Source organism: Ovis canadensis, chromosome 18 (genome assembly GCF_042477335.2).
Source record: "Ovis canadensis isolate MfBH-ARS-UI-01 breed Bighorn chromosome 18, ARS-UI_OviCan_v2, whole genome shotgun sequence".
In the NCBI taxonomy this organism is placed as follows: Eukaryota; Metazoa; Chordata; class Mammalia; order Artiodactyla; family Bovidae; genus Ovis; species Ovis canadensis.
The window spans coordinates 72740644-72801591 of NC_091262.1; the positions used below are offsets into that span (position 1 = coordinate 72740644).

The 60948-nt window shown below is 49.5% G+C and overlaps 2 protein-coding genes across 2 annotated transcripts; both read left to right on the plus strand.

Moving 5' to 3' along the window:
* Positions 1–33123: 33123 nt before the first annotated feature.
* Positions 33124–40519, plus strand: SERPINA4 (serpin family A member 4). The gene is given in 6 exon segments (XM_069559703.1): positions 33124–33379; positions 33382–33774; positions 37714–37987; positions 39232–39270; positions 39272–39383; positions 40322–40519. Coding segments are annotated over 6 exon segments (1263 nt in total). The 5' UTR covers positions 33124–33132.
* A 6815-nt stretch (positions 40520–47334) lies between these two features.
* On the plus strand, positions 47335–60723 carry SERPINA5 (serpin family A member 5). The gene is made up of 5 exons (XM_069559376.1): positions 47335–47985; positions 56161–56784; positions 58374–58644; positions 58998–59145; positions 59694–60723. The coding sequence occupies exons 2-5, from the start codon at positions 56178–56180 to the stop codon at positions 59880–59882; spliced, it is 1215 nt and encodes a 404-aa protein (XP_069415477.1). The 5' UTR covers positions 47335–47985; positions 56161–56177; the 3' UTR covers positions 59883–60723.
* The last annotated feature ends 225 nt before the right edge of the window (positions 60724–60948 follow it).

Here is a 60948-nt window from a genome sequence, read left to right on the forward strand (position 1 = left end):
TGATGCTGGGAGGGATTGGGGGCAGGAGGAAAAGGGGACGACAGAGGATGAGATGGCTGGATGGCATCACCGACTCAATGGACATGAGTTTGGGTGAACTCCGGGAGTTGGTGATGGACAGGGAGGCCTGGCATGCTGCAGTTCATGGGGTTGCAAAGAGTAAGACACAACTGAGCGACCGAACTGAACTGAGCATGGCCCCACCCATCAGAACAAGACCCAGTTTCCCCCTCAGTCAGTATCTCCCATCAGGAAGCTTCCACATGCCTCTAATTCTTCTCCATCAGAGGGCAGACAGACTGAAAACCACAATCACAGAAAACTAACTGATCTGATCACATGGACCAGCCTTGTCTAACTCAATGAAACTGTGTGAGCCATGCTGTGTAGGGCCACCCAAGATGGATAGGTCATGGTGGAGAGTTCTGGCAAAATGTGGTCCACTGGAGAAGGGAATGGCAAACCACTTCATTATTCTTGCCTTGAGAACCCCATGGACAGTATGAAAAGACTATATCATACTAAGACGTAGATAACTGATACCATTAATGGAGACAAGGAAAGAAGCCATAGAGCCCTGGGAATCTGAAGCAGGGGAGAAAGACCCCCCCTCCCGGTGGAAAAGATCAGAGAACAGGGATGCAGAGGGTGGGGGTTGGAAGACTCAATCTGGAGTTAGACAATCTGGGTCCAGACTCTGTATCTGCCACTGTCCAGCTTCACAACCTCCTGAAGTTACTCCATCTCTCAGGATCTTGATTTTCTCACCCATAAAACCAGGGAAATGCTTGAGAAATCCACTTGGAGGATTCAGCGAGCAAGAGCCTTTGATCGGCACAGTATAAAGCACCTGCACCTCTGGATAAACTGTTCCATGACTTCGGAATTTCGCAAGGGTCCCTCAAGACAAGACCAGTCGCTTTTCATATCCTTCCCTTCTGGGATGAATGAAAACATACGGTGTGCCCAGCTGGAAATCTGCAGTGTAAGGACTAACACCTACACATCACACAACTGCCAACACCCTCCAGACATGTTTCCAAACACCAGAAAAAGCCCGACCTGTCAGCTCCTCTGTGTGACTTCAAAGGCCAGAAATGGTTTTCCAACTCAAATGACCAGCTAAGTCATTCTGGATGTTTCCTGCCGGTCACTGCCTGAGAAGGGATGTGGGTCTGAAAGGGGTCAGACTCCTTGTACTCCTTGAATCTCACCATATCTTTGTGCCTCAACTTGTTCACCTATAAAATGGGCATACTTCCCTCCCCACCATTGAGATAACCCAGCAAAGCCTTTGTGCTGTGCCTGGAATGTGGAGGCACTCTGGTTTCATTGCTTGATTGTTATCATTATTACATATCATTTGAAGTATTCCTTTATGGTGACACTGGTCATGGAGATGGAACCCCAGAAGGCAGAGCATCTCCACAGGTATGTCCACAGCTCCTTGACACACCCACCCCACCTCCCAGTGACAGCTGTCTCCCTCCTGGCACCCCCTGGCAGCCTTGGGCTGGGCAGGAGGCACGCGCCACATATGCACTTGTGGGGCTGGGTGCAGGCTGCAGGAGGCAGGCACTCTCAGGCAGCCCCTGGCGGCTTTGACTCACCTCTCAGATACAGCTGGCGGAGGTGGGGAGAAATGGTCTAAGCTCAACACTGGGTCGGGGTGCGGGAGAAACTGGGCAGAGCTGGGGCAGGACAGGGACCTGGGTAGGTCCTCGGAGGTGGCTCTGAAGCCTGAATTGAGCACAGTCACTGACCCTGGGGTGGGAACCGGGGTGAGATGCGATTTGGGTCCACATGGGTGTCGGGGAGGAGGCCGGCAGGTGGGCCACATGTCCTCTGGACCAGTGCATCTGATCTCAGGGGCCAAGGTAGGTACTTAGGGGGCCCACAGGAGGTACCGAGCCAAGGGGCTTCAGAGGTGGTGGCAGCTGGGGGCTAGAGACAAGTAGAGAGCGGAGCTTCGAGTCCACGGTCAGTTGAGAAAGTCCACGGTCATTTGAATCAGGGCTTCAGTAGCCAGGAGTTTGGGGATGGAGTCCAGGTGATAGGAGGTGGGAATGAGCAGGGGGATGAGAGGGTGAGGGGTCAGGAAGGCAGAAGAAGCAATAAATGGAGACCTGGAAGACGGCTCTCCAGAGGTCTTCTATGCCATCCAGACAGTTCTCTTGCACGTTCTCACTCTAGCGGAGGGGCAGTGGTGGGGGGCGGAGGGGCAGTGGTGGGGGGCGGAGGGGCAGGTGGTTCTGACCTTTGATTCTCTCTCTTTGCTCTGGTCTTGGCTCCATCTCCCCGAGTCTGAAGCACATCTCCCTGGCTCATTTCATTCATAGCCTTTGGCACCTCTGAAATGGTCTTTTTTTCACCTGCCTGCCTACTTCTGCACTGCTGGCCTTCCAACATTTGGAGACCAGCTCCTTGAGTACAGAACTTGGCACTGACCGCAGCTGCACCCCCTGCTCCTGGGATAGACTAGGTGTGTGCTCAGGGCAGGCTTTCCAGGTGGTGCCAGTGGTAAAGAACCCACCTGCCAATTGCTAATGCAGGTTAGACGTAGGAGACATGGGTTTGATCTCTGGGTTGGGAAGATCCCCCAAAGGAGGGCATGGCAACCCACTGCAGTATTCTTGTCTGGAGAATCCCATGGACAGAGGAGCCTGGCAGGGGATGAGCCACTGATGAGGACGCTGCTTCATGAAGACAGAGCTCCCTGGCAGGTGAAGCCCAGCAGTGCCTGGCACCCATGCTACCCTTTAGAGAGTGTTGGCTGCCACTTGACCTCTACCTTCCAAACCTCCAGGACACTTCCCTTCTGATCAACCCTCACCTAGAAGGGAGAAGAAGCACTGGGAGTGTGATCACACTGGGAGTGTGATCCTTTCTGAACTCAGCTGACACAGCACTGTTGCTCCCAATATCTTCCCCGATGTGTATCTTCCAGTTTCTGCAGAAGAGATTGTCTTAATTCTCCCTGGTCCAAATCCCTCATCCCAGGACCTGAATCCTCCCTGCCTGCTTCGAGGGTCCTTTTGTTGTTGTTGTTCAGTTGCTAAGTGGCGTCTGACTCTTTGTGACGCCATGGACTGAAGCATGCCAAGCTTCCCTGTCCTTCACCATCTCCCAGAGTTTCTTCAGACTCATGTCTGTTAAGTCAGTGATGCCATCCAACCATCTGTCGTTCCCCTCAAGGGCCCAGTCTTGAGCCAAAAACCTCTGGACGAGAGGTCAGGGCAGGACAGGTGATAGCATGGCAGTGCCTGCAGGCACCTGAGCTGGGGCGATTTCCTGAAGGACGGGAAGGATGAAACTCTATGCTACCTCAGTTATTACACACACATACACACTCACACACACCTTAGTAGGATAATGTAGAGAAAGAAATAGCAGAAAGAGAAGGGCAGCTAGTCTGCTGACTACAAATGTCAATGTCGTTGCCCTTTAGGGAGAATAACCCATAGTCCTCTGGGTCCTAGCAGCCAAGAACCAGAGGAGGAAAGGAACTTGACCACACGTAGCGCCCCCAGTCTCCATGCGTGCACCAGCTCCTCCCTCCCTCAACCATGACCTCGGAGCGTGGGGACAATGGCCGACACCACTCAGCACCCTTGACAGGACCTGTCACAGCACGAAGCACAAGGGGGAATCCAGGTGGGCTTGGAGGTTCATTCTGAGCACCAGTTTCTCATTATTTGCCATCTGTCTCCTCAAAGCCAACAGGGCAGCGTTTACAGGTTTCTTTTCTCCAGGAAGGCGCCACCCAGCTTTCTGGTTAAATCCTTCTTCAACCTTCCTTCATTTCATTCATTTGCAAACATGCATTTAGCACCAAGTGTGTGCTGCAGACTGGGACACAGAAATGGGCTAAAGCTGACATTGGCCACATCCTTGCAAAGCTGCAAGTGGCGTCAGGGAGAGAGACCCTGGTCACCACGACTACCACTGGCCCAGGGCGTCAGCCTATGTGGAATGCCCGCTTACCTGGGTGTTGATTGCTTTCTTTTTTCATGTTGGGTTGATATTTCCCTTCCCTCCCGAGCACTGGAAGCTTTGCCTTAGTTCTCCCCTGGGTATAAGTGATGGCCCAGACTTCAGACGATGACTCAGCAGACTGGGCTCGACTAAGGCATGGAGAGGGCTCAGTTTCAGACAAAGGTTAACAGGTTTCCAACCTTCTGTCCTTGCAGATGCCAGCCAGCCATCAGCCAGGAGGCAGGTGAGGACTGTCTGCCCAGGGGATGGGGGGCCGTCCTCAATATCCAGGGAGGGGCTCTCATCTTGTGACACACCAAGTCTCTCAGAGGTGGCTCAGGCTGAAACAGCACTGGGATGTGTGGAAATGAAACCCATGAGTATGTTCTAAACCTCAGGAGCCCCTGGCTGGTAGGAGCCAATGGGAGTCCATGCTCAGCAAACTCCCTGGGGAGCCCCAGGCATTCCCCCACCCCGGCAGGTGGAGGAGTGGGGGAAGAAATGAGAAATATTGGAAAGAGAAGACTGTCCTTGCATTTAAGCACCGGTGCAAAGAAGGCAGGCTGGAAGCACCGTCGACAGCAAGTACATCAAATCACATGTCGAAAACATCCCACGGGGCATGACTCACCTGACGGCCTGGTGTCAAGTTCCAGCCTCATGGCTTCACCCTCGTGCTGCAGGCAGGGCTTTGAAAGGAAAAGAGTGCGTTTGGCTGTCAGACCAGCCTGGCCATAGCCCTTCTCAGCTGATGCGTCTTGACTGGACAGTCAGCCTCTCAGCTCCATGTTCATCTGAAATGAACTTCCTACTCCCACACAGGGCTGTCATGAAGAGCAACTGTGGGAATGTCAAGTTTAGGGCTTGGAAGTGATTTTTATCAGTAACTATAAAACAAATAATCCATCACAACATCTGAGGTTTATTATTGATGAGATCACTGAAACACATTTTGTGGCTTTATTTATTGCTCTATCCTTAGGCTCTGCACATAAAGGACACTCAATAAATAACTACTGAATAAAGAACAAATGAATGAATGTGATTTTCTCTTTAAAATCCTCTTGCCTATGAAAGAAAATCAAAGCTTTTAAAGTTGCAACAGAGAAGAAATGCTGTGTTAAAACATCCGCACCTACCACTCCCCACCCCTTCCATCCACCAGCTGTTTCAGCTTTTTTTCCCTTCACTGTTCTCTAGAGGGGCCAAATCCTTAGCTTCTCGCTCCTCAACAACCCCATCCTGTCTTCACACATCTGGGCCTTGGCTGGCAGTACCTGCCTCGTGCCCACTTGGGAGATTCTTACTCATCTTCAAAATTCAGTTTAGACATCACTTCTTCCGGGAGACCTTTTCTGAACTCCCCTCCTCTCTGCTCTCAACACCATGCTTCCCTGCACTGGGTCCACTGTCCTGTGGCTGCTTCTGCCAGATCTCAGTGTAGAAAAGTTACTGTTGTCCACTCTGTCTCCCCACTGGGGGCAGGAGAGCTTCCCTGTCCTCTCTTCCTTTCTCCCCTCCTTCCTTCCTTTTATTCATCCATCTTCCCTTCCTCTCTTCCTTTATCTTTCCTTTCTCATTTTCATTAAACTATCCAGGCATTTTCTACATATCTAGCATAAGGAATACAGTAGCTCATAAGGCACCAGAGACTTGGCCTTCATGAGGCTTGTATTACGGTGATGGTGGAGGTGATGGAGGTGGTGGAGGTGATGGTGGTGATGATGGTGTTGGTGGTGTTGGTGGTAATGGTGGTGATGACTAAGGAGGTGGTGGAGGTGGTGGTGGTGGAGGTGGAGGTGATGGTGTTGGTGGTAACGGTGGTAATGTTGAGGAGGTGGTGGAGGTGGTGATGGTGGAGGTGGAGGTGATGGTGGTGATGATGGTGTTGGTGGTAATGGTGGTAATGTTGAGGAGATGGTGGAGGTGGTGGTGGTGGAGGTGGAGGTGATGGTGGTGATGATGGTGTTGGTGGTAATGGTGGTAATGTTGAGGAGATGGTGGAGGTGGTGGTGGTGGAGGTGGAGGTGATGGTGGTGATGATGGTGTTGGTGGTAATGGTGGTAATGTTGAGGAGGTGGTGGAGGTGGTGATGGTGGAGGTGGAGGTGATGGTGATTATGATGGTGTTGATGGTAATGGTGATGACTGAGGAGGTGGTGGAGGTGGAGGTGATGGTGGTGATGATGGTATAGGTGGTGGTAATGGTGGTGATGACGGAGGAGGTGGTGGAGGTGGTGATGGTGGAGGTGGAGATGACGGTGGTGATGGTGGTGTTGGTGGTGGTAATGGTGGTGATGACTGAGGAGGTGGTGGAGGTGATGGTGGTGATGATGGTGTTGGTGGTGGTGCAGACAGTCAACAAATCCTTATCCTAATAAACACGATCAATCGCTCAGTTATGTCCAACTCTGCAACCCCATGGATTGTAGCCCCACAGAGCCTCTGTCCATGGGGTTTTCCAGGCCAGAATACCGGATGGGTTGCCAACTTCCAGCTGACAGAATACATGCTGTTATTTCCCTTTCCTCTGCTTGAAACTGCAACATGTTTCAATCTTCAGGAACCTCAGCTTTCAGGAGTTCTCAGCCATGGATCCCTGGATGGGAATGAAGTTTCTGAAGGGAGCCAGGTATCAGTGACAGACAGGTAGGAGAAACAGCAGAGGGTTCCTAGAGTGGGAAAGGGGTGCCCAAGATGGGATTCCCCCCTCAGCTTGTCCTCCACTACCATCCATTCGTCTGTTCACTCATCCACTACATGTCTTCACTGAACATTTCTCTGTGGCTGGTAGCTTCTGGGGGTATAGTGTTAAAAAATGCCCCCAAGGTGCCACAAATGCAGGTTTTCCTAGACAAAGTACAATGGCTCCTCTTCCTTTTGTCTGGAATCCAGTGGAAGAAAGGTCTAAGATTCATCTCTAGGTTTGCTATGCCAGAGCCTGCTATCAAGATAATTAAGTCCTCAAACTTTGAAGTTTAATAAAAAGAAAAAAAAATACAGTTGAACCCCTTGCTTGAGAAGCAAAGGAACTGAGATGGCAATCGGGGTGCCCAGAGTCTTAGAAATCTTTGGGGCCTCAGGCTTGGGCCTGGGAGGAAGTGAGAGAGAGGTGAGGAGGAGGCCAAGGGGTCCAGGTGAAAAGAGGTCCCTCTGGGACCTGGAATGCTGCCTGCCTGCGCAAACAGGAGGCAGTGAGCATGACCACGTGGCCCCAGGCTGGTGGGTGCCACCAGCTGGCTTTTCCCTTCACTCCATCTCTAACTAAAGGGACAATGTATGCCAGCAGCTCTCACCTCCCACCTGGCGGGTGACAGCCTCAGCCACAGGGCCTTCTTGGGAAGATGAAAGCTCCTCTTGGCCTCTGGAGGATGGTGGCAGGAAGCAGCTTTGTCACTTTTGGGGCGACATGTGATCATTTCCTCTGTCCTTCCCAGTGGTTTTCTGAAGCGATGCCGTAAGCCAGCTTTCCCTTGAACTCCTCTTTCAATGGGACTTTGATTCTGGAGCAGTTGCATAACGTCAATTTAGACCGACCTCCCACCATCAGGATGCCTGGCTGACCTCCTGTTTCTGCGGCGCCGCTGGGTCGTCAAAGAGAAATCAAGGGCAGCTTCCGGTGCTGGGTAAGGGTCCTCACAGCTGAGCGTTTCTCAGGTCACCACTCCCTCAAGTGCTGGCCCCTACCCACCTTTCCAGAAGCATTGCTGCTAACCCTTCACATGTCCAGGCTGCAGCTAAACGCCATGCATCCTTTCTCCCAAGCATCTCCCTGCCCTCCAGCTCTCTAGAGCTGCAGACAAAGAGACTCCTCAAGTCAAATTCCACCAGGTCCGGAGAGCATCCCTGATTCCTTGTAGCTGGATGAGGACACACGTTTCCAATAGCATGGATCACAGGCTATTTGCTGCTTGTCATCTCTTCTCTGCCTGGTTTCAATACCACCACCACCAGCACCCTTGACCCTATGAACCTGTGTGTCCAGCCCGCATCTGGTGGACATGGGGACTTACTTCCTTCAGCCATGGGGGTGTGGTCAGCAGACAGAGCCCAGCTCTCCACTCCTTCAGGGTCTGCCCTTCCCGGGGGAAGGATACATCCAATGACGAAGCAAGATGGGGATGTAAAGGTCCAGCCATCTCAGCCCAAGATGGACAACTCTACTGAACAATGTTCCCTCCTGAGCTCAGGGGTGGCCAAAGCTCTGGGGAGCTGGCACTCCAGTTCCCCTTTCTCATCTGCCCTAATCCTGTCTCCTCTCACTTCCGTTCACGATGTTGATCCCCACCAAGGGTCATCTACCCCAAACTCCAACTCAGTGCTGCCTGCTTTCCGAGAACACAGTCAGCGGCGCTGGGCCTTCTCCCGGGCTTCTCTGTTTCTTCTTTCGTTCTGCAAATCTTGATCCAGCCTTGACCACATGCAGACACCGTTCTGAGCAGTTGAAATTTGGCAGTAAAATATGTGGGACTTGAAGATACGTGGGAAGAGAGATGAGAAACAGCAAACAAACGAATAAGATCGTGTAAATGCTGTGAGAATAGACAGGTGATGGATCAGAGAGTGACTTGTAGGGAGCCAGCCTGGATGGAGCAGGAGGGTGAGGAAAAGCTTCTGTGAGGGAGAGAACTCTGATGTGAGTGATAAAGGCTGAGAAGGAGCCAGACATGGGAAGCCTGTTCTGTGTGGTTGTTTTTGTCTAACTGCGTCCTGGACATTTTACCAAATGCTCCTAGGCTCCAAGTGGCCTCCCCTGTCCCCAGTCCTTACTACACTCCTCTGCTTGTATTTATGATCTCAGGAGATGCCACCTCTGTCACCAACGACTCAACCCTGATCCCCCTCCCAGCCCCTCATCCCCAGGTCCTGATGCCACTGCGGTGACCACACCCCCAAGCCGGTCGCAAGCTGCCAGCACCTGTCATCAGCTGTTGCAATACTCACCTGACAGGTCGCCCTTCTCTGTCGCCATCCTCCTCGCTCTTGAGATCCAGACCCAGCGTCCCTTCTTTATAAACCCTCCATCTGACCCCACCCTCACCTGTCTCTCAAAATGAAGCACTCCCAACTCTGGGATCACCCAGCACCTGGTGTATTAACATGCTGGGGCAGTGTCCCAGTGAACCTCAAACTGGGAGGCTTGGACAGCAGCAGTTTATTCTCCCACAGTTCTGGACGCGGGAAGTCTGAGATCAAGGTGTCATTGGGGCTGCACTCTCCTGGGGACTCTGGAGAGGATCCTTTCTGTCTTGTCCCAGCTTCTGGTGGTGGGCGGAAGTCCCTGATGTCTCCTGGCTTGCAGCAGCATCAGCCTAATCCTTGCCTCTATCATCACGTGACACCCCCTCGTGTCTCTTCACATCATCCTAAATCTGTGTGTGCTTGTCTCTGTTCAAATTTCCTCTTTGGGGAAGGACGCAGATTGCATGGGGGTAGGGCTCACTCTAACGGAGTCATTTTAACTTAACTACTATTGTAAAGATCCTACTTTCAAATAAGTCGCATCCTGAGACATGAGGGTTGAAGACTTCAACACATCTTTTCAGCCCATGACACCTGCCAGGCCCCTACCTTAGTCTCACATCTTGGCATCACCTTCTTCATTCCTCCATCCCCTTTCCAACATCTAGATTTACAGCAATTATCATTATTTTTATTTGGCAGCACAATTCTTTTTTAAAGCATAATTTTATATCTCACTCTGATATAATGCGCACAAAGGGGAGATGCTTTCTGATTAAAGGGGAGGGTGGTAAGGACTGAAGGTAATCACGCTGGCCATGGCACCTTCACTAGCTGGCCTTTGAGGTCTGGGGTGCCATGACCCGCAGTGGAGAAGCCCTGGCTGGACAGCCAGACCCTTGGTAGTGAGCCTGGACCTTGGCCAGTGGGAACCCTAGAAGCGCAGGTATGTGTCCTCACTTCCTCAAACCCAAACTTCAGCTTCAATGCTGTCTCCCCTGATGACCTGGGGACAAATAGTAACACCCTGCTTTCTCTCCCTCAACCCTGTCCTGCTTTATTTTCCTCCCTAGCATGTGTCACCCTACTTATTTGCTGTTTGCCAGCACTAGAATGCAAGTTTTGTAAGGACAGGCACCTCCTTGCTTTTCTTCCAGTGGCTAGAACAGTTTCTGGTAGCTGGTAGATGCTCAGCAATTATTTGTTGGGTGGATAGCCTTTTTCTTTTAACAGCTTTATTGAGAAATAACTCTTGTTCCAAACAACTCAGGCATTTGAAGTGTACCATTCAAATGAGTTTCAGTGTACTCATCGAACTCGGAAAAACACAGTAGACCATCATCGTGAGATTTCCTTCTCTGAATGACACTAGACACAAGTTGCTCAACACTAGTTGAACAGTTTATTATGTATATTAGTTCATGAGGAAGGGAAAATGAGGAGTTCTGACTATGAGATGAGCACCGACATGGAATGTTTTTGTAAGTAATGTTTTTATCTTGTGAGAAACCACAGGTATTATACTAAGAAATCAAATACTGTATATAAGCTGACACTTTAGGAATAGATATTAAAAGTTGCATAATGTTGTTATTCAGTCAGTAAGTCATGTCCGATTCTGTGTAGCCCCCTAGACTGCAGCATGCCAGGCCTCCCTGTCCTTCACTATGTCCTGAAATTTGCTCAAATTCATGCACATTGAATCCACTGAGTTGATGATGCCTTCCATATTATACAACATAAAGGCTGTATAATAAAATAACACAAATTCATTAAATTAAAAAAGTTGAGCAGCTGTGCTGTGTGTATGCAGTCATGTCCAACTCTTTGTGACCTCAAGGACTGTACTCCACCAAGCTCCTCTGTCCATGGAGTTTTCCAAGCAAGAATACTGGAGTGGGTTGCCATTTTCTCCTCCAGGGGATCTTCCAGACCCAGGGATTGAACCCAAGTTTCTTGCGTCTCCTGCGGTGGCAGGCAGGTTCTTTATCAGTGCACCATCAGGGAAACCCTATAAGAGCTGTAGCTGATGTCTTTTATTTTTATTTGCTGAGAACCCACTACCCAAAAACTTCCCCTTCCCGATCTCTGGATGTTTCTTGTTGCTATGGCAGCTGCCACAGTGGTTCAACATGTACCCAAACTCTGTACATGACTGATTAGCCCTAAGAGAGCTCCAGAGGAGGGCTGGGCCCTTCAGAATCTGGACTCCAAACTAACTTACGCTCCATCTGACTGTTTGCTGGAGAAAAGAGATGTGAGCGTGGAGCCCTTGGCGATTTTGCTCCGCCATGTGGACTCAGTCAGTTCAGTTCAGTTCAGTCGCTCAGTCGTGTCCGACTCTTTGCGACCCCATGAATCGCAGCACGCCAGGCCTCCCTGTCCATCATCAATTCCCAGAGTTCACTCAGACTCATGTCCATCGAGTTGATGATGCCATCCAGCCATCTCATCCTCTGTCGTCCCCTTCTCCTCCTGCCCCCAATCCCTACCAGCATCAGAGTCTTTTCCAATGAGTCAACTCTTCGCAAGAGGTGGCAAAAGTATTGGAGTTTCAGCTTTAACATCAGTCCTTCCAAAGAACACCCAGGACTGATCTCCTTTAGAATGGACTAGTTGGATCTCCTTGCAGTCCAACAGACTCTCAAGAGTCTTCTCCAACACCACAGTTCAAAAGCGTCAATTCCTCGGTGCTCAGCTTTCTTCACAGTCCAACTCTCACATCCATACATGACCACTGGAAAAACCATAGCCTTGACTAGATGGACCTTTGCTGGCAAAGTAATGTCTCTGCTTTTCAATATGCTATCTAGGTTGGTCATAACTTTTCTTCCAAGGAATTAAAAGCGTCTTTTAATTTCATGGTTATAATCACCATCTGCAGTGATTTTGGAGCCCAAAAAATAAAGTCTGACACTGTTTCCACTCTTTCCCCATCTATTTCCCGTGAATTGATGGGACCAGATGCCATGATCTTCGTTTTCTGAATGTTGAGCTGTAAGTCAACTTTTTCACTCCTCTTTTACTTTCATCAAGAGGCTTTTTAGCTCCTCTTCACTTTCTGCCATAAGGGTGGTGTCATCTGCATATCTGAGGTGATTGATATTTCTCCCGGCAATCTTAATTTCAGCTTGTGCTTCTTTCAGCCCAGCCTATCTCATGATGTGCTCTACATATAAGTTAAATAAGCAGGGTGACAATAGACAGCCTTGATGTACTCCTTTTCCTATTTGGAACCAGTCTGTTGTTCCATGTCCAGTTCTAACTGTTGCTTCCTGACCTGCATATAGGTTTCTCAAGAGGCAGGTCAGGTGGTCTGGTATTTCCATCTCTTTCAGAATTTTCCACAGTTTATTGTGATCCACACAGTCAAAGGCTTTGGCATAGTCAATAAAGCAGAAATAGATGTTTTTCTGGAACTCTCTTGCTTTTTCCATGATCCAGCGGATGTTGGCAATTTGATCTCTGGTTCCTCTGCCTTTTCTAAAACCAGCTTGAACATCTGGAAGTTCATGGTTCACGTATTGCTGAAGCTTGGCTTGGAGAATTTTGAGCATTACTTTACTAGCCTGTGAGATGAATGCAATTGTGTGGTAGTTTGAGCATTCTTTTGCATTGCCTTTCTTTGGGATTGGAATGAAAACTGACCTTTTCCAGTCCTGTGGCCACTGCTGAGTTTTCCAAATTTGCTAGCATATTGAGTGCACCACTTTCACAGAATCATCTTTCAGGATTTAAAATAGCTCAACTGGAATTCCATCGCCTCCACTAGCTTTGTTCATAGTGATGCTTTCTAAGGCCCACTCGACTTCACATTCCAAGACGTCTGACTCTAGGTGAGTGACCACACCATTGTGATTATCTGGGTCATGAAGATCTTTTTTGTACAGTTATTCTGTGTATTCTTGCCACCTCTTCTTAATATCTTCTGCTTCTGTTAGGTCCATACCATTTCTGTCTTTTATCGAGTCCATCTTTGCATGAAATATTCCCTTGGTATCTCTAATTTTCTTGAAGAGGTCTCTAGTCTTTCCTGTTCTGTTGTTTGCCTCTATTTCTTTGCATTGATCTCTGGGGAAGGCTTTCTTATCTCTCCTTGCTATTCTTTGGAACTCTGCATTCAGATGCTTAAATTTCCTTTTCTCCTTTGCTTTTCACTTCTCTTCTTTTCACAGCTATTTGTAAGGCCTCCCCAGACAGCCATTTTGCTTTTTGCATTTTTTTTCCATGAGGATGGTCTTGATCCCTGTCTCCTGTACAATGTCACATGCCACGTGGACTAAGAGAGGATAAACTGGTGTACAGTAAGAGAGAAATATAAAGCAATAGAAGAAGGAAATGGAGAGGGAGACAAGGAGGAGAGAGTGATAAGGGGAAGAGGAAGAAAGAAGAAGACAATTCAAAAGCACCCAGGATGCTCTCAGCAGTATTTAGGGGATCAGTTATTCATTGCCCAATAATAACAAACAACCATAGGACTTCAGTGGTATAGGATCAGCCTTGCTGGTATGTTCATACAAAGCCAGCTAGGAGACTGGGTGCTCTTGACTTTTTCTGGGCTTGCTGGTGTGTCAGGAAGTTGGCTGACTGACACCTAATCTAAGCTGGCTTCCCCAGGTATGCCTGAGTGACTCAGCTGTGTTCCACTTCTCTCTCACTCTCCCCTAGACCAGCCTGTCTATCTTCTTCTCCTGGTGATGGCAGAGACAAAAGAACTCAAGTGGAAACATGCAAGGCCAGGGCTGAGAACTAGCCACCTTAATCTGTAGATCAAAGTAAGTCTTGCTGTCGAACCGGGATCTGAATGGACCGCACTACGTGTCCATGTGCAAAGCGCATGCGTGGAGGGAGAGGCGCGCGGAGTCGGGGTGGTGTTTGCAATCTACACCACGGATGCTTGACTGGGATCCTGACAACGTATAAAAATGAAGACTTTAATGGTCCCTATTCTTGGTGAGAGTGCTGAGTGAACCCACTTCAGATGTACCTCATTGCTCCTCTGCGTCGATGAAAGTGATGCTCTCTCCAATCCTCTTAGCAGTGAGAGCTCCTGCCTAGTCTCCCCGGACTCATAAGCCTTTCCCAGATTGCTCAGGGCCTCCAGCCACAGTCTGCGCTCCAGTTCGATTCATGGTCCTTTTCAGTATGGTCCCAACTTGCTCTGCTTGCCTCATCTCTTCTTTTTCTGCCCTTTCTACCCTGCGGCTCAGTCAAGCAGCATCACTACCCATCCTCTGCCATGTCTGCCAGGCCGCGTGCTCCATGTCAGTCACAGGTTGGCTGCTGGTCTGCTCCAAAACATCTTCACTCTGGAACCCAAACTCCTTCCCAAACACTCACGCTGGGGATGGGAAATGCGAGCAGGGTGAGCTGCGCATGCTCCTAAAGCTTGTTCCCAGAAGGGACACACCATCACTTCTGCGCTTCTGCATTGTTTGAATGTCCAGAGTCAACACGTCACCTTTTCCCAGGGAAGGCACAGCAATATACTCCAGGTTCAAAACCCCTGAAATCCTTTGTTGGGGGGGAAAAAATTAAATAGGTTGGAAACTGTTGTTGCCAAGTGCTTTCAAGTTTACAAATAAGATTTTTACAGGCAACATATTTACATGGCTATCAACAACAACATTGGGTAAAAATAGAAATGTTTCTTTTTAAAAGATATCCAAAGCATGAGGATGGTTTTTGTTTTTTGAAAACGGTTACTTTCTTACTCCTAAGTAAAACCTCTTTTATATCGGAGATAGATTGTTTTCTGGAAACAAAGCCAGTTGGAAATGAGACCCACTTTTATTGCAAAGGAAAAAGTCAACAAATTTGAAATACCTATCCTGTGTAAAAAAACAAACAAACACAAAACACATCTCATCTTTAAGAATGATACTTTCAAGTACTTTACAAAAGATAAGCTGAAAATTTCTCTGTAGTAGCAAAGCTTTCAACATAATTCCTTATTTTCTAAAGAGTCAGTCTGAAAGATTCTTTTTATAAAACTTATTATATTGATAATATATTTCAAATCAAGACTTTGAAAATGACTATCTTACTATAAAGTGTATTCTGATAATATAACACATTGATAGTATAGTTTGCTTACATGTATATAAGAAAAGAATTTCACATGTGGTGTTACTTCTGAAAATATACCCTGAATCCTTCATATCTTCCAGTCTAAACAAATACTGCATCTGTGCTTATACTCTTTCCCCATAAAAATATTGTTTTGACTTAAGAAATAAATGTTGAAAAATATTCTCCAGTACACCTTTCCATTAGTGTTTCACCGAAAATAATAGTTTTTTTTTAAGGCATATTTCATTGCTCAAACAACATCTGCAAATCTAGCAAACGTCTTAATTTGAGACGTGTTAGTCTCGATACTGTCATCCAACTATAGAGCCAACCACCCACATGAGGAATTTGTTTGATTCAAATCCCCATTTTGAGTCTCCAGCAATGTTTTCTCTGGTTCATTAAGCAGTATTTGCTAACAAATGGGTCCATCTCAGTTTTTTGTCATATTATTTTTCCATACATTAGTTTAGTCATTGTTCTAAAGCAAACAGTATGTGATCTTTCGCTTTCATTATTAAGAAAGATATCTAAAAAGAAGCTTCTTCTGGGAAACTGGTCACATCATCTTTCCTGACCTGGGTCCTGGCTATTTGGATGGGTTCAGTTTGTGAATATTTAATAAGCTGCACACTTAAGCAATATGTGACTGGTTCTATATGTGTATTATACTTAAAGAAAGCATATTTAAAGAGATTCTTAAAAAGTGTTATTAAATTAGATAGCATTTTACAACATAACTGATTGAAATATACATGAGTTTAAACACTGCTGAAAATATCTAAAGGTTAGTATTAGTTTTTAAATAGCTGGCTAATTGTGATTATTCCATACAATCGGAGCTAATAGTGCAAACAACAACATCTGCTGAGGAGTCAACTGTCTAGAACTGTGTTCTGTAGCAAGCAACCCAAAACTTGGTCAAATAACAGCTTAAACAAATGAGGGTTGTTTCTTCTTCTTTTTTTTTTTTTTCATACAGCAGAAAGATAACAGTGCTTGGCATCAAGCAGAGACGTCAGCACTAGCCTTTACCACTGCCTTGTCCTTTCTCTCAAGATCACAAAGGAGCTGCCACACCTCTCATCATCACATCTGCATTCCAGAAAGGAGGAAGGAGGAAGGGTATTATCTACATTAAAAAAAGAAAATTCCCCCCAAATCCTTAGAAGACATCCCATTATTTCTCTTTAGCCAAATTTCTGCTTGATTATCATCTTTAGTAGGAAGTGCGTGTCCAACTGTTTGCAACTCTATAGTAGCAAGGGAAGCTGGAAAATGGGCTTTTTTTGTAGCACATGTGGCTACTCCGTATAAAATCCGGTTTCTGCTGGCATGAGGGGAGGAGTTGGCTATTGAAGAATCACTGGGCAAGGCAGGGCCTGGAGTGGTTACTGATTGCGGATAATCTGTATTTCAAATGGTCTTCGAGACGTCTTGAGCACTTTGGCTGATTCCTTGTGAGAAATGGTTTGAGTATCAGAGCCCCATGTGATGGGGCTGATGGGGGACCATTATGAAAAACAGGAGAGGGAGGTGGGGAAAAGGCATTCTGTCTAGGAGGACACAGCCCTGCACTTGGGAAGAAGGACTGGCCACTAGAGTGTGGACTGATGTCAGCCGCCGCCTGCCTCCTGTGCAAGCGCCCTTGTGCAGTTTGCAACCTGCACAGCTGTGTCCAGCAGCCGTCAGTGCAACACATGCTGGTCCCGCCAGTTCCTATGTGAACAGTTTTCCGTGCATAGTAAGCTTGATTACCCATAATCCACAGCTGCCTTGTAGGAATCTCTTTAAGTGGGCTAATCATGTTGTAAGAGTTGCTTTAATTAACCCCTGGGTAATATATTCCGCATATTCTGTCAACCCGCTGAGCCAGGCACCCAGAAACTACAATCATCAGAAGTGGAACCAAGGACCAAGGACAGCACTGTGGGGTGTCCCCATCAACATAACGTGGATTCTGCACGTGGACTATGCCTGAGTGTCAGGTAACTGAGTAACAGAGCCAGTGTTAACCCATGTATTATATAGGAGTGGAACTTCATTTTTTTTGAATTAAAACAAGAAAACATAAACCAAAAAACCTGATATTTTCTTCCTGTCCCAGTGGATCATCTCCTATGCTTTAATTTGGAGACCCTGAGATCCCTGTAGAGCCAGGTGTCTGCTCCCATGAAGGTTACAGCGATGAGAGAACAGACTCTGTATGATTTCAATATCCTTTCTTGTTGTCGTTCGGTAACTAAGTCATGTCCAGCTCTTTGCAACCCCATGGACTGCAGCACAGCAGGCTTCCCTGTCCTTTACAATCTCCCGGAGTTTGCTCAAACTCATGTCCATTGAAATGGTGATGCCATCCACCCATCTCGTCCTCTGTCATCCCCTTCTCACCCAGGCTTCAATCTTTCCCAGCATTAGGGTCTTTTCCAACGAGTTAACTCTTCACATCAGGTGGCCCAAGTATTGGAGCTTCAGCTTCAGCAGCAATCCTTCCAATGAATATTCAGAACTGATTTCCTTTAGGATTGACTGGTTTGATCTCTTCGCAATCTAAGGGACTCTCAAGAGTCTTCTCTAGCACCACAAGTTGGAACTATCAACTCTTCGGTGCTCAGCCTTCTTTATAGTCCAACTCTCACAACTGTACATGATTACTGGAAAAACCATAGCTTGAACTATGCGGACCTTTGTTGGCAAAGGTCTCTGCTTTTTAATAAGGTGTCTATGTTTGTCATGGCTTCCCTTTCAAGGAGTAAGTGTCTTTTAATGCCCTTAGACTGTGAAATTTTTGCACCTAACTTTATGTCCCTGGATATGTTCCAGTGTCTCTTAGTTTAGTCTATGGGAACTTTAATAGAATTTGTATGCTACTGCTCTGTGAAAATTGTATAAATCTTGCATGCGTGTGCTAAGTCACTTTAGTCTTGTCCAACTGTTTGCAACCCCATGAACTCCAGGCTCCTATGTCCATGGGATTCTCCAGGCAAAAATACTGGAGTGGGTTACTATGCCCTCCTCCAGGGGATCTTCCCAACCCAGGGATCGAATATGAGTTTCTTTATGTCTCCTGCATTGGCAGGTGGGTTCTTTGCCACTAGCACCACCTGGGAGCCCCAAATGAATCTTAATTATGCTTAAAAAAAAAATATATATATATATATATAGTACAACACAGGAATACAGCCAATATTTTATAATAATTGTAAATGGAGTGTAATTTTTAAAATTTTTATTAAAATATTTTACTTAAAAATAAACTACAAAATAAAAATATTAAAAAAAATCTAATGAGGTGAAATGGCAAACAGAGAAACAACAGATAAATGGGCACAGTGGCTGCAGGTAAAGATCGTTGCTTTGAAGAGACAGTGGGACAGTAGGATTTGGAGTGACTTTGGGGAGAGGCTGGGCAAAGCTTTTCCCATGGGTGTCCCCAAAGACCTCCCTACGGAGGCCAATTTGAGGAGAGACCTGCACAAAAAAGGAACCCACCTTGGAGGAGTTCTCAAGCAGGGGCAATAGGGCATTCAAAGGCCCTGGGGTATGGCCGGCTTAGTGTGTTGGTGGAACAGAAAGAAGGGCAGGGAGGCCGGACTGGAATAAGTGAAGGGGAGGCTGGTGGGAGGTGAGACAGGAAAGGAAGTGAGGCTGGGCCATTGGTGCCTCCTGGGTCATCAGAAGGACTCCGGATACCATCTTGCGTGAAACATGAGGCCTGTGGACCTTGGAGCATTAGAACCTCCTCTTCCCCAGACATCCATGGGCAGGGAAGTCTGCAGACTCCTTGGGAGCAAGGAATGTGCCTGGTATAGTGTCCCAGGGCCCTGCATTGCAGGGGACTTAGTGAGGACTGGGGGGATGCAGGCTGCCTGGCCTTCAGGCTCCTCCCCACATACCCAGCTCATGCCTGTATCATCTCTCATCCCATGTAAGTGCCTCCTTCCCTTAGCCAGGCTTCAGGGCCTCGTCTCCAGGGCTCTCATCATCCCTGTCTGCTCTGGCCATGCTCCCTTTATCTGTATCCAAAGGGGGGGCACCTGGATGGGACCTGTTGGAAATTGGGCGTCTTTCATCTCTTTTATTCTAGATTCTATTCTACTTTTATTTTTTTTAATTTTTAAAAAATGTATTTACTTTAATTGGAGGCTAATTACTTTACAATATTGTAGTGGTTTTTGCCATACATTAACATGAATCTATTTTAATGCAACTACCTTATAGATGTTAGACAAACAGAGTAACACTGTGTACCTGTTACATGCCAAGCAGGTCATGCGCATGACTTACTTTATGCCTAACCACAGCCCTATGGGGTAGGTGTCCCCACCAATAAGTGAGGAATTTGAGGCTAAGAGAGCCAAGGGACTTGTGCCCCCAGCAATTTAGAAATGGAGGTGAGCTTCAGCCCCTGGGGACCACTGTGCTTCCAGAAGCCTCTTGGGATCTGGAGATACTGTCTGGCTTCAGAAGCCTCTGTTCAGATGTCTCATCTCCAGAGGGAAACTGTCCCCCTCTCTCTCTGACAGTTTCCTTAGCTCTGCTTCACCCTCTAGGAAGTTGTTCACTCTCTTTGACCCGCTGATGGCCTTCCATCACTCTCTTCCATCTCCTCCTCCTGCTTTGCCATGCTTTTGTTACCTCAGCCCCATCCCAGCAAACGACAGCAGCGTGGCCCCGTGACTCCTTGATGGAGAGGGCAGACGGAATGAACACTGCCACCCACCCAACCGGGTTCGGACCCTGCCGCGATCCTCATGGGCCTTATTAAGTCTTGATTTCCTCCAAACGGTTGGAATCGGTCAGCTGATCTCCAAGCTGGCCTTGGTGGCGACCCCTTGGAAAATGTGGTGAGGGCTGATGAAGCTCAAGACACAATTAAAGGACCCCCAGGTGGGCCCACGGGGAGCTGATGCGAGAACCTCTTTGGGCTCAGTGAGTCAGGCTCTGAGATGCAAGGGGAGTGGGGAGGCATGGGTGCAGGGCAGACGAACAAGTAGGAGACAGGAAACCCCGAAACCCCAGGTAGCAATACTGTCACCTGGAAAAGTGAGCCCAGCCAAGACCATCCTTGTCTGGTAAAAACCTAACAGAGACAATAAAATGAGGGCAATGGGCATGCTGGAGCTAACAGTTCAAAGGTTTATCAGTCTCAGGATTTTGAAGGATGAGGGAACTAAGACAAAAAACAAAAAGCCCTCACAATTACGCCTTTCATAGGGAGAACACGATGATGTTGCCTAATCTGCTGCCCAGTTCTTCAGTGAGTCGTGGCAGGTGTCGGCTCTTCCAAGTTTAAGAAACACATCCCCATCCTTTACCTGGGTAAATACATCCTCCGGTGATGCAAGGGAGCATTATTACTCCTGTTCACGGATGAAAGAACTCGCAGCTCGGGTGAGAGATGGACTCAGCCAGGCTGAGCCGTGGCGAAGATGGAAGTCAGGATATGTTGGTGTGTCCGGCTTCAAATACTCTGCAGAGGAAAGGTGAGCATGGAAGCAGTATCCATGAAGACAGTGTGCCTGCATGAAGCAACCTGGGCAAAAGTCGGCAGACATGTGCCCAGCATCTCCTCAAAGAGATGCAGGGCAATTTAGGCGAGCCAAGTGCTCGCCATCTTGCAAACAGAAGATGAAATCGCAAAACTCGTCTACACCTGCTACTCTTCAGAAGCACTGTCCATGTTTTCTAGGATGTCCTAAATGCATCTTGATATTTGTTTATCTGTTTTACAGTAAATCAATTCAGAGGGCTTATGATTTATAAGAAAAGTCTTCTTTAATGGAATCTTTTGCTCCCAGGCTTCTGATCATTTATTCTGGGATCAGCAAAAAAGGCTGAATTTCTGATTATCTGGTTCTGCACTCTTAGCAGACATGACTAGTTGATTCTAGGACTCTTATCTGCTGAGTATGGCACTTCTCAACCCAGTTGTCTGGGCAGCGTTAGTATCTGATCAGGAGGCAGTGTCAAAATGCAGCTATAGCTATTGCCCATCTTCAGATGTGGAGGGGCTGATTCAATCCAGTTCAGCCAACTTTTCCTGAGAACTTCTGTGGATGCAGGGAGAGAGACAAAGAAATCAGACCCTCTGCCCTCAAGCATAAGTGCTTATAAACCCTCATCACAGTTTTCACCTCATCTTATCACCACATCCCAAAACCATGCTGGGAAGCCACCCACACAATTAAACTCTCCCTCGGTGTCCTCAGTTTACTCATCTATAAACTGGGGCTTCTCAGCCTCGGCACAGTTGACATTCTGGGCTGGATCATTCCTGGTCGGGGAGGCTGTCCCGTGCACCCTAAAGTGTTCAGCCGTGTCTCTGGTCTCTGCCCACTAGGTGGCAGTATCAGCCTCTCCACTGTGACAATCCAATGTCTCACAGGTTCTCTGGGGGGCAAAATCCAACGCCGGCCCCACAGTTCAGAACCGGGGCACTAAAGCCCCTTTCAGCATCAGATTCTCAGAGTAACTCAGATCGGAGAAGAAAGCAGCAACCACAGAGGCCTGGAAAGGATTTTTTGCGCCATCTGCTGGCGACTAGAAACCTTGTCATTGCTGAGCCTGGTGAGCCGCCCTGCAGACGACCAGATGCAAACATCCCTGAGAGGTGGACGCTCTGAGGCTCAGCCTGGGGAAAGTGCTGGAAAAGAAAAAGGAGAATGTAAGACTCGTGTCTGTGCTTTGTGTAAGATTCACAAATTAGAGCAGAAACCAAGGCTGACTGGGTCCTTGGTGAGGAGCTGTCGGCTTCTCTCCCACTGTGTTTCTCAATGGGAGCGATGTTGCCTCCTGGGGGACGTTTGACAATGTCTGGGGAAGTCTGGGGTTATCACAACTGGGGGGGAGCATGATAACTGGCATCTAGTGGGTAGAGACTGGGGTGCTGCTAAACATCCTTCATGGCACAGGATAGCACCCCCACCCCTCCCCCCAGGAAAGAATAACTCAGCCCTGAATGCCAATAGTGTTGTGTTGAGAAATTCCATTCTAAACAAATCACTGAGCTTTCTAGAGTGTTCCTTGCCTCCTGGGGCAGACTGGGCCTGAGTGCTCATAGATACATTCCAATGCACACCTGCGGAGTGTGGAGAAATGCACAGACTTCATGGGAACTGCATTTGGAATAAGGTATGGTAGCAGGGTTAGAGGGGGTTGGAACAAGGGCAGACTTGCTTTAAACCCAGCCAGCAGGGTTGTTTTCCCTCCTTATGAAGCAAGCCATCCACCTGCAGCACATTTACCTGACGGTTCCTACAGACCCAGCCCTGGGCTGAGTGGACAAGTGAGTTGGTCACCCAGGTTGGCATTTCTGAGGAAAGAAAGACTGTCCTTGAACATTGGCTCGGCCACTTTCTCACCAGTGAGTTGAGGAAAGGATTTGACCTCTGGAGACCTCAGTTTCCTCATCTGTAAAATGGGCATAATACCAGCAGTACTAAGCTTTCACAGTAGTTGGGCTCATTTGAAGGAAGTCAGCAGGGGAGGAAGGAGCTGGGCAGTGGCACCGTCAGCTCACCCTCAGGACTGGAACTGCTCTCGGCGCCATCAGCTCAGCTTCCAGGCCTTCACGAGGGGGTGAACGTCGCTGCCCTGAGGGTGACTCAGCTACTCTCTGCCTTGGCTGCTCCTGCCTCTGCCCTCCCACCTTAATGCACTCTGTGCCTCCCTGAGCAAGGGGCTCTCACCAGTCAATCAATCATTGGCCGGGATCTGGGCTTCCCAGTGACCCCTCCAAGGCCTGTGGCCACCCCTAAGGCCTATGCCCTGACCCAGGCCTGTAGCCCCTGTGGGAGGGGGTGAGCTGCAGGTGAGATTCCCCACCCAAAGCCAGGGCAGGGAAGTCAATGACACATAGTAGGGTCACTCTCAGTGGGGCTGAGGTCATAGGTGCCTCAGCACCTATGCAGGAGAACGTGGCCACACACCTGTCATCAAGGTCAAGATGATGCCGTCAGTGCAGGGAGAGCCAGGTGAAGAGCAGAGTGCTGGTTTCTGGAAAGGAAGGAGGCACAGGGGGAGCATGGCCGGTCCCCACTGAAGGGCATGGGATGACCGGGTGTCAGTGTTTGGGCCGAGCTTGGAGATTCACAAGGCTCTTTTCTGCTTCCTTTTCCAGCTGATCCTCGGAAAATCCTCTGTGGTTGGAAGGACAGCCTTCTTTTCCAGATGCGGACGCTGAGGCTCAGCCCTCAGGGAAGGAAATCCCTGCCCCTGGAGGTTATAAACAGCAAGTGCCAAGGCCAGGCCAGACGGCAGGTCTGTCTGATTGCAAGCTTGGCACAGCACAGTTGCCTGGACCCTAGGTCACCTGGGAGGGCAGATGGAGGTGTCCCCACCGCAGCCTGGAACGTCCCCTCCACTGCCCGGAGACCTGGCACGTTAGCTAAGGGGGAGCACAGGCTGCAACTTGGCTGTTACAGGGGCATCCAGGGCAGGGCTGTGAAATCCAGGGGCAGGGGATCGCCTGAATAAATGCTGGTAGACCCTGCATGTATGTATGGTCAACCGTCAGTCATGTCCAACTCTTAGCCACCCCATGAACTGTAGCCCACCAGGTTCCTCTGTCCAAGGAATTTTCCAGGAAAGAACACTGGAATGGGTTGCCATTTCCTACTCCAAGGGATCTTCCTGATCTCAGGATGGATCTCGAATCTCTTGTGTCTCCTGCACTAGCAAGCAAACCCTTTACCACTGTGCCACCTGGGATTCCCGGCAGACCCCGAAGAGGGGATATTATGGATGTTTGGCAGAATGCTTAAGTGTGGAGGATGACATGGTCTACTGCTGGCTGGAGAGGGCAGGGCGGGAAACCCCATGTGTTAGATTGAAGCATCGACTATATGAATTTCTGGCACCTGGCCATTGTTGACCTAAACATCCACGGTGATATGAAGGAGTGTCTAGAAGAGGCGTCTCCAGCTTGGCACTGGGGGCTGAGTGGTGGGATCAGGGAAGAGAGGGGGCTGTGGATGAGCAGGAGCTAGCATTCCAGGATGTGGGACAACAGCGTGAGTAAGATGAGGAAGCCAGCATGGCACTGATGCGTCTCGGCCTGACCCTTATCTGGACACAGCGGGCTGGACCCGGAGCACCCCAACGTTCCTGTTTATCGTCCTCCCCAGCCTGGACGTGGGACAGGCCTGAGCACAGAGCCCTCCTTCTCTCCCAGTGGACCCGAGGGAGGCGGCTCCTAAACCCCCTATTCTGGCCATCCAGACAGCCCTTCTCCTCTGCATCCTGGGAGGAAGGAGGAAGGGTGTGTAGGCTGTGAGAGCTGGAGCTGTTCCCCAGGGAGAAGCTGGGGTTTGCTTTAGGGAGGGACCAGCATCCTTGCACGTGTGAGCAATGAAAATTCTACCCTTGTGACTTTGGTCTCTAGGAAACTCAGCAGCAAATAGCCTAGTGAAAACTTCTAACTCATAAATATGCACTTGCTGTGACTTTCCAGCTGTGGCGTTCTGTTTCTGTTAATTTACTGTGTCTTTGATAATATCTTGAAATCAGGTAGGGCAAGCCCTCCAGGTTTGTTGTTTTTTTATCACGGCTTTGATCAGCATTCTGACTTTATTTACATTTCTCCTGATGGTGAGTCTAATTTTTTAATTTTTAACTTTTAAATTTGAATCTAGGGAAGGTCCCTTAAGCCAGTCTCAAATCCTTTAACAAGCTGAATGAAACATAAACCTTTTTTTTTTTTTTTTCCTCCCAGGAATGTAGGGTTGGAAAAGGCCTTGAAGATCTATTGGCACCAAGGTCATTGCAAACTGGCAGCAAACAGGCTGAACCAGTACAAGCTGAACTGTTTGGTGTGGACAGATTTATAAAACTTATTTACATTAGAGACCCGCATTTTAAAATTGGGATGACTCCTTGCTTTGTTGTTAGTTGCTCAGTTGTGTTTGACTCTTTGCGATCCCATGGATTGTAGCCCACCAGGCTCCTCTGTCCATGGACTTCTTCAGATAAGAATACTGGAGTGGGTTGCCATTTCCTTCTCCAGGGGATCTTCCCAACCCAGGGATCGAACCTGGGTCTGCTGCATTGCAGGCAGATTCTTTACTATGTGAGCCAAAATCGAGACAGGTCACATTAAAAAAAAAAAAAAAAGAAAGAAAGAAAGAAAGAAATCCAGATTTACAACTCTCTTGGGACAATCAGAAGGTCCACTTGGGCTGTCAGAAGGTCAGACACCAGGTTCATCTAGACCTTCAACAAATGTTTATGAAGTTAGACCAAAAAGGAGGCTGAATGCTGAAGAACTGATGCTTTCAAACTGTGGTTTTTGAGAAGACTCTTGAGCGTCCCTTGGACTGCTGGGAGATCAAACCAGTCAATCCTAAAGGAAATCAACCCTGAATATTCATTGGAAGGACTAATGCCAAAGCTGAAGCTCCAATACTTGGGCCACTGATGCAAATAGCCAACTCATTGGAAAAGATCCTGATGCTGGGAAAGATTAAGGGCAGGAGGAGAAGGGGATGACAGAGGATGAGATGGTTAGATAGTATCACTGATTCAATGGACATGAGTCTGAGCAAACTCCGGGAGATGGTGAAGGACAGGGAAGCGGGCTGTGCTGCAGTCCATGGGGTCGCAAATAGTCAGACATGACTGATTGGCTGAACAACAAAAATCTGCTATGTGGTAGACGCAGCCCTGGGCACTGAGAATGTCTCACGGTGCTTCTGAAACTTGCTTCATTGTCCTGTTAACAGCCTGGTCCTTGAGAAGGTCCAATGTGCAGCCGTTACTGCTCTGGCCACCTTCATTTACAGAGGGGGAAACTGAGGCCGGAGAAGGAAAGGAACCTGCTGAAGGCCACCCAGAGACCCCTGACCATCAAAGAACTGGCACCCAGCTCTCCAGTACCCATTCCCAGCTACACAGCCCTCCTCTCGGCCTCTAGCTGGGGAGCCTGTTACTTCCACGCCTCCCTGCTCCAGTTCCTGTTATCCGCATGTCCTCAGCAGCACCAGCGGCTCCCGCTGCCCAGGTCTCAAAGGCAACTGACTAATTAGAACCCACAAAGACTTCTATCTGAGTGACTTTGCAGCCTCTTTCGGGTTCTTGCTTTTTTTTTTTTTTTTAACTCACTGTGAGTTAAAAAGCATTGTGTACACCCAATCCATCCATGCCTGCGCTGAAAGCAGTGATCAGAACTGACGCAGAGTTCATGGTCAGCTAGCTGCCTCTCCTGTGTTTGGTTCTGCTCATGCACCTGCGGGAGGCTGGTGCCCTTGCCGGCTGGTTCTCCTCCGCCTGCCCCGGCTCCCTCTGCAGGGTTTCTATGGTGAGTGAGGAGTGAGGAGGAGGGACACCACTTTCTTTTCCAGAAGATGTCTGTGGCAACAGGAGCCGTGGGTGCAGATCCCCCTGGGGTGTCTCAGATGCCCCATCGCCTGCCTCATCAGTGATGTCCTGAGTGACTTGGGCTTCCCCCTCTCCCCTCGGCCTGGACTCCCAGCCATGCTTGTTTGCATGCTTGTCCCTTCTCCTCATCCACGTCTTGGCTCAAATGTTACCTCCTCAGGGTGGGCTGCCCTGACCAGCCACCCCCCAATCAGTCTGTATCTCCCCCCGACACATTCCTTCCAACAGTGATTGTGATCTGATAGTCTATTAATTATGTGTTTATTTATGCCCCCTTCATCATCTGGACTGGGGCATGCATTCCATGAGAACGGGGACTTTGTCCTCCCCAAAGCCCAACTCCCAGAGCCTTGCACAGCACTGGGCACACAGTAGGTGCTCAGTAAATGACTGATGACCTGGTGAATGGACTTGTGCCTCCTCTCCAGCCTCCGCCTTCCTCACTCTTGAGAACAGCGCCTGTCCCGTGTGGTGTCTTGCTACTTAACGTCTGTCAGGTGACCTGTGCTTTTAGAGTCCTTCTTAGAAAAAAAAAGAAAAAAGATCTGCTCTAAAAAAAACCCTAAGTCTGGACTGTTTGGAAGATTCACAGTCACATTACAAACCACCCAGAATTTCAGTCGTTGAAAGCAGCGATCACTCTCTCACTTACTTGAAGGCTGGTGGGTGGGAAATTCAGGCAGAGTCTTGCTGGGCAGTTTTTCTGCTCTATGGGGTGCTGGCTGCAGTCGTTCACTCTGCTGTGTGCACAGCTGTGTGTACAGTGTGGCTGTTCGGGGCTGAGAGGCCCCAAGGCTTCACTGGCATTTCCGGTGCCCCATGAGCCTCCCTGTGACCTCCCTTCCCCTCCCTCCCTCCCTCCCTATTTGGTTCCATTGCGCTTCCTCCCAGCATGGCCGCCCCAGGTCAGCCTCCTTACCCAGCAGCTGGCGTCCAAGAAGGAGTCTACCAGCATGTGAAAGCAGAAGCTGCTGATTGCAAGGCTCAGCCTCAGAAGTTCACACAGCATCGCTTCTCCTCCAAATTATTAAGACAAGTCACAGGGAGAAGCTCTGATTCTGGCGGAGGGAAGGAAAATAGTCTCTACCTCTTGAGTGAAAGAGCAGCACAGACTTTGCAGCCACGTCTACACGATCACTTATAAAAGCCTGTCCTCCTTTACCTCACAGTCCTTAACAGTCCTAAATGCTGAGACCCAGGTGGTTGTGAGCTAAGGAGTGCAAAGGGGCCTAAAGTCAAGACTGTGTGTCCCCCCTGCCTTTGGTTAGAGCTGTGCAGAGCCAGCAGGGCTCATAGACAGGAGGGAGGGAGACAGAGTCTGAAGGACTCAGTTGGCCCTTCAAGAGCAGAAACCCAGATCTCCTCCCTTCCTTCTTGTCCAGAATGACTTTGACCTTCTGAAATTACCTGCTCAGGATCAGATAGAAAAGCCTCATGGCTAAGATGATACCTGCTCTGCCCAGTCAGAGAGAAGAGCCTAATGTCTTAGAATCAAACCAAAGCAGGATCAAGCTAAATGCCTCCTCCTCCGTGAAGCCTGCCCTGTCTCTCCTTTCCAATCCCTTGCTCTGTGGCTCATGGACTTGCCTAGGGCGGCCTCACACTGTCGCTGCTTGTGGTCAAACCTTGTCTCCTGCTTTCTGAAGGCCAAGGTGGTCCCTTGGGCACCTGTGTGTCCCCCATGCCAGCTCTCCCACCCTCCCCCATCCCCATCATTCACGCCCTGATCCTTGGGCACAGTGGGGTCTTTACACCCATCATCATCCCACGATTCATTCTTCCACAGAACATTTTTTCATAGTGTTCACCTGTCTGAAACGCTGTTCCCTGCCCCAACCTCTCTCCTCTAACTTGGTAACTCCTCATTCATATCAGCTCTGATGTCCCTTCCCTGGGAATCCCTTCCTAACCCTCGTCCCCACCTATGGCCAGTAAGTCCCTGTGCAATCAGTCCAAACTCCTGAACGTACCCTTCACAACTATATGCTACAGTGCATGGATCCAGCCAGTGAGAATGTAACAGTGTTGCTCCTGATAGCAGGAGCGCAGTAAGCAGCTGGATAAATGAATGAATGAATTCAGAGACAGGCTGAAATCTCCCCCCTGAGCCTCTGATAGTTTCTATTTCCCTTCCAACCTGTAGTCAAGTCTGAGCTCAGGAGAGGGTGTGTGGTGGTATGGACAGTGCTGTGTGTATATTTTTCTGAGCACAATTCTGCAATTTACTTGCCTTGAGCCGGTTCTGCTGCTGCTGCTAAGTCACTTCAGTCGTGTCCGACTCTGTGCGACCCCATAGATGGCAGCCCGCCAGGCTCCCCCATCCCTGGGATTCTCCAGGCAAGAACACTGGAGTGGGTTGCCATTTCCTTCTCCAATGCATGAAAGTGAAAAGTGAAAGTGAAGTCACTCAGTCCTGTCCGACTCTTAGCGACCCCATGGACTGCAGCCCACCAGGCTCCTATCCCCCTCTATAAAAGAAAATGTTTGGCTAGATAAGCTAGATTTAACATTCTTTTAGAATAGCAGAGGGTGTGCTTTCCCAACCGCAAAAGCCACCTTTTTTTCACCCAAACTCCCAGGGTGAGGGTTTTGGGAATACCTGACATCAGAGGAGATGCCTGTGCCATTAAGAAATAGTAGTGAGCCCTCTGGTGGTGAAATATTAAACTGCAGGGAAGTCACACACTGACCCCCATGGGCTGTAGCCCACCAGGCTCCTCCGTCCATGGGATTTTCCAGGCAAGAATACTGGAGTGGGTGACCATTTCCTTTTCCACACACGTTTGGGAGTTGATTAAAAAGGCAGATGTCTGGATCCACTCTACACCACCCTCATGATTCTGATTCAAGAAACTTGGGGAAAATCTGATTCTCTTCTTTCAACAAGTGTCCCTCTTGTGGAGGACCTCAGGGCCACATTTGAACAATGTTAGTCTTTGGAAAAAGGCAACCACTTCCTTTCTGATGTCAATAGTTAGAAGTGGAAGTTGCCATCTTGGGCTTTGGAGGCAGAGATGCCAGGTTTCAGATCCCAGCTCTCCCACTTACTAGCTGTGTGACCTCGAGCAAGACAGGTAACCTCTCTGAGCCTCCACTCCACCCCACCACTGCAGAAAGGGAAGAGGAAAACCGACATGGAGCTGGGCACACGCTAGGATGCCATCCGATTCCCTCCTATGAGCCTTCCCAACAGTAAGCACTCCTAATTTGTCAGATGAGGAAAGTGAGGTTCAGAGAGGTGGAGTGACCTGCCCAAGGTCACACAGCACAGTGATAGCAGAGCGTGTCTAACACCCAAACACAACCTCTGTCCAGAGCATTACAGGGGCAGGTGTCAGGACCCAAAGGGCAGTCACTGTGTGCAGTGGGGTCAGGCTACCTGTCCCTCCAGCTGTAGCCAAGCACATGCTGACCCCTGGAAGCTGTTGCATCAACCTCTAACTCATTGCAGAAGGCAGACCAAGTAGCAGAAACCCAGACTGTGGACTAGCGAAGAGCAAATCATTTATTTTCACATGCCTGAGCCCGAATATCAATAAGCATCTTTCCTTCATTCATTTCCCCGGTGAATATTGCCGGCGCCCCTACTGTATGCCATGCCCTGTCCTAGTGCTTGGGTTAGAGCAGTGAACAGAACTGGAGCTGATGTTCCAGCAGAGTGACAGTCTGTCCACGTAGAGAAAGATCAGTTCAGAGTGCAAATCCTACCTTGGAATCTGAGCTAGCAACTTCTCTGGGCAAGTTTTCTTATGGGATAGTATTGTGTGTGTGTGTGTGTGTGTGTGTGTGTGTGTGTGTGTGTGTGTGTGTATGTGTGAGAGAGAGAGAGAGTGAAGTGACATAAGAATTCTCTGTCTTATCTGGCACATCAAGTTCCTCTCTCATCCTGCTGTTGATGCCTTATTGTGGTGGTAATTTGGGCACATCCCTGAAACCTTCTGAGCCCAACAGCAGAGCTGGGATTTGGGCCCTGGGCCAGCTGGGTCCAGGCCCATGCTGGGACCTGTCCTGCCCAGCCCAGCCCAGGGCTCCCGGCCCTGTCTCACTGCTCTATACTGGTGTATAGTCCACTCAGTTCCGCCAAGTACCTGGAGACCCATTCAGGAAAGGCTATTGGAGGAAGCCTGCATGGTCTAGGGCATCTCATTCAGGACTCCGAGGGCCACATCACTCCCCAAATGGTGTGAGGAACAGCCAGGCATCACCCCTACCTACAGCTGTCCCAGAATGATTCAAGGGTGCTGGGGCTCCCTCTTTACTGCTCCCTGTTTACTGGAGAGACAGCAGCTTCAGTTCCATGATTAGAGAGGAAGTGTGAGACTGGATTCCTGGGCCAAGGAGGTGTCTGTTCTCACCCTTGCTCCTGGGATGCAATGTCCTTGCCATCTACCATGTGATATCTCAGTGGGCTACATTGCAAAAACATGCAGCTATAAAGCTGGCAGTGAAGTGAGTGAAGTCGCTCAGTTGTGTCTGACTCTTTGTGACCCCATCGACTGTAGCATCCCAGGCTCCTCCATCCATGGGATTTTCCAGGCAAGAGTACTGGAGTGGGGTGCCATTTCTTCCTTCAAGGGATCTTCCTGACCCAGGGATCAAACCCAGGTCTCCTGCGTTACAGGCAGATGCTTTACTGTCTGAGCCTCCAGGGAAGCTAGCAGGCTCCTCTGGAAATCTCCTAGTCCAGGATTGCATTTTGGAGGCTGCAGGCAGGGTTTAGCCTCCAGATGGGTCTCACCTGGCTGCAGAGGGATGACTCCAGTTCTTCCTGTCCACTATTCCCCACTTTGTCACCCTGGAAGCTGCCTTCCCAGGTTCTAGAAGGCCCTGGAGTTTGTTGCCTCTGGTCTGGCTTAGCTCTTCATTTGCAGGGGGTGGGGATAAGACTGAAGTGGTAGCGCAGGGCAACAGACACCAGGAGAAGGGGATGGTTAGACTTAAGCTCACAGGGCAACTGAGAGGCAGAATGAAGACTAGGCCCACTAAGGGCTTCCCCTGACCTGCAGGGAAAAGCTTGTAACAGGCAAACCTCAACATGTAACGCAAACTGGGAGGGGTGAACTCTCTTGGGGCCCCAGCAAGGATGGCAGGTTCTCCTAGGGGGAGGTGAGCCAACTCTCAATGAGGTTTCTCTGTTTTGAGATTCCACGCTCTACCCATGGGTCTGTTCATTAATAATTACCTGATAGGGGAGGTGGTAGGTGGGGGCAAAGAGGCTTCTCTGATCTTCCTGGGCTTGATAAACCCAAGCCACATCCCAGGGTCACCTCTAGAGCTGAGACAGCTGCCTTGGGGCCACTCCAGGATTGACTGCACTGTGAGTAACCCTATAAGGGCAGCAATGGAGATGATAAAGAGAAGATGACGAATCGTCCTGGATTGCCCAGGACTGAACGTTCTGGAACAAAACTTTTAGTGTCTGGGGTGAAACTAGGACAGTCCTGGGTGAACTGGGACCACTGATCACCCTCATTAGAGGTGACGAAGGCTAGAGAGCCCCTTACATATGATTGCACCCTCCTCTTTGTGGCCCTGGGTGGGGGGACTTGTGCTCAGACTCAGAACAACCTTCTCCAGCCACACACAGCTGGGGACCCAGATCTTCCGGCTCCAGGTGCTTTTGAAAAGCTCCTGCCAGAGGGGAATTCTGTGTAATCTCACCGCAAAGCTGGGAGAGTGTGTGAGAAGAAGGGAGGGGTGTCGCGAGCGCCCCCCAGTGAGCACAGCAAACTGAACAGATGAGCCAGTGACTGTGTGGTCCCCACAGCCAAAGATATTTGCTATCTGGCTCTTTGAAGAAAAGAGTTTTCTGACCTCTGGTCTCAGAAAAAGATAACAGAGATTTGAATAAGGGTCATAGCGGTAGAGGGGCTGAGAGACTGAATGGGGTGGGAGTGGAAGGAAGGCCAGACAGGTAATAAAGGGTGACAACCGGGTTTGGAGGCTGATAACGAGATAATGGTAGGGATGTGTGATGGAGCAGAGAAGATCTGGTGGAGAAAATCTAGCATCCTGTTTGGGGCAGGTTAAGTTCATTAGGCAAAGGGACCAATTTTAGTCCTGAGATTTTGGACAAATCATGTTCTGAGCATCAGTGATTTCATCTGTACAGTGATGTTAAGAATACCAATTCTGTTTACCTCTACATGGATAAGAGGGTCAAACAAAATAGCATAAAAGTGATTTTGCAAACTAAAGAATACCACAGATGTTTGTGGAGTCAATGCTAGCATAGCCCTTGATTAGCGGCTTTGATGTGATGGGTCACTGGGTTAAGGAAATAAACTCATATGGTACAAGACAACCCAGGCTGAGTCCAGAGCCCTATGTTCTAGCTAAGATATTAACTAGTTTGATGACTTGGTTGAGACACTTTGGGCCGAGATCAGGTGCGTTCAGAGTGGTCTGGCTGTAGACAAGACCCTTTGGGAGCCTCTGTTACCCCGTCTCTGCAATGAGAATGGAGTCTAGTACCATGCAGAGCTCACAGAGACGGGAAAGGAAATGAGCTGGTGGACAAGGAGCCCTGTGCTTTGTAAATCTGAAGTCTGGCTATAGGATGCCAGGGCATCTCATGCATGGAGGTGCTGGGTGTTTGCTCGTCCCCCTCAAGCTAGTCTGTAGGAGCAGAGGGACCACTTTCATCCTGGGGCCCTGCCCTCTGACAGCCTTCTCTGAGGGGTGGGATGTTCCACTGAGGAGCTTCCTGGGCGCGTTCTTTTCTCCTACAAACCTGAGAGCACAGAAGATGCATCTGGCCAGCTTCCTGCTCCTCCTTCTGGCTGGACGCCTAGTCCTTTCTCAAGGTCAGCTGCATTTCATGCACTACGGCCAGGGTCATGCCCACCACCCCCGTCAGGCTCCCAGCACAGGTGAAGGCTTCTCTAGCCTCAAGATCACCCCAGGCAACACCACCTTTGCCCTCTGCTTCCACCACCTGTTGGCTTTCCAAGCCCCCAGGGGCAGTATCTTCACCCCTCTGAGCATCTCCGCAGGCTAGCTGTGCTGTCCTTGGAGGTCAGCTCACACAGCAGGACTCAGATCCTGGAGGGTCTGAGCTTCAACCTTACACAGGTATCAGAGTTCGTCAACCACCAAGGCTTCCAGAACCTTCTGCACACTCTCCACCTCCCAGGCAACAGGCTATAGATATGCATGGGCAATGCCTTGTTCCTGAGCCCTGAGAAACTGCTTCTTCTGAGATTCCTCAAGGATTGTGCAACCTTCTGTGAGTCTAGACTCTTCTGCACCAACTTCAAAGACTCTGTGATCATGACCCAGCTGATCAACCACCACATTAGGGAGGAAACTCAGGGGAAGGTTGTGAATTTGGTTAGCAAGCTCAATGCCAATAGTATGATGATGCTGGTGAATTACATGTACTTCAAAGGTCAGTGTGTTGGTGAATCCCACGTCTTCCCTTTCCCCCTAACTTATTGAGTCTCACATGTCAAAGAGAAACCCATCAAAACAGAAAGTGGATGGATTGAGTCTGATACATTGAGCAGCCTTCAGGAAATTTAATGTTAGAGCATCAGATATTTAAGTTTGTATAATATTAAGATTTCCATCCCTTCATACTTTTAGACAGGTTTTCTTACTTATTTTTTAATAACAGCAATGTATGTGTGACAAACATCTTCTGAATTCATATCAATGCTTTACCCCTTACCAAGAGTGCAAATCCAGCAGGCTGTTTGCTTGAAGTGAGGATATGAGTCCCTGCTTCAAGTTTTGTTTCTAAGGATCAAATGATGTCACATATTTATATGTTCCTTAGAGGAGGGCCTGAAGGGATTGGCAAGCTTTAGGTCCCAGCCAAATCCAACAGACCACTTGTTTGTGTAAATAAAGATTTATTGGTACACAGCCACACCCACTCATTTACGTATTATCTCTGACTGCCTTTGCAAGACAGAGATCAACTGTTGCTACTGAGACAGAATGACCAGTAAAGCATAAAATGTTTACTTTCTGAGCCATTGCAAAAGAAGGTTGCAGATCTCTGAGCATTAGACATGCTCAATAAATATAGCATTTGTAATTACTCTAATGACAATAATTTTGAAGACCTTTAAAAATACATAAAAGTATAAAAACATAATACAAAGTATAAAAATACATGGAAGTATTAAAGGAAAAATAGAAGTTGTCCATAATCTTGCCTTCCTGAGCGAACCAGCATTATTGAGCCTAATTCCTTCCAGTCGTTTATTTATACACATATGTTGATAGAGTTGAAATCACAGGGGGGACAGTTTCAGACAGTGTGTATCACTTAGGGTGCCATCCAGGGAGCAGAGTGACTGTAAGTGTTAAGAGAAAGAGGATTGTCCTAGGAATTAGACCTGCAGTATTTGTGGGAGGGACTAGGGAAGTGAAGGTCTGGAGGAAGATTTTGGAGGGACAAAGAAAAAGGCACTGGAGCTGGTGGGCAAGTTGGAACTTCTCTGGAAGTCCAGCCACCAGATCGGTTCCACATAGGGGCAGCTTGGGAAGAGGCCCAGGCCGTGGTCTGGGGACACAGTTGGGCACCACAGAGGAGCTGGACATTGAACTTGGAGGACAGCATGGGTATCTGCAGCATACACCTCCTCTGGTCTGTCCATCATCTTGTCTGCCTTCAACGGGCTGTTTCACATTTGACTCCCAGTCTCATGCTGTGACCACCTTGAATCTACAGGAAACACAGTCTGGGAAACAGCCCCAGACTAACAATTCAGCCACACTGGTCATTGCTTGCATTTCACATGTAGAATTTTTACACATCATTGAAAATTTAAAAAAAAAAATTTAAATTCTGTAATAACTATAAATTCCCTGGAAGTTGCTGAGTTGTGCGGAGAGGTCCCATGTACCTTTCACTCAGGTTCCCTTGGATAATATCTTACATTTGCTGCCCTTGTTTAGTCACTCAGCTGTGTCTGACTATCTGCGATCCCATGGCCTGTAGCCAGCCAGGCTCTTCTGTCCATGGAATTTCCCAGGCAAGAATACTACAGTGAGTTGCCATTCCCTTCTCTAGGGGATCTTCCCAATCCAGGTGTTGAACCCACATCTGCATTGCAGGCAGATTGTTTACCACTGAGCCACCCAGGGAACATCTTACATAATTGTATACAGTTGCAAACCAGGAATTCATTTATAAAATTTTATTTTATTTATAAAAATAAATAAACTTTATTCAGATGTTATCAGTTTTCACATGCACTCGTGTGTGTGTATTTTTACACTTTTGAAAAACTTATTTAGATCTCATTTCAGTGGCTGTACAATATTCTATTAACTCCATTCAATTGGAAAAAATAATATAATTTACATGTATAATATACACTATCACCACACCCAAATCTCTGGCCAGAAATAATGAAGTTTTTGATGCTCTCTTCCCGTAACCTTCTTTCCAATTGGGTTAGTGCTCGTGGCACAAAGCAAAAGGCTCTCCAGAAATAGAAGGGAAATAGCCTGCCCTCTGACACGTTTACCCATCACTTTGGGGATATAAATGTAGCCCCAAGCCCTCAGTCTAGGTCACATGGTGTGGAGAGTAGAATGACTGTGGCTTATCTTCAAAAAAGAAAAGTACCTAGAAGAAAACAAACCAGAGATGTGCAGCGTCTTTGTAGATAAAATTATGTTGAGAGATACTGACGTGGGCAATTGAAAAAAAAAAAGTATACTGAATTTAGGAATAGGGAGACTTGATGTGCTAAAGATGTCAGCCCCCCACCAACTGATCTAAATTTTTTATGTAATCCCAACAGTTTTGGGGGTAAATTTTTGTTTGTTTTTGGCTGTACTGGGTCTTCGCTGCTGTGCACAGGCTTCCTTTAGTTGCCGTAGGTGAGGGCTGCCCTCTGGTTGGGGTGCACAGGCTTCTCTCTGTTGCTGAGCGTGGATGGTAGTGTGTGAGGGCTCAGTAGTTGTGACACGTGGGCTGAGCTGCTCTGCAGCACGTGGCATCTTCCTGGACTACAGACTGAATCTGTGTTCCCTGCATTGGCCGATGGATTCTTAACCACTGGACCACTAGGGAAGTCCCTCCTAACAGCTTTTTAAAAGATTATTTTTGGTGCCAGTTAACAAGCTGATTCTAAAATGTATGTGAGAGAGCAAAGGGCTAAAAAGGGAGAACCTGCCTGCTGGGGAGCAAGACCGGTTATAATCTATATTAATTTAGACTGTGTGGTACAGGTAGACCAAGGGGACAGAATAGAAAGGCTGGAATAGAACCCAGAAGTGGCCCCTTGGATATACAAACATCTGATATTTGACAAAGCCTGCATGACAGAATGTTGAGAAAAAGGATAGTTTTTTTTTTTAAGTTGTGTAGGGATAGTACCCTCATGGGGGGAAAAAAGTGATTTTGTATACCTCCCTCCTACTGATAGTAAGCATTCATTCCAGGTGACGTAAAGTTCTAAATGCGAAAGGTAAGAGCAAAGCTTGTAGATGGTGGAGGGAAGTATCTTCAGGACCTGGAGGTGGGAAAATGTCTCTAAGCAGGACACAGAGATCTAACCATAAAGGAAAAAACTGATACGCTCACTGTTAAAGTGGAGAATTTCAGTCACCAAAGCACACCGTTATGAAAGTGAAAAGACAAGTCAGGGAGGAGGAAAACACTGACAACATACAGAATTGATAGACAACTAGTGTTCAGAGAGCTGCAAATCACTAAGAAACAGCCCTATAGAAATATGGGTCAAAAACGTGACCTGGCACCAAGCTAAAATCAAATGAACAACCCCCTACCAAAACTAAAAATAAACTTCCACGTGCTTGTGTTAAGTTGCTTTAGTCATGTCTGACTCTGTGCAACCCTATGGACTGCCAGGCTCCTCTGTCCATGGGATTCTCCAGGCAAGAGTACTGGAGTGGGTTGCCATGCCCTCCTCCAGCGCATCTTCCTGATCCAGGGATTGAACCCGCATCTCTTACATCTGCCTGCACTGGCAGGCGGGTTCTTTACCACTAGCGCCACCAGTTGATCCATAAACACAAAAGAGTACTCAATCTTACTTTAAACTGAGTAAGGCCATGTCTGAACCACAATGAGCTACCACTGCACAACACCAGGTTGACAAAATGAAGTCCAGCAATTTCAAGTAATGGGTGAAGACATGAAAAGATCTTGTTGGGTATCCTCTTGGATCTCTTTAGAATCTTTCTGAGCCCCCAGATCCATGCCCCAGGCAGGTCCAGTGTTGAACTGATGGGATGGTAAGATAAGGGCCTGGAGTGATGGTTGGGAGGATGTGTTTCTTGGATGGAGGATGGGATTGTTGGTGCACGGATGCCTGGTACCCTCTTCCCTTCTTCCCTCCAGCTCTGTGGGAGAAACCATTCATCCCTTTCTTGACCGCTCCCCACAACTTCTGTGTTGATGAGGACACCACCATCAAGGTGCCTACGATGCTGCAGGATACCCAGCACCACTGGTACCTTCACGACAGGTACTTGCCCTGCCTGGTGCTGTGGACGGATTACCAAGGAAACACAGCAACCCTCTTTATCCTTCCTAACCAAGGGAAGATGGAGCAGGTGGAAGAGGTTTTGACTCCCAAGATGCTAACAAGATGGAGCAACTTGCTCCGGAAGAGGTAATCCATCAGGGCATGGTGCAGGCTGAGTCTTCACTGTGAACCCTTCCAACAAGAGCCAGTGCCCCAAATTGGCAGAGCACCAGATTATGGAAGAAGTCTTACTTTCTCCAAGACTTTCCATGGGTTTCCTTAAATAAGGATTGCCAATATTGTATCTAAATTTTGCCCTCATCAGTGAAAAGAGAACCAGACTAGGAGTTAGGAATCCTGGGTTTAGATGTAGCCCTTATACTACCCACTCCAGTATTCTTGCCTGGGAAATCCCGTGGATGGAGGAGGCTGGTGGGCTACAGTCCATGGGGTCGCATAAGAGTCAGACAGAACTAAATAACAACAACTTGTACTGCACACGCCCAGGAGGAAGTGACACTGGCTCTCTGAGGGTCCACATTGTGCAATGAATGAATAGATTTCTGGTCACGATGCCGACCATTCTGCTACAGAGGCATTGAGGAAAACCCCACCCACCCACCCCAGGAAGTAGCAAGGAAGCTTTCACATCACCCTGAGGCTATGAGGAAGAAAAGTCTTCAAACACACATGAAAAAAGGACCTCAGGCCAAGGCCATATTGGGGTGGGAAACTCACACAACTCATGTGGTAGAGGAATTCTATCCAAAGAAGTCACCGGTTTCGAACAAGTGAAAACCATGGGGTCCCATCAGTTTAGTCGCTCCGTTGTGTCCTACTCTTTGAGACCCCATGGACTGCAGCACGCCAGACTTCCCTGTCCATCACCAACTCCTGGAGCCTGCTCACACTCATGTCCATCAAGTCGGTGATGCCATCCAACCATCTCATCCTCTGTCATCCCTTTCTCCTTCTGCCCTCAATCGTTCCCAGCATCAGGGTCTTTTCCAATGAGTCAGTTCTTTGTATCAGGTGGCCAAAGTATTGGAGTTTCAGCTTCAGCATCAGTCCTTCCAATGAATATTCAGGACTGATTTTGGCCCCATCAGAGACAAAGGCAAAACTGCCACACGAGGAGACATGTATCCCCTGACATGTGTGCAGAAAACTACCTCTGCTTAGAAGAGCTGCCAAAGGAAGGAGGCCTTGCAGATGGCTGACCCTGGGGTCAAAGGAGCCTGGCTTTAAGTCACCGGGAGCACTCACTGAGGGCATGGCACAGAACTTGATGGAGTGAGGGCAGGGAGCGAGTACCCTTGAGAAGAGCCAAGCCCAGATGGGACCCCTGGCTAGTTCAAGAGTCCAGTGTTTTAACCCACTGCCTCTTTCAGCCATTTTTACAGGAAGCTCAAGTTGTATCTCCCCAAGTTCTGGCTCTTGTAGATTAGATCAGATTTTGCCCAAGCTGGGCATCACAGACCTGTTCTTGCAGCGGGCTGACTTGTCTGGCATCACATAACAGCTAAACCTGCAGGTGCCCAAGGTAAGTCATCCATAGGTATCAACCCCTGGAGACCTTGGTGGGGGTGGGGAGGGAACTTTTACCTCTTGGAAGGTGCTGCGTGCTGGGTGCTCTCCCAGCCACCGTATGAAGTCTCAGAGCCCGAGGTTTACTCAATAATCCCTGGGCATAGGGAGCCAAGAAGTAGCCCACCATGTGCTTGGGTATGGTTCTCGATGCTGGGAATCCAGGGCCACCAGGCCCCTGCCCTCAGAGAGCGGTCCCAGTCAAGTCATAGATGGTGGCAACAAGAGTGATAAACGCAGAGACAGAAACAGAGGAAGGATGCAGATGAGGCTGTGTTGTTCCATACATTTCTTAGGTGCAAAAAGGGACCCATAACCTCAGTTATGTAAGATAAAGTTGTGCTAGAGGGTAGAGTCTTGGGTTTGAGAGTTCAAGTTTCAGTTCTGCCTCTTATGAAACACTGAAAAGTTGCCCACCCTCTGGATTTACCTTCCTCATCTATAAAACAGAGATAAGAACTTGACACCACAGGATGGTTAAGCAGATTTAAAAGAGCATAGACACACAGCTGTATGTAATCGCTGTTGTACAAATAAGGGATCATTAGCTCAGTGACCTTCCCCTTGGTGTAGAAATCCCTGCTGTGTTATCCCAACAAGTGGCTCTGGTCTTGAGTGGTCTCTGGTCCCTGCAGGCTTCCCTAAGCCCTGACTCATGCCCTCTCAGGCTTCCCTGGTGGCCCAAATGGTAAAGAAGCTGCCTGCAATGCCCTGGGTCAGGAAGATCCCTGGAGAAGGGCATGGCTACCCACTCCAGTGTTCTTGCCTAGAAAATCCCATGGACAGAGGGAGCCTGGCAGGCTACAGTCCATGGGGTCACAAAGTGTTGGACATGACTGAGCGACTAACACACACATGCTCTCTCAGAGCTAACACTAGTCATTTCCCTTTCAGAGTTTCCACAAGGCTGTCCTGGAGGTGGATGAAGTTGGCACTCAGGCTGCAGGGGCCACCAGCAGTTTTGTCACCTTTTGGCCCTGGGACAACCACCAAGCCCTTTGGTTTAACCAGCTCTTCCTTGTGGTGATCTTTTCCACCAATGCCCAGAGCATCTTCTTTCTGGGAAAAGTGGTCAACCCCACAAAACCATAGCCCTCCTAGGGCTGGCTTGTCTGTTACAAGCAGGAGGACATAGCCTGGAGGGCTAGGTGTGAGAAGCTCTGGGCTTGGAGTGGAGGATACAGAAGATGCTGAGGATCCGGGGCAGAAGTTGTTGGTGAAGGATGTGGGTGGTATCTGAAGGGTGTGGACTGGACACCCAGCTCCTTAGGGCTGTGTCACCCCAGACACAGATCATCTAACCTCTTTGAGCAGGTTTCTACCCTGGAAAGTGGAAACATCCACCACCACCCCCACGGCCCAGGGTAGTTATACAGATTAAACGAAATGATGACTATGGGGAGCCTGGCTCAGCACTTCCCATATAGTGGATACTCAATCAATGCATCCCTTTTCCATCCCTCTGGGGTTTGCCAGTGGTCCCCTGGTACACCTGGTCCCAGACACAGTGGTGAGATGTTCCAAGTTCCAGTGAGTTCACGAGGTGTGTGTGTGGGGTAAGCGGTAGTGGTGTGGGCAGCCAGTGGACAGGGCAGGTGCCGTTTCAGAGCCAGGGTTCAGAAGGCCTTGGCAGGGAGCGTGCCCACCAAGGCACCTGCTACCGAGACTGGAGATGGAGGCTCAGGGAGGCAAGCAGTCTCCAGGGGCAGCTCAGGCCCCGCCCACCTGTGGTCACGGGGATGTGGCCAGTATCCCTCTCAGAGCAGGTTGCCATGGCCATGGACTGAGCTGCACAGGAAGGAGAAGCGTGAGATGTAGGGGTCTAGAGGCCTATCTTCCCCTCTCTGCTGTGCCATCGAGGTGCTCTGAGACGTTTGTGGTCCTTCCCCCTCTGGACTTCAGTGTCCCCACCTCGGTAATGTTAGCTGGCCCAGTATTAAAAAGCAGAGACATCACTTTGCTGACAAAGGTCCATCTAGTTAAAGCTATGATTTTTCAGTCATCGTTGGATGTAAAAGTTGGACTATAAAGAAGTCTGAGTGCCGAAGAATTGATGCTGTTGAACTGTGGTGCTGGAGAAGACGCTTGAGAGTTCCCTGGATAGCAAGGAGATCAAACCAGTCAATCCTAAAGGAAATCAACCCTGAATATTCATTGGAAGGACTGATGCTGAAGCTGAAAGTTCAATACTTTGTCCACCTGATGCGTAGAGCTGACTCATTTGAAAAGATCCTGATGCTGGGAAAGACTGAAGGCAGGAGGAGAAGGGGAGGACAGAGGATGAGATGGTTAGATAGCAACATGAGTTTGCGCAACCTCTGGGAGATAGAGGACAGGGGAGCCTGGTGTGCTGCAGGCCATGGGGTCACAAAGAGTTGGACATGACTTAGCAGCTGAACAACAACAAGTGGCCCAGCTCTAGACCATCTTTGAGTTTGTGAGGTGAAGCCTCTGAGGAGGGACCACTCAGAGTCTGTAAGAATAAACCTCTCCCCCTCCCAAAGGAGGAGGCAGGCTGACAGGACCTAACTGTGTTTGTCCTAAACCTCAATAATTTCCAGCAAATGCATTTCTCTGGGCAAGGTCTAGTGGGTTTGGTTCGTTTGTTTGTTTTGATGGTGAGTGTCAGAGGCAGCAGAAGGTCTCACAGCCACAAAACCAGAGTTTTCACTGGTGATGAAGAAAAATAGACTGAGAGCCATACATGGAGCTGACGATTATTCAAGAATCAAAATAGTCCAGGGACTGTGTGACCTGGTCCTGGTCCTTGGCCCAAATAATGCCACGATGGCAGGAATAGGATTGTGGCAGGAAGCTAGGAAGCCAATATCTGGAGCAGGAGACAGACTTTTGATGGAAAAAGCCATGGGGAACAGAGTGAGGAGCAGAAGTTTCTGGGGGGTCTCCCCTCATTTCCTCTGAAACACAGCTGATGGCCTCGGGCGTCACCAACAGAGAGAAGATCCTATAGGAGGAAATATCTCAGCAACACCAGCCCAGCACTAACCGCACCAGCTCTGGGCTACAAAGTCAAGGGCCTGCCAGTGCTCAGCACCAAGTCCTCCAAGGCCCCGAGGACCTCACTCTGTTCTTGCCAACCCCGGTTTGATTGGTCCATTTCCACCTGTACCTGCTGGGATGTTGGATTCTATTTTTCAACAGCCAGGCAAGAGATAGTTAAGCCCAGGCTGACTCACTCCCCTGTCTGCCCCTACAGCAGCAGGGGGTGGGTGTCTTCTTCCCAGACAAGCCTGGAAGAAGATGCAGGCCTGGGGTTACCATGGCAATGAAGCTGCTGGGGTGATGTAAGGAAGTGAAGCTCTGGTAGGAGGAAGGGGAGGAGAGGGGTGCAGTCCCCTTGAGAGTGATGCTTTCTTCTTCTGATTAAGCTCATCTCATTCCCTCCTCTGCTCAAAAGCACTCAATGGCTCCCTATTGTCTCCAGGATAAAGTTCAAATTCCTCCAACTGTAGTCAAGCCCTGCCCCCCCACCAATCTGGCCCCTGCCTGCCTCTCCTGCCCCCCACCCCTCTCTTGCCCTCACTCGCCCAGTGACTGCACTCAGGGAAAGTCTGAGTGTCTTCCCAGCCTGCCCATAGCTTCCTACCTTTGGGCTTCTGTCCCTTCAGATCCCTATCACCCAGAACGCTCCCTTCCCCATCTCTGAGAATCTACTAGGATTTCCAACAAGTACCTCCTGCTGTCCCTAAAGCAGACGGTCTTGCTACCATCAAACATGGCTGCCTGACATTAATCTCTGCCTCCCACTGGGTCAACCCTGGCCCCTCTTAGATGGAATGTCTCAGAGGGAGGACCCTATTCACATTGCATTCTCTTCACTCACCTCAGTACCTGACCCCAGTGTTGATCGTCTGGCCTGGCACGTGACTCAGGCCCAACCAATAGCTGGTGACTGAATGAATGAATGGAAAAGGCTGTACCCTGAGCAAGGTCCCATGTTATTTGTTCTGTATCACCACCCCCTGACACACCCCAGGGATTGATTGGGTAAATATTTAGCCCAGCTTCTCAGATTTCAAAATGTCCTTTTGGAGCATTAAAAAAAGAAAAAAAAAGATCCACAGGGCTGTGTGTGACCCTTGTTTTGCTACTTGCGAGGCACACTGTGGGCATGGAGTTCAGTGTTGGGAGGGGGCGGGTATGCTGGTGATTTCTGTCATTCTCCTCTGGCAAGAAAGGCACAGTCTTTCTGCACTTGGCAATTGGAGAGTGGAGGGAGGCAAGGGAGTCACGAGTGTCGTGGTGGAGCCTGGGGGACCTGGATGCCAGTGGATGGATGAATTGCCCTGCCCTCATAAGCAGGTGTAGAGAGAAGCATCGCGGGTTCCTTTGGTTATTCATTCTCTCATTCAACAGAGTGGACTGGCCACTAGCCAGGAAGCCAGGGGGATTTCCTCAATGCGAGAAGAGGCATTTGAAACTTGGGCTGAGACAGAAAGTCTGCATTCCCAGCGTCTCTGTCGCCTGCACTGAGGGCAAGCTCTTACCTCTCTGGATTTCAGTTTCTGCACCTGTAAGTGGGTACATAATCCCGTAGCACCTATAGAGGTAGGGAGCAGAGGACATGGGATCCCCAGAAGATCCAGGCCGGGGAACCCCCGGCTCTGACGGAGCCTGTGAATGTGTGGACATGTGAAGGGCAGGAGGGTGTCCGTTCCATCCCTGGCTGCCTGGGAAGGCGAAGTGTCCTTCTCTGAGCCAGAGCAGAGCTAAGCCTAATGGTTTCCAAGCTCTGAACATCTGCAGCAAGCAAGGCACAGTGACAAGTGCTTTCAGGGAGTTACCAAGAGGCCATGAGCATCTGAGCACAGAAACTGGACTTGGAGCCAGAATGCTTGTGCTCAAACCTGGACTCAACCCATGACTGAGTACATGAGTTGGTTAGTGCACTAATTTTGCTCTAACAAAGGACCACAGCTGAGTGGTTTAACAACAGAAGTATATTATTTCACCCTTCTGGAGGCCAGCAGGCCGTGATCAAGGTGATGGCAGAATGGTGGAGTTGATTCCTTCTGAGGCTATGAGGGGGCATCTGTCCCGGCCTCTCCCCTGGCTCCTGGGGGTTCCCTGTCATCTTTCCTTGGCTTGTAGATCTCTGCTTCCTCTTCACGTGGTGTTCCCCCTGTGTGGGGATATCTTTCCAGATCTCCCCATTTTACAAGGATGTCAGCCATATTGGATTAAAGGCCCACCCTAGTTCCAAATGACTTCACCCAAACTAATTACATCAGCAATGACCCTATTTCCAAATCAGGTCACCTTCTGAAATGCTGGTGGTTAAGTCTTCAATTTCAAGGAAATGCAGTTGGACCTACGACCTAATGTGGGACTTGGGCCCTCCCTCTGCCTCAGTTCCCTCGCCTGTGAAATGGAGATGAGGCACCTAACCCATAAGTAGACTCTGGATGAGTTACTGTGTCTAAAGCATCTACCTTTGCTGTTCTACAAATACTCACTACTGTTATTTCATCTTATCTCTTACCACAGCTCTCCCCTGGAGCAGGGTCACAACTCCACCTGCCTGCCAGTGGCAAGTGGCAAGTGGCCCGAGCAGGTAAAGCGGGCTGACAGTGATGGGGACCGAGAAGGTGGAATAGTAAGAGCCCCCACTGAAAGACATTTCTGTTCCACACTGTCACACTCTCTCGGGGGTGACAGAACTCGGTTCTGCCCAGGGTGAAACTCACCTATTGGGAATAGTGTTCTTCGTTGCTCTTGATGTCAATGGAAAAATTAATCTAGCATGACTTACTCGGTCCTTAAAATCCCCATATCCCGGCCACTGGCTCATCCTACTGTCTCACCCCAGCTGTTGTGGACTGAATTGTGTCCTCCAGACGTTTGCATATTGAAGCCTGAGCCCCCGGTGAATGGGCCTTCAGGGAAGTAATCAAAGTTCGGTGAGGTCATAAAGATGGGATCCTGATCTCATAGCACTTAGTGTGCTTATTAGAGGAAGAAACACCAGAGCTTGCTTCTTCTCTCTCTCCCTCTTTCTCTGCCCCCACACAGGCACAGAGGGGCTGTGTTAGGACTCAGCAAGAAGGCGCCATCCACAAGCCAGGAAGGCAGATCTCACTAGAAAAGAACCCAAACATCACCTTGGTCTCGGACTTCCAGCCGCCAGAACTGAGAAACATGTTTCTTTTGTGTGAGCCCCTCCGTCTGTAGTCTTTTGTTCTGGTAGCCAGAGCAGACTAATCTGTGCCCTGAGACACCCTCAGAACTTTCTCTTCCAAGTGTCCCTGCCCCCAGCCCCCCTTCCTTCAGAACCCTTCTGAGTGGCAATGGGGAGTCACGGCTTGCCCCGTTCCTCAAATTCTCAAGCTAGTCCCTAGAATGTAAGCCTGGGACATGGTACCTGGGGTGCCTCCACGGACATACACACGGGCTGGAGAAGTCTTTTCAGCATCTTGTTTAGTCCCATCTTTCATGGGAAACCCATTTTAAGGTGTTACACTAGCCTCCCATTGCTGCCGTAACCAATTAGGACCAACTGAGTGGGGTAAAGCAACACAGTTTTATTCTCTTATGGTTCTGGAGGTCAGAAGTTCAAAATGGGTCTTCCTGGGCCAACATCAAGGTGTCGTGTCAGCAGAGTTTGCTTCTGGAGTTCCTGGGCCCAAGGCCCCACATCCCCTTGTTTATTTCCTCCTGCTTCCCTTTGGATTGCAGTCTGGCAGGCTTCTCTGTCCTCCACTATCTCCCAGAATTTGCTCAAATACACGTCCATTGAGTCTGTGATGCCATCCAACCATCTCATCCTCTGTTGTCCCCTCTCCTCTTGCCTTCACTCTTTCCCAGCATCAGGGTCTTTTCCAATGAGTCAGCTCTTTGCATCAGGTGGCCAAAGTATTGCAGCTTCAGCAGCAGTATCAGTCCTTCCAGTGAATATTAAGAACTGATTTCCTTTAGGATTGACTGGTTTGATATCCTTGTGTGGGACTTTATTCTTGCAAGAGACTCTCAAAAGGTAGCAAACACTAATTTCCTTCCTATAAAGCATAGTTTGGGAATCTCTTGGTTATGAGATGAAGGACTCTTGCTTACATCACATGGCACAATGGATGGAAAACAAAGCCTGAACAAATGAGACCTAGTTTCCCCTTGTTAAGGCCTCTCCCTAGCAGCTGTGTGCCGTTGGGCTGATAACCTATCCTCTCTCGACTTCCATCTTCTCACTGATTCCTTAGGGATTCCAGCACCCATCCTCCAGTGCACGGCAAAGTCAGTGAGCACACAGCAAGCACCCGATGCCCAGTAGTGACTGTGCTTGTCTCTAGATCGAGGCAAAGCTCAGTATTATCCCCTCTGTAGGGCAGCTGGAAGTACTAAACTAGATAAAGGGCCAAAACTGGGTCCAAAATTATGGAGCAAGAAAGCGGATGTCTCAGAGGTTCTAGAGGGACCCTGTTTGCTGAGCAGCAAGGTCATGTTCTCTGGGTAATACCCGACCCTCTGTTTCCTCTATCAACTGCATACCCCACATTTACTCACACAGCCTTCTGGGTCATGGCCACACACTGTACACCCCAGTATTTGGAAGCCCCAAGCATGAGGACATTGGCAATGAAACAAGGGTTGAGCCAACACCCCACCACTTGGAAACAGACTTGAAAGAGTGGGGCTGAGTTTTGAAGCCCCAATGTCAAGGTAGAAAAGGACAGTTCAACTGAGCCCACAGAAATCCTGGAGACAGACTTTTGCTTTGCAAAGAACACTGGCCTTGAAGCTGGCAGCCTGAACACTCAGCCCCACTCTGTCCCTAACTAATGCATGTCTCGGAAAGGTCCCTTTATCTCTCTGAGCCTCAGTGCAGTTATTGATGCAATAGGAGGGGGTGGAGACAGTGATCCCTCATCTCAGCCATTGTGGTGGTGGTGGTTTAGTCGCTAAGTCATGTCTGACCCTTGTGATCCCGTGGAGGCTTCTCTGTTCATGGGATTCTCCAGGCAAAGATCCTCTTGATACATCTAATTTCCACCAGGAGCTGGCTGTAGGAGTCCATGAACCTCATCAGTGTGCAGCCTGCATAGAGCGTGGGCTCTCATTTCCCCAGATCTGCAGCAAATTGGCTGCAGGAAACAAAGCTAAAGTGGGTTTGGGAGAGTGTCTCTCTCTTTGTGTCTGGACAGCTGCTCACCTGTCCAGCCTGGTCCGCCTGGGGTGTTTGTACCATAGCAATTGGTGGCTAATGTAGGGTTTTCAGGGTAGTGAGGGGCTGGTCTTGGTCAGAGCTCAGCCCTGCCAACGACTGGACAGGGAGGAGTCAGGGAAAGGGAGGAGCCAGGGAAAGGGAGGAGCCAGGGAAAGGGAGGAGCCAGGGAAGGGGCGGAACCAGGGAAGGGGAGGAGCCAGGGAAGGGGAGGAGCCAGGGAAGGGGCGGGGCTGGAGGAGAGGCAGAGTCGGGGAGGGTGGGGGAGGCGGAGTCAGGGCTCTGCTTGGTCGGTGACAGAAGCTGGCTCCAGTCCAGCCAGTTCTCTACCAAGCCCTACGGACAGTCGCCTCTGCTGTGTGCACGCTCATCATCGGACAGAGTAAGTACAGGCAATGTGGACCGAGGACCTGTGGGGCTTGGGGTGGTGGTGGGGTCGTGGGGAATGGCCTCTGGAGTTATCACATTTGGAGGGCTTAAAAACTCTGGAGGTGTCCCAGGGTGAGCAGGACAGTGGTGGGGAAGGAAGAAGCCAGGGCCTGTGAGACAGCAGAGATATGTGTGTGTGCCCTCCCCCCCCCCGCCCTGCTGTGTAGTCCTGGGGACAATACTATATCTGGCTGAGTCTAAGCTTTCCCATGGATAAGATATAAATTACTGTACCCCTTGCGGGGTGTGATTGTGAAGATTAATAAAGTGGTGATTCTCACCCAAGTGTGATTTGCCTCTTGGGCACAGCTTCATCTGGAGGCACTTTTAGTTGTCATAACTAGAGTGCGGCTGTTGGCTTCCAGGAGGAGAGGACAGGCCAGGGATACTGTGAACACCCTGCGCTACACAGGACAGCCCCCACTGCAAAGAACGACCTGGCTTCAAGTGCCAACAGTGTTGAGAGCCCCTGAACTAAGTGGTGGGGACACAACGTCTGGTCCCCGGAACGTGCTGGACCAACCATAACTTCTATTGTTTTCTGTGCCTGGACCTTTCACCTTCAGGAAAAATGATCGAATACAATCTGTTTCCCTAAGATAAGGCTGACCTGCCAGGAGGCTGCCACCGAGAGTGGTCATTTGGCCATTTGCTAAGTAAATAAAATGTAGACATACAGTGAGTGGAATTTTCAGCTTTTCTAAAGATGAGGCTTTGGGCATGAAACACAACAGCAAAAGGGAAAGTGCTCCTCTGGGCCAACATCCTACTGACAGATCAAGAAACCACAGCTTGAAGAATAAAGGGGGTGGGAGGGAACTTTGGGAAGTGGTGGATGGCAGTGATGATTTCACAGGTGTGTACTTTCTGGGTCTCCAAACTCATCAAATTGTGTACAGTAAATATGTACAGCCTTTGGCAGGTCAGTCCGACCTCAATAAAGTAGTTTTAGAAAAGAAAGAGAAAGGAAACTGAAGCTGAGCTTCAGTGCGGAAGTTATTCAAGGTCAGCTGGCAAGTTAGCCCCAGGAATGCCAGGGTTCAGCCCTGGATGCCCAGCCTGGCTCATTTCCATGACTCGGTGGCCAGCACGTGTTCTAACACCTCTGAATTACAGAGAAGGAGCCCAGGTCCAGTCATCCATCCACTCATCCATTCATGCCACAGGGGTGCTGGAGCACCACCTCTTGACTGAACGTGTCATGGCGGGACCAATAGAGATGAAGGTCCTTTCTTACAAGCACAGTTTCTAGTGGGAGAGAGGCTTGGACAAAAGAAGCCCGCAGCACACCCATATGTAATTTCACTTCTGTAATTGATGGAGCCTTGAGAGAAACAATCAAAGGAGCCCTTACAGAGAATAGCAGTGGTGAAGGTATGGCCAGGTGTGGACAGGGTACCAGCAGGAGAGTGGAAGCCTGGACCCAGAGACCAGGTGGCGTTAGTGAAAGAGGCAGGGAAAGGTTTCCAGGAGGAAGCGTGGAGTGTGCAAGGGCCCGACTGGGACAGGGCTTCTGTGTTAGGAACTGAAAAACAAGACGTGTGTCCTGGGGGGGCAGAGCTCGTCAGGTGCAGCTGGTGAGAGCCAGACAGAGCTGGCAGCCTTATGGGTTATCGTGTAATCACAGGTTTTACCGAGCCAGTGGGCAGCAATGGTGTCCTTAGGCAAGGGAGCGCCCTGCCCGTGTTTGTGATCGAAGGGGATTATTTCAGAATATGCTTATGTATGTAGAATGGCTCTCAGGGGCAGGAGAAGCAGAGTCCAGGAAAAAGAGGCTTCCGCTGGGATGATAACAAGGAAAATAGGACGAGGCAGGCAGATTTCAGAGCTAGAAACCGACAAGCCCTGCTGATGGTCTGGAGAGAGGGAAGTTAAGAAAGTTCCCCAGGCCCCTGATTCCAGAAAGCTCTTCCCCCTGGTCTGGAGGATCTAGGGGAAGTTGTGTTTTATCTCTCCCTCTCTGCCTCGGCTCCAAGTCCTGTCTCTCTTTGTGTAATTAGCAGATAGTAGACAGACCCTCCTGAGCCACACGGCCGCCTCCCACAGCTGAGTCCAAAGTCGACCTTGGTGGGACTTTGTTGCCTAACATTTGGAATAAACACCAGCAGATTTCCAGGCTGGATGGTGGGGCACCGGTGGGAGGACCGCCCAGGACCTGCCTATCCGATGCCCAACTTCTGTCATCGCAAATCCCTTTGGCCTGGGGTGCCAGATCAGCCCAATCGATCCACTTTCTTCCCTCTGACATGTGGGAGCATCTCTGCAGACACACTGGCGTCAGGGACCCAGGAGAGGGTCAGCCGGGCCAGGTTCTGCTGGCACGCAGTGGGAGCTGGTCTCCTGAGAGCCAGGTTCACAGAGCCTGAAGACTTTCCACTGGCTCAAGGTTGGCATGAAACTCTGTAAGCCGTATATTTGCCCCCAGAGGCCCATGAGTGCAATTGCAAAGCCTGGACTTAGAAACTCAGAAACCTGAAATGAGCACCCCCAGGCCTCTACTATCTCAAAAGTAACCTCTCTGACCCTCTGTTCCCTCTCCTGGACAATTGTGACAATGATATCAACTCCATGTTGCCGTGAAGTGAAGTGTTAGTTGCTCAGTTGTGTCCAACTCTTTGTGACCCCATGGACTGTAGCCCACCAGGTTCCTCTGTTCATGGGATTCTCCAGGCAAGAATACTGGAGTGGGTTGCCATTTCCTTCTCCAGGGGATCTCCCCAATCCAGGGATCCAACCTGGGTCTCCTGCATTGCAGGTAGACAAGGAACATAAATGAGCTACTGCAGGTGAACAGGTTAGGAGACACCTGGGAATCAGAAGAGGGGGAACAGCATGTCATCCTCATAAATCGGAGCCAAGAGGCAGCGTGTACACCAGTCGGAGTCTGGATTTTAACCCAGATCCATTACTCACTGGCTGGAACGAACTATTCCATTTTGCTAAGCTTCAGTTTCTTGCTGTTGTTTAGTTGTTAAGTCGGGTCCAACTCTTTTGTGACCCCATGGACTATTGCCCGCCAGGCTCCTCTGTCCATGGGATTTCCCAGACAAGAATACTGGAGTGGATTGCCACTTCCTTCTTCAGGAGATCTATCCAACCCTGGGATTAAACCCACGTCTCCTGCATTGGTAGGCAGATTCTTTACCACTGATCCATCAGAGAAGACTCAGTTTATTTTGGCTGTAAAATGGGACTAATGGTACTTTTGGTAAAGATGAAATGCAGTTATATTTAGAGAGCATTTAATCAATCCTTAATAAATAGTGGCATCAATAAGAGGGAGAGAGCTAAATGGAACAAGGTTTTCTGGGCCCCAAACCTGAAGCCCAGTGGAGCCTGAGAGAAACAGCTTTCATCCATCAGATTGCTGGTGTTTCAGAGGGGCAGCCAGTGGTGGGGTCCCAGCACCAGACCTCCAGGCCTGGGCGGGGAAGGGCCTGGCCCAAGGTTACCAGGCTGTTGTCAGGGACAGGAGAATGGGAGGTTGGAACTCTCACTCCTGCTCCCTGACCAGCTGCCCCTGGGCTCCACTGTCCAAGCAGGAAACTCCTCTGTGGTCTGTAACTATTCTTTGAAAGCATTTCTTTTATGGTAATTATCAGCTCAGTGTTATCTGTGTGTGGGTGTAGGGGGAGGGTTGAATTGAATTGTTTCTTAAGCAGCATCTGCTACATTGATGATTCTAACACTCTGCGGACTAAAGGACACAGTGATCACGCCACCTACCCACGCTCTTTAAAGACCTTCTTGAAGGTCACTCTCAAAGTGGGAACAAAAAGGGAGTGTCAGCATGGGAAGCCTGACTGCTTCTTATTTATTTTTTTATTTGGCGGCCTTGGAGAATGCAGGATCTTTGTTACATCCTATAGGTCCTTCGATGTGGCTCACAGACCCTCTGGTATGACACCCGGGCTCAATAGTTGTGGTGCATAGGCTTGCTTTTTCTGTAGCATGTGGGGTCTTAGTTCCCTGACCATAGATTGAACCCATGTTCCCTGTACTGCAAGGCAAATTTGTGACCACTGGGCCACCAGTGGAGTCCCCAGTTCAGTTCAGTTCGGTCGCTCAGTCGTGTCCGACTCTTTGTGACCCCATGAATCGCAGCACACCAGGCCTCCCTGTCCATCACCAACTCCCGGGGTTCACCCAAACTCTTGTTCATCGAGTCGGTGATGCCATCCAGCCATCTCATCCTCTGTCGTCCCCTTCTCCTCCTGCCCCCAATCCCTCCCAGCATCAGAGTCTTTTCCAATGAGTCAACTCTTCTCATGAGGTGGCCAAAGTATTTCAGCTTCAACATCAGTCCTGCCAATGAACATCCAGGGCTGATCTTTAGGATGGACTGGTTGGATCTCCTTGCAGTCCAAGGGACTCTCAAGAGTCTTCTCCAACATCACAATTCAAAAGCATCAATTCTTTGGCCCTCAGCTTTCTTCACAGTCCAACTTTCACATCCATACATGACCACTGGAAAAAACATAGCCTTGACCATTTCTCAATTCTCTGCAGAGGCAGAAAATACAAAGTTGGAAGGCTGTGACACAGACAGGGAGGGCCAGGGATCTGGGGAACTGAATGGTGTGGTGGTTCAGAGCATGAGCTTTCAGGGTCCGAACTGGGTCTGAGCCCAAGCTTTGCCACTAGTAGCAAGTGACTCAAGCTCTCTGAGCCTCAGATGACCCATCTGTAAAATGGAGCTGATCTTGTGGCCTCGGCCTGCACCATCTTGGAACAGGGCCTGGGTTCCCAGCCAGAGACTGAGGCCAGATCATGGAGGTGAGAACACCAGATCCTAACCGCTAGACCAGTGACAAGGCCCTGCCCTTCTGCTTTGCAAAAAAGAATTCTCACAAAATGAAAAGTAGTGAAACAAGTGAAGTATTTATTAGGAGGAAAAGGAGTACTGTAAGTGGGGATAGACACACAGGCACATTCAGACAGTCACCGAGTTCACATCCCCATGGCAGTTTGAATTTTATGGGGCATTTCTTCCAGGTTTCCTTTGGCCAACCATTTTGATTTCCTGATTCACAGTCCATGTTTGCCATAGCTCAGGATCTTCCCATGTGTGCACATGCATCTCTTAGCTAAGATGGATCCCACCGAGGAGGCTCATGGGTAGACCATTTCTTGACATCACTCCTTGGCCCTCCAAGGAGTCTGTCTGGGCATGTGTGGTCAAGGAGGTCTCCTGACTTCAAGAAAAGAGAAACATGTGTTTTCTGGGTAGGGTCCATCCCACTCCCTTAATTGTCCTGCTATTCTCGTCTTGGAGTTTCAGTTCACAGAAAATGAATCTCCAATCACTCTTCCCCTGGGGGGTCCATCTACCTCCTGCCTCATAGCCGGTAATCGAACCTGCCTCCATGGGTGTGTAAGGCCAAAGGAACTGATGTTTGTTGAGACATCGCAGCACCCAGCAGTGGAGGTGCTGGCAGTGGACCTGGGCCTCCCACGGGCACAAGGACCCCTGAAGCCACTGTGTTTGGCTCAGGGTCCCTGGAGGTTCAGCAGACAGAACATCCTAAATGAACTTCCTTTGTGGGCTCAGGTGTAATTTATTTTTTTGTTTGTTTTTGATAATGTGAGAAGTAGATTTATTTATTTAAACTGACACACATTCCATAGACAGAATGTGGTTTGTCTCAGAAGATGAGAATAGTGCTGGTAGAAACATAACCCACAGAGTGTGGGCCATCTCCGAAGGCGAGAGGCCCTTGGGTGCGATTTGGAGGCCAGGAGTGCCAAGTGTGACTTGCTTGAGTCCGTCGGTTTCATTCAGACAAAGACAGGAAGGTCCGCGGACCCCCAGGCTCACTGGTGTCCTCCCACCAGCCATGTCTAATACAGCAATGGGGGGCCCTTTGCAGTTTGGTTTTGCGTGGGTCTGTGATTCCATGGCCGTGCTCACTCTGAGCCTGGGGGGCCTGATGACATGGTGTCCACGGCGGGGAGCACACCCAGCTGAAGGGGATGCACACCGGGCCATCGTGGGAATTATTTGTCTCGCTGCCACTGGGCTCTCGTGAGAGCGTGTGTGTGAAAGCTTGAGCCCCATGGTACATCCGGGGAAGCAGGGGTCTCGAGTGGGGCCTTGGTCCATCACGGCAACCCCACCAGCTCACACTCGGACAGCATGTCTGCATCGGGCCCGGTTCCAAGCCATTGCTTATGAGGACTCCTTAAAGCCACTCCTGGTGTGGGTTCTGTCCTGACCTCCATCTACAGGTGGGGCAGCGACACTTGCTCCAAATCACACTTGGAGGGAGCAGTGAGGCTGGGATTTGAACCCAGTCTGCTGCCTTTAGAGTCTGTGCTGTTCACGGTCGGTGGAAGGAGGGCTTTAGGAGGCCCAGGCACAGGAACAGTTCCTGGGTGGACAGGGGGAGTCTAGGTGGGTGGCAGGGAGAGACTGAGGGTGGAGGACAAGGCCAGGATGATGGCAGAGCCCCAGGGCCCACCTGAGAGTCGCAGAGAGACAGAGGTGAGGGCCTCCTCTCTGGGGGAGGCAAAGAAGAGCGCCGGGGGGTCAAACAACACATGTTCATGGTCTCACAGCCCTGGAGGCTGGAAGGCCAAGGTCAAGGTGTCGGCAGGGCTGCTTGCCCTTGGCTTGTCTGTGATTGTCTCCTCCTCCTTCCTGTGTCCCCACATTTCTCGTGTGGTCATCCCTCATCTGCGTGTGTCTGTGTCCTAATCTTTTCTTTTTCTTTTTTAAAATCCTTGATTATATTTATTTTTAATTGAGTGATGATTGCTTTACAGTATTGGTTTGATTTCAGTCAATACATCAACGTGAATCAGCCATAGGTATACATATGTGCCCTCCTTCTTGGGCCTCGGTCCTGCGTCCCACCTTTTCCCAGCCCTCCGGGTTGTTATAGAGCCCCAGTTTGAGTGCCGTGAGTCACACAGCAAATTTCCATTGGCTGTTTTCCGCATGTTAGTGTATCTGCTTCCATGCTGTTCTCTCCATTCATTTCACCCTCTCCTTCCTCTCCCACGCCCTTGTCCATAAATCTGTTCTCTAATCTTTTCTTTCAAGGACACCAGTCACATCTGATCAGGGCTCTGCTCCAAAGACCTCATTTTAACTTGACTGCCTCTTAAAGGCTCTGTCTCCAAACGCAGTCACATTTGGGGGGTCTTGGGGTTCTGGACATCAGTGTATGGATTTGGGGGGCACAATTCAGCCCATCACCGAAGAAGAGGGAAGTCTGGGAGCTCACACTGTGTGTGTTAGTCGCTCAGTCGTGCCCGACTCTGCGATCCCGTGGACTGCAGCCCACCAGGCTCCTGTCCCATGGGATTTTCCAGGCAAGGATACTGGAGTGGGCTGCCATTTCCTGCTCCAGGGGATTTTCCCGACCCAGGGATTGAACCTGGGTCTCCTGCACTGCAGGCAGATTCTTTACTGACTGACCCACCAGGGGAGGTCTGGGAGCTCACAGTAAGAGGATAGAACTTCCTCAAGGGAGGAAGGTGCCTCTGATGAGGGACCGGGTGGCTTTGTGGGGTCCTAGAGCAGCTCCTGGGGAAGGAGAGGGAGACTGATGGTATCCTGTGTTCACGCGTGAAGCACAGGAGCCTGGCACTCTGCCCACCACCTGGGTGCTCTGAATGAGCAGGGACAAATCCAGGAGTATGGCTGAGACCACCGGGAGCAGTTACCCTGAGCTCATAGCAGGAAATGAGGTCTTGCAAATGCTACGCCCCAGCAAGAAAATGGGGGAATAGGGGTCATTCAGGGATACAGGCTGCTCGGCTCCCAGTAACCTCAGAGCTGCTGAGCAGGCAGAATCCTCAGTCCCCTGTGACGGGTACTTCCCTATGGATGAGAAGCATCTTCTTGCCGGTACCCACATGGGTCTCACTCCTCTGCCTTGTCCTTCTCCCTGCCATAGATACCCACGTCCCCGAGCCTCTGTCCTTCCGCCCCTCTGGTGCTCTCTAAAACCTCACTCCCTCCCAGCCGCTGGGGTTCATCACTGCCCTCTGAGGCTGCTGGTGGGCGGGCACTGCCACCGCCTTCGAAGGTCAGCCCTGCCCCTCATCTTGCGATCTTCTCGCCGAGAGGATGCGCTAGCCGCTGCCCTCTCTGAGGTCATCTTCCCACTCTCCCTTTCAGAACGGGGGTTAGCCACGATGCGCCTCTGTCTCTTCCTGTGCCTGGTGCTCCTCGGGCCGCGGATGGCCACCCTCCGGCGCCCCCAAAAGAAGAAAATCCAGGAGGTGCCGCCGGCGGCTACCACGGCGTCCCCGGGCAGCAGGGACTTTGTATTCGACCTCTACAGGACCTTGGCTGCAGCCGCCCCCGATCAGAACATCTTCTTCTCCCCTCTGAGCATCTCCCTGAGCCTGGCCATGCTCTCCCTGGGAGCTCGATCCAACACGAAAGTGCAGATCCTGGAAGGCCTGGGCATCGGCCCGGGGGAAGGCTCGGAGGAGGAGCTCCACGGCGCCTCTCAGAGGCTGCTGCGAGAGCTCCAGCAGCCCAGAGACAGCCTCCAGCTGAGCCTGGGCAACGCCCTGTTCACCAAGCCCACGTTGCCCATCCAGGAGGCCTTCCTGGGTGCCATGAGGACTCTGTACCTGGCAGACACTTTCCCCACGGACTTTGAGAACCCCGAAGGGGCCAAGAAGAATATCAACGATTACGTGGAAAAGCAAACGAAAGGCAAGATTGTGGACTTGATTAAGAGCCTGGATGGCACCCAGGTCATGGTCATGGTGAATTACATTTTCTTTAAAGGTAAGACCCTTGGGCTTGAATCTGAACTTCCTCTTTGCAGATGCTTTTTGTCAAAAACAAACAAACAAAACAAAAGAACCCCAGTCCCTCTAAAACAAAACAAAAGACGGAACAGAACCAGTTCCCACACACATAAAAGAGTGGGAGTGGGTTTAGTACTCTCTGGGCCCTGGTGATAGAATGAAGTCAGTAGTCAGCCGGGTGAGACGATGCCTTCTTAGCCTTCTTGGTGCGTATGTGTGTGTTTAGCTGCTTCAGTTGGGTTGGACTCTGCGTAGGCTGCCTGGCTCCTCTGTTCATGGGATTCTACGGACGAGAATACCAGAGTGGGTTGCCATGCCCCCCTCCAGGGGATCTTCCTGACCCGGGAATTAAATCTGCATCTCCTGCATTGCAGGCAGATTCTTTACTGCTGAGCCACCAGGGAAGCCCCTCTTAGTGCCTAAGGTGATATGAAGAACCTGATGCTGTTTCCTCCACTGGGGAAAAGCTGGTTCCTTTTTGGGCCCCCAGGAATACTTAAAGCCACAGCATCCACATAAACTCTGAAGCATGAGTTTGTCAAGGCCACAATGCCAAAGAAACGGACACCATGGCTACTCAGGGAAGGACTGTGGGTCTTAGATGTGCCTTAGAGGGCTTTTGCCAGCTCCTCCGAGGTACCCACATCCTCACCTCTGTGCCCTCCTAGGAGCTGGTTCCTTAGCCCAGAAGTTCTGGGACAAGAACCTATTCCTCCGAATTGTCTTCTCTGCCCCCCCCCCCCCCTTGAGAGTCAGACTCCCCATCTGTCTCCCTGGCATTTCTTGTCAATATCCCTACTCATCTCAGCTTGTATGCCTGCTTCTCCTTCTAGATGCTGAGTCCTGAGCACCCTAGATGGGGCCTGACTGAGGATAGAGAGGGGAGTGAGAAGAAAAGGAGAGAGGAAACTAGTTAAATTGGTACCCAACCCCCCTACCTGTGGTCACAGAGAGTGAGGATCAAGCTTGCCTTCTAAGAGTTCTTGTCCTCATGTCCAGGTCTAGGCTTCAGAGGACAGCTGTGGAGTAAGCTAACTGGTCCATGGGCGTCGGATCTATATTTGATAACTGCTAAGAAGATGAAAGCAATTACTTGTATCACTTTGAACAAAATACCCATATGAAACAGACAGAGCAAGAAGCACAACCAAAGACTTCCCAGCAGGAAAAATCATGGTGTTTTGAGGACCCTTACGAACTTTTCTTCCAAACCTAGATTGAAATTCAATATTGGGAAAAGAGTGGAAAAGAGAAGAACTCACCCTCTTCACTGGGATATGTGAGCTTGAGTACCAACATCAGAGAATCAGACGAACAGCATTTAGGGTCAAGGGTGTCTGAAAACATGAAAACCAACCTCCTTGTTTTGCAAAGGTGGGAGGATAGCCCCACAAAGTTCTAGTCTGTCCCCTGAATTAAGAAGGGGCTTGTCTTTATATTGAAGAGGATTTGCTGTCACTTCTCCCAATGATACTGCTCTAAAGAGGATGCTCTCTGGTAGGTTTACTGTGAATACACTTTTCATTGGTGGCTGACAATTTCTTCCTTTTCCATTTTAATATGTAGCTAAGTGGGAGACAAGCTTCAACCTCAAAAGCACCCACGAGCAGGACTTCTACGTGACCCCGGAGACGGTGGTGCGGGTCCCCATGATGAAACAACAGGACCAGTTTTACTACCTCCTGGACCGAAACCTCTCCTGCAAGGTGGTGGGGGTCCCCTACCAAGGGAACGCCACTGCCTTCTTCATCCTCCCCCGCGAGGGGGACATGGAGCAGGTGGAAAATGGCCTGAAGGAAAAAACACTGAAGAAGTGGCTCAGGATGCCCATGAAGAGGTATTCTTCACATTACGCTGGGCCAGCCTGCTGCGGCACACCCACAGGGCCACACGGCAGTGGTGGGAGGACTCACCTGGCCCAGGACCTGCCTCCAAGCCCAGAAGCATCATGTGATATCCCGGCTCTGGGGCCTGAGTCAGCTAGCTGGAGGGCGCAGGGCTGGAAGCTGGGTTATCTGGTGGGACATCTGAGTGGGCAGTGACCGCTGGGGACAGCTCAGGTCCAAGTCCAGAGTGGGATGGGTTCCATCCTAGGCAACAGGTTGGAGGAGCATTAGGAAACCTAGAGATAGCAGGAATATGAGCCAGTGCTCTAGGAAAGTCTAAGAAAAGGTCCTCTTCTCTTTCCAGGCGGCTTGAGCTTTATCTTCCGAAGTTCTCTATCGAGGGCTCCTATCAGCTGGAGGAAGTCCTCCCCAAGCTGGGGATCAGAGACGTCTTCACCTCCAATGCTGACCTGACCGGCATCTCCAACCACTCCAGCATCTGGCTGTCTGAGGTGAGCCTAGAAGCTCCTGAGCACCTGCTTCCAGAAACTTCTATCCTTTTCTGTTATATTCTACTCCATTCTATTCACCCCATCCCTCATTCCAAATTCTCTCTCTCTCCCTCTCCTCTTTTCCCTCAAGAAGCAAAGATTTCACTTTGCCTCTTGTCCTCTGAGCAGTGGGAAGCTATCCAGCGCCGTGTTTTGCAGAAGGTGGATTGTCTTAAGCAATCAAACTTAAGAATCAGATGCTGACTCCTTCATTGACTGCGTGACCTCCAGCAATTACTAGACCTCTCTGAGCCTCCCTTCTGTCTATAAACTCGGAGAGTCACACCCTTGCTGTGAGAGGCAGTGAGAATTCAATGAAAGACACGCGAGCACTCACCCCTAAGCCCTCGGGGCCCAGTAGTTGCTCCGTTACCTCATCTCCTATCTGCTTCATGGCTCAGGAGCACAGAGATTCAGACGGTGGTGCCATCGGCAGAAGCTTCGCTGTTTCCCCCGATGGCATCTCCCTGCCCCTGGTGGCTCCGTGACGCCTGATGTCTCCCCCATAGATGGTGCATAAAGCCGTAGTGGAGGTGGATGAGTCTGGAACCCAAGCGGCTGCAGCCACAGGGACAGTCATCACGTTCAAATCTGCCCGACTGGGCTCTCAAAGAATAGTCTTCAACAGGCCCTTTCTGATGCTCATTGTGGAGAACAGCAAACACATCCTTTTCTTCGGCAAAGTGACTCGCCCTTGAAATGAGGATTTCTCAAGGAGCCTCCATAGCAGAAGATGAGTGTGCATGATGGCTGTCTGTCTGCTGGGAGCTGCTGATTTACGCAGGTTTGGTTGACTAACGAGGCTCCCACAAATCATAATATTAAGAATATCATCAAAACAGTGATGATTGCTTCTTTTCACATGATTGCAAGACATGAGTGCCTTGGAGAACATTTGGTTTTGCCCTTGCCTTTCATCAGTGGAGATTAGTGCTGAGGCCCAGAGAGGTTGGTGACTTGCCCAAGGTCACACAGCATGTTAGTGGCAGACAGAAGCCCAGAATCCAAGCACCTGTTACCCAGCCCAACACCACCAATTTCTGCAGGAGCATTGTTCCAGTAGATATTTCCAACAGGAAGTGTATCCGTAAGCCTAGCTTCCCACCTGTTGGCAGTGCCAGCTATCCGTTCATCGTGGCTTGGAAAAAAATGCTGGGATGGGAGTATGAAATCGGGCTTCTGTCCCAGCTATGTGACTTTGGGTAATACTATCCCTCTCTGGACATCAGTTTCCCCATGTCAAGTCAGGGACTGAAGAATCCTTGAAATCATATAAAAAGGCTAGAATGTTCCCCACCAATCACTGTTGATTTCAATGCATTTGAGTGCCACTCATCTTTTAAGAAAAGCAGGCGGACAGCAGGGTAGACATGGCCAACCCAGGACTGTACTGTCCTGTGGGTTAAGTTACAACCTCGTGGGCTTGGCTGGGTGTGGAAGAATGGAGGCCTGACGCGAATACTAGAGTGTCATTTGAAGACCCTAATGACTAACCGTGGATTTTAGTGTCAGCAATAACAATAAAGCATTTTGCAAACACTGAGTGTCATTGTTCTTCTGGAGGCAGCGCTGGGAATGGCGACATTCCTAGCTTACCATGTTCTAGGACCAATGCTAGCTGCTTCACCTGGATCATTAGACTTACCCTTCACAATATCCAGTACCAGTCAGGTACTCCTCTTATTCCCATTTTACAGATAGGGAAGGTGAGCCTTGTTGGCAACAGGTAATTTCTCCAGTCACGCAGCTCCTTGGTGGTGGAGG

What these genes read in the sequence shown, in the direction of transcription:
- SERPINA5 (XM_069559376.1), top strand. Translation starts at nt 56,178, where the DNA reads ATGCGCCTCTGTCTCTTCCTGTGCCTGGTGCTCCTCGGGCCGCGGATG. An exon ending in CTCAGGATGCCCATGAAGAG is followed by an intron (nt 58,645 to 58,997) that starts GTATTCTTCACA and finishes TTCTCTTTCCAG; the next exon opens with GCGGCTTGAGCTTTATCTTC. An exon ending in CCAGCATCTGGCTGTCTGAG is followed by an intron (nt 59,146 to 59,693) that starts GTGAGCCTAGAA and finishes TCTCCCCCATAG; the next exon opens with ATGGTGCATAAAGCCGTAGT.